Raw genomic sequence first — 72,089 nt, 5'->3', positions numbered from 1 at the left:
AATTCGGCCATGCGAATGCAATTTCCTTTTTTGGGATGCATCATGTTTTTTCATTTTTTTGCAATTTAAGGAATCGCAATTATGTTGCGATTTCTTAAATTGTGATTGCATTTAAGAAATCGCAATTTGTGATTTCTTAAGGAATCGCAATTATGTTGCGATTTCTTAAATTGTGATTGCATTTAAGAAATCGCAATTTGTGATTTCTTAAATGCAATGCATGAACATTTTTTTTTGCGAATTCGCAAATAGGAAGGGGTAAATTACCATGAAGTTGCACTTCATGCTAATTTGCGAAAACTTTAAAAAATGCACAAAAGTGCATTTTTGAAAGTTTCATTTTACACACACACACATGCCCTTGGGGCATGTGTGTGTGAAAAATGTTCTTAAAGTTAAATTTCAGGGGTGCAGGGGGAGGGTCCTTTGGACCCCCCCCCCTGCACCCTTGAAATTGCATTCTCATTTTGCGATTCCTTAATTGCGATTCGCAAAAGGAGAATGGCTTCCCATTCATTCCTATGGTCCTCTAGGCCCATAGGAATCAATGGGAAGGGATTCCTTAATTGCGATTCGCAAATTGTGAATCGCAATGAAGGAAAATTAAGAAATCGCTAAAAAAATTGCGATTTCTTAATGCATAGCATTTTGCGATTTCCTAATTGCGATTCCTTAATTTTCGCAATTAAGAAATCGCAAAATGATACAATGATGCATGTGGCCGTTGATTTTTTGCCAATTCTAGGGACAACGATATGCGCAAATAATCTTAAATTAAGGGCCAGATTTATCAAGGTATTGCCTGGTCCTGCAATGTGATCCAAGTGCGATGCAAAACCTAAGTGAGATTTATCAAGCCTCGCAAGGCCGCCTTGCATGTCCCTGCATGGCTTGCTAAATCTAGAATAATGCAAGGCAGCGCCAACTGCTACCTTGCATTCCTCTGCCGCAGGGAGAAGTTCAATGGGTGAAATGTGGGTGTTCCCATGCAACAGCCCATGGATTTTGGTGCATTACCAGATTTACTATTCGTGGTAGACCTGGGCATTGAAAAAATGCTACGCCTTCCCAGATGAGGCATAAAGAGGAGAAATATCTATATGTGTCCTTGTTGTTTCTTCTTTCTACGAGTGCTGCATTCTGCAGAACACATGGAAAGAGGAAAATGCCTCTCAGGATTGATTTTTCTCAGGAAGGTGCTTCTCTCTGCACAAAAACAATCCAGCTTAAAATGCATGCGCCCTTGCACCATGCCGCAATGGTGCCTACGTTGGCGCTTGGCAGCCAAAAGTGCGCCAGTCCTAGGAAAGCCACGGGAAGAAATGCTTGCATTAAGTCCAACCTTTTGGGAATTGCTTGAGTAGCATTCCAACCCACCGTTCTTTTCTCTACCATACCACCTCAGTGTTGGTGACTTGCCTTTGTTACAATCCTCATGCCTGGAGGATTGGAATGCATGTCCGAATGTTCAAAAGTGAATTGAGTGGTATTCCGAGATGAGCAGATGCTGCCTGATGCTCAGTGCCAGAACAAGGCACATCATGACAGTGTCTTCCTTTCAGTGGCATTGATTTCAGCACTGAGGTACCCAGGATGTATGACATTACAATGCATGCTTTTACATCGCATGCTTTTACATCGCAGTTTTTACAACGCATACCATTACAACGCATAGCGCGTTGGGGTGCTGGATAGTGAATAGTTTAATTTACTATTCCAACTCCAGTCCCCGTGGATAGTAGGGAAGGTGTTGAATAGTAAATTAAATCTATTCCCTATCCTAGAGCGCCCCCAGCGCAATGCATTGTAATGGTTTGCGTTGTAAAAGTTGCGATGTAAAAGCACTGCGTGGTAAAAGTTGCGTTTTAAAGGATGTTTCCCAGGTACCCAGCATGAGGCCATCCTCGAAATGTGCTGATCTCCATTCTTGTAGTTTCTACCCCTGCCTGATGCTTCACCCAAGTATCCTTCTTCTATCCTTCACTGGAGCTTCTCAACACATCTTGGCATAAATCATAGCAGGTACATTTTTTCTTCTCCACATTTCATGCTGGAATTGGAGGAGCCGGCATCCTAAATCTTTTGTGAAAATTCACTGCATAGCTGTGACGCGTTGAATGCGCGCAATAAATGCTGGCCATTTTGGGTGTGGGCAACCCCTGTCATCCCACCTGCAAAGCATCTTGGCACCCGCGGCCATCCTTATTATGGGCAGTCCCTGACACACCGGCAATTATTTAAATTAATTTTGGCAGCAATGGTGGCCAACTTGATTTTAGGCAATGTTTGACAACGAAGCACATGACAGCAACGGCAACCCATTTGGCTGTGCGCATTCTTCTCATCTCAAATAGCATCTGTTATTTTGCTCAATATTTTTAACAGCATCAGTTATTCTGCCGAGTTTTCCCTCGCTGAGCCCCAGCGGTTATTGCCACACCTTGTGTGTGTTATGTTATAATATTTTATAAAGCGCACAGCTGCCCCGGGAAAGGGGCGTCCTAGTGCTGATAGCAGAAATTAGGAGGCTACTAGTAGAGAGCAGGGCCTATAGCAGAGGGAAGAGGTGTGTTTTAATTGCCTTACGAAATGCCAGGTAATTATTCATGCTGCGGATATGTATTGGAAGAGAGTTCCAGAGTTTGGCTGCCAGTGTACGGAAGGAGCGCCCACCAGCAGGCACCATCCTCACCCGAAGAACGACCGTCAGATGTTTACCATTAGAGCGGAGTTGGCACGTGGGTGTATAAGGTGAGAGTAAGTTGGCCAGGTTGCCAGGAGAGGAAAAAGTCAAAAATTTAAAAGCAATGCAGAGTGACTGAAACTCTATCAGTGGCTCCTGCAAATAACATACATCAGCAGTGAGAATTTTCTTGGCTTGTGGACTTTTTCTGGCAGCAACTCTGACATACTTAAATCTTTGTTAGGCATTACAGAAAGAATTGTAGCACCATCGCTATTTTTGGAATTCCCTGGCACACCCCCGGCTAGTTAGGAGCAATGGCATGAAGCGTTCGAAGCCTGCTTGGAGGTCATTGCCGGTGCCACTTTTACGTCAAAGAAGAGGAAAACCTTATTAACATATAACGTAGGTTCTGAGGACAGAAGCATTCTGAAAATGCTCCCCTTGGAAACTGTTATGCAATGGATAGGTACTGGGGAAGATGGAGACGGTGAGTTGGCGGATGAATATTCTTCTCTTTCAAACACTTTCCAAAAAAAGATTCAATCCTAAGAGGAATGTGGTTTTAGAACCCATAGATGACTTTGCAGCTGCATTAAGTATGTTAGCCATTACATGCACTTATCGCTATCTAAAGGATGAAATAATAAAGGATCAGTTGATTGGAGAAATCCATATAGAAAAGTTCAGGACAAGTTATTGGCTATAGAAGACCCAGTTTAGAAACAGCATTAACTATTGCTGAAAGTATAGAACATTTCGAGCACTGTATGAAAGATTTGAGAATGAATGCAACAGCGCATGAGGTCAAGTCCATTACCAAACAGGTAGACAAAAGAAATGTCAAACCTTCTGTTGACAAGTCACACACTGTTAACAGTCATGGCAGTGCTAAAGTGTAGAATGACAATAACGAAATGCTGTATTTCAGGTGTGGGAGAAGGTTGCATGTAAGCTCATACAAAAGTTATCCAGTATCAATCAAACATGTTTCAAGTTTGGAAAAAAGGATAATTTTTCCAGGATATGCCAATCATACAAAGGTCAAAAAAAATCACAATAATCTTAATCATTTTGTGATGTTAGAAAGAGTAAACCTAATTTGTGTGATAATACTATTAACAGTGCTAAGGTGAAGGTTATGGCAATTTCTGGCTCGCCTTTCACTTTGATTGGTGAATGAGAGCTTGCCTGGTTGAACATATCAATATTTTTTGCTTATGGTTGGAAAAAAGTGAAGGTGATAGGACAATTCGATACCATTCTGGGCTTCGACAACAAAACATCCAAAGGCACCATATATGTGGCCAAAGGTAGGTCCAAACTTATTAGGGTGGAATGAGCAAGGTGATCTGGACATAATTCTCAATCCTAATCATCCTCAGCTGGTATTATCCACACAATGCCTCTTAGAGACATGAAATGGGGAGGTATGCAAATTGGATGAATAAAATGGGCCATTAGATATCATAAGGTTTTTAAGGATTGCCTTTTGAGGTTGAAGGGTTTCAAACATCACATCATTTTAAAGGAGAATGCCAAGCAAAGAGTACATAAACTATGGCATGTTCCTGTTAATTTGAGGAAGGAGCTTAAGTCAGAACTAGAAAAACTGTGCAATCTAGGTATCATTGAACACATCAAAGGTTCAGAGTGGTTGGGCCCAGTTGTGTTGGCACGCAAATGTGACAAGTCTTTACATTTATGTGTCGACTTGCGCAACCTTAATTCCAACATTTGGGTCCATTGCCAACCACTCCATAATATTAATGGGTTATTGTCCACCTTAGAGGGAGCCGTCATGTTCACTACACTCAACATGTTGGCTGTGTACCATCAAATAGAGCTGTGTGAGGAGTCGGGACACCTAACTTTATTTGTTACCCCTGAAGGGGCATTCCGCTATAAACATATGCCAATTGGGTTAGCTTCAGCATTCTCGGTATTTCAGAGATTAATGAACAATCTGTTATGGGGGTTGCCTGGGGTGTTCTGTTTCCAAGATGATGTATTGATTTATAGGAGGCATAGCTGTGAACATAATGAGAGGCTTGTGAGAGTGCTGGAAATTTTCAGAAGTTCAGGTTTGGCTTTAAAGAAAGGAAGGTGCAGATTTTACTGTGAGGGGGTGTATTACTTAGGGCACCATGTGTCTAGCAAAGGTACTGAACCTAAAATGAAAATTCTGAAAGAAGTTGAGAAGCCACCTGCGCCCAGCAAAAAGGATCAACTCAGGTCTTTTCTGAGAATAATTGAGTACAATGATAGATTTGTGAAGAATTTCGCATCCAAAATTGTGGGTTTGCATGATCTGTTAAAATAAAATGTGAAGTATGTGTATAGTGATGAATGTAACATAGTGTTTGAGTCAATTAAAATGAACCTAGTCTCTGGCAAACCCCTGAAACCATTCAACACACATGGTCTATGTATCATCACGACCGATGCAAGCAACCATGTTCTTGGAGCGGTCTTCATGCAAAACAGAGAGAACTGTAAAAAAGAAATCATTGCCTTTGCACCCAGGGAAGGAGGCTTTATGGTGGGTGCCGTATTTTAGGAATTTTATTTGGGGATGCCCATTTATTCTTTGCAACGATCATAACCTTTAGTGGAATTATTTAGTACTATCAATGGTGGAAAGACTACCCCTCCTATTGTAAAATGGCAATATTACATGCCAGAATACCAATACAAGTTGTATTTTGTTCCAGGAGTGCAGCTTACCTATAGGGAAGGGTGGAAGACATGAAAAAGAAGAGGAAGAGGAAGAAGAAGAAGAGGAAGATGATGTGGAATTTGTATGTGCTGTGAGCGTGTTTACTTCTGGTATGTTGCTTGAAGAAGAATGGTGTGCAGCTGCCTGCAAGGATAAAGTGTTGATGGAAGTGATGAAGTGCGTCACCCATCAAGGGCCAGGTGTGTGTGACATGAATAAGGAGTTCGTTCTATTTTGGAGCTCTGTCAATGAGTTGTCCATCATTAATGGCATTTTGTTAAGATGAAAACCTTTGGTGGTTCCATGGAGATTGGATCGAAGGTCCTCGAATTGGCACACAATTAGCATGTGGGCCTGCATGCAATGAAGCGCTGTGGCAGAGAGTATTTTTGTTGGCCTTGAATAGACAAAGCAGTTGAACATTGTGTGAGGGACTGTGGTGCATGCATTTTAAGCTACAACTAGCAGGTCAATATACCGTCTCCTGTTACACCGGTAGTCAGTAATGGGGTACCATGGCACAAACTATGATTTGATGTATCTTGCTCTTTTGGAGTTTTTGGCATTTCACCTAAGTATGCCGTAGTATTAATCGACTATGGGCCAGATGTAGGAACCATTTACCAACCGGTAACGGCCGATTTCGGCCGTTACCGACCGGTAAATGGGTTTTTGGGATGTAGGGGCACATTTTTACAGAATCGGTAAATTTACCGGTTCGGTAAATTTACCGATTCTGTAAAATACTGAATCGGTATTTTTACCGATTCGGTAAATCTCAGATGTAGGTGGGACTCTTCTGAGTCCCAAAGGCCCTACAAATTCGGTATTTTACCACCAAATCCAATTGGGTGTTAAAATACCGAATTCAGGTGTGCATGCACATGTGTGCATGCACACCTATGCCATGTGACAGACAGACATGCCCTTAGGGCATGTCTGTGTGCCACATGGCGCACATGTCAATTTTTGGGGTGCCAGAGGGTGTCAAAGTGACACCCCCTGCACCCTTGCAGAATTCGGTATTTACCGATTCGGTAATTACCGAATCGGTATTTCCCATTGATTCCTATGGGCTTCACAGCTCATAGGAATCAATAGGAAATACCGATTCGGTATTTACCGAATCGGTAAATACCGAATATTACCGATTCGGTAATTCCACATCTGGAATTACCTACATCTCCCCCCCCTATTTTACCACTTCTTAAATACCTGAATCGGTAAAATTCGATATTTAAGAAGTGGTAAAATAGATTTACCTACATCTAGCCCTATATGTCCAAGTGGACTGAGATAACATTTGTCAATAGTGTTAATTCAAAGGAAGTCATTAATTGTTTCCAAGACATTTTCATCAGGGAAGGTTTTTCGGAAGAATTAGTGGCAGACAACGGTAGCCAATTGGTGTCCAACGAGATGTGTGATTTCTTTAAATCTAGTGGACTCCTACATATAAGGCCGTCATTGTATCATCCCCATAGCAATATGGCCTTGTCAAGAGAGTGAATCCTGTAGTGTAGGTCCAACTTCAGTTGGCCCTAGTTAGTGGTTTAAATTGGGAGAAAGCTGTGAAGGACATGTTGTGGGCCATGAGAACCACCCCACATATTAGTACAGAGGTATCTCCCTTTTCGTTGTCGTTGTCCCTTTTCGAGTTGCCTTTATGCGTTTGAACAGGGAATGGTGGAATAGAAAGAACCTAGATAAAGAGAAGATGAGTAGTATTTTGGAAGTGTAAAGCAGTGTACAAAAAAGTATGCTTTTAAAGGGGGTGAAAAGAAGAATCATATGGTTCAAGCCGGTGACGTTGAGAGGGTACTTTTTCCTCACCATGTTTGCAAGGGTCATTCTAGGTTTTCGCCACCGCATTTAGTGAAGGAAGTGAGAGATTGGGTTGTGATTCTGGAGAATGGCAAGCATGGACAACATTGGGAGTAGTTAGGGTCGCAGCTGCAACCTCTAACTTGCTCTCTGCTACTCCTGACACTTCCTTTGTGACCCCTGGCCTCAGAGGAGGCAAACGTTTTGCCCCCTCATAGGCCAGGGGTCAGCAGGAGTAGGAGGGAGCAAGCTAGAGGCTGCAGCCTAACTACTCCCAAAGGACGTCCATGCTGGCAAGATCTGACACAAGAGCCAGGTGGGTGTGGTACTGAGGGCAAAATCTGAGTATGATTGTGAAAAGATGTGTACTGAGGGACCTAAGAGACCAATGGGATCCATTATTGTTCGTTAATTTTCTTCTGGTTCAATGCAAAGAAGATATTTGGCTCAGAAATTCAACGATTTTGTAATGTAGATGGTTTAACAAAATTTCCTTCTACGAGTGTCAATATTTAGTAATGTAGAATGAGTGTCAATATTTAGTAATGTAGAATGTTTCTTACTTTATGTCAGACCTTTAGTTGTTTTGTATATAATGTATTAGTCAATGATTTAGTAATGAAGAATGTTTCTTACCTTATGTTAGTGTTTTTTATTTTGTATATATGTTTTGGTGATGTAGTATGTTTCATGCTTTTTAGGTCGAGCCTAGACGAAAGCAAAAGCGAAGCTTTTGCTTGCTGTCTAGAGCGAGACAACTTATGTTATCACTTTTGGGGGAATGTGGACAGCAGACTGCCACGCGCTTCTCCTGCCGGAGATTTGACCTCGTGGGCGCGCTTTGGCGCCCTGGCTGCTTGTAACGTGCATGGCTTGAATTAGTTGCAGTTTCATTTATGCGCGCGCACAGAGCCACACTCACACACACACATACACACACTCAGGCAGGCACGCAGGCACGCACGCACGCACACACGCACGCACGCGCACACACACACACACACACACACACACACACTGCATACACACACGCTCCCCCCTTACCTCACCGGGCTCTTTTCTTGCTGGAATCCCTGTTTTCTTGTGGGCTCTGATGGGCGGGGGCAACGCGGCCAGGGGCTCCAGTGCTGCTACGGCAGTCCCTGCGGTGCACGAGCTGGGCAAGACGGCGGCTGCGCAGGATTCGGCTGGATGACGTCAGCTTCCTTCAGTCCGTCCTCCGTATTCATTGGCAACTTCAAAGAGTCGGAAGTCGAGTCTTTGCCGAGTGTGGAGACTTTCTGTGCGCAGCGAAGCATTTCAGTCGAGCTCAGGTCAGGTAAACAATGGCGGAGTCCTAATTAAGGGACATGCGCAGGTTTGCCGACATTCGTTATTTTATTTTTATATAGGCACCTCTGATGCTGCGAACGAACTGACAGGTGAGGCTGTAATTTGCGGAGCTCCGTTAAGTCACACACCATTCTCCAAGAGTCTCGCTGCAGTCCAGCTCCAGCCACTGCTTTTAAGCAGCGAAGTTAAAGCAGGTCTGCTGCTTGTTTTTTATGTACGCCACACTGCTGGACACCAGTTTGATTTTTTTTATGTACGCCACGCTGCTGGACGCTAGTTTGATTTAATGTATCTGTCCTGCTTATTTTCATTTTTTTTTACGTCCAAGTTTGTCCTTATTTGCCCAGGCAGCTCTTTCGCCACAAAAGGAGATCACTGCATGCTGTAAATTGCAGACACCAGCTGCTTTGGTCACGGGCGGCGCTAATGTGTTCCCGGTTTCTCCTCATTGGGCGAGTGCATTTACTAATGCGCATGTTGCTTCCACCTTCTGCCCTTTAGTTTGTTATCATTTGGACGGGTGCAGTTTTTGTGAATTTACCTGACCCGTCCACTGCTTTTCATAAATTTTTTTATTTTTAAGTGTACTTCGATAACATATTGAGTGTCAGACTCCGCTCTCAGTGGCTTCACACTTTGTGACTCCTCGGTCTGCTGCTCCAAGTTTGTGAAACCATGTATGTGCAGTACAGTTTTGGTAATTAAAGTCTTTCCACGGACACTCAGAAACATACACATTCACGCTGACTTCACAAGCGCACGCTCTCCACTCACTTCTCTCACACACACACACACACACACAAACTTCAAATACACCCTCACACATCACACACGCACAATTTCTTCCACAAACCTGCCTTTCCCAGCTGGACATCCGTGAATGCACTTTTTACCCACAAACATGCATTACTACAAAAAGACATTGAACAACGTTTTCAAAGACACCGACGGATTGCACTCGTGGGACCCGAGGGGGCTTTTGCCTTCTTAAGTTACTGACACGAGCCCTGCGTTCCCGGGCGTGCCTGGAAAATGCTGTCTGCCTATTTAACCAGCACATCCCTTTATTTACTTTGGACAGAAACTTAACACCTTGCCAACTCCTATAAAATGTGATTTATATTTTTTGTTTTATTATTATTATTTGTATACTACACAGTAAATATGGCTTCTAGGCGCTTTCAAGAATAGATTTCGTACAATGAAAGAGCTAAGCTCGATGCACCTCCTACAAGCAAACAAGCATTTGCAATGCAATAGGTCTCGCTTTTGTGAGAGTTTAAGCTATTAGCATTGTAAATGACAATGCCCTTTATTTGTTTTAACAAAACAAACAAAACATAAATAAAAGGCATTGTCATTTACAATGCCAATAGCTCAAACTCGCGTAAATGCGAGACCTATTGCATTGCAAATGCTTGTTGTAAGATATTTTATTAGGAGTATTTTTATTTCATGTAATTATTTTTCCTTGTTGTTGTACATTTTGTACACGTAATTATACATGATAGTATTGCATCTTGTTTCTTCTTTTGTGGGTATACTTGTATAGAGTGGGGATATGTTGGGGAGTTGCATTCATTCCAATCCTCATGCTTCGAGGATTGGAATGCATATCGGAATGTTCGAAGGTGAATTATGTTGTATCCCGAGATCAGCAGGTGCTGCCTGATGCTCAGTGCCGAAACAAGGAATAAACTTACCTCCCGCAGCATGACAGCATTTTCCTTTCACTCAACTTGCATCCAGCCACACGCAAATCACTTCCAATTAGAACAGTCCAGCCGAACTGTTGGGCTATTTCTGTTATCTACATAAACTCCTGACCTATCTTACTACAGACAGTTACTTTAAGAAGAGGTTATGCCTAAGTACAGGTTATCTTGGACTCACCTTTGCCTCAATTATTTAACAACCTATTGGTACTTGTTAGAGCCAGCGGTTTTGGGCTGGCTGGGACACATCGAAGCCAGAGTCCACTATTCCAAATAGGATGCGTACGATACACTTGTCCGACAACCTGTGCTCACCCACTGGTACCTTGGCACCGAGCAGTCAGGCTTATCCTCAGGGCTCGAGTGTAAAGCATTGGTACAACACCACTCTCACAAAACACTGTTTATGCCACAAAAAGACTGCAACCGTATAAAAATGTAAATTGATACTTGTATAGAGCACTACTCACCCGCAAGGGTCTCAAGGCGCTTGTACAAATACTGCTGTGGAACCCATCCAGGCTTTCCCTGTGAGGTGTCCACTCCTGGGCAACCCCAAGGTGGAGGCCAGGCATCCTTAGCATTGTGGGGGCCATTGTGGAGATTAAGCAAGCTACTGCCCAAAGTTGCAGAGTGGGACTCCATGATTGGAATAGGCACCGAGGTGAGAATTATCAGGTCCGTGGAATTTTTTAGCTCAAGACCCGCCGAGGCAGGGAATTGAACCCTGGTCCCGGGCTAGACCTCTGCATCAGGGTCTGCCGCTCTAACCATTGAGCCACACTTCTCCACTACCGTATGTATGAAACACTTGCCTTTGTATTACACACACACACACACACACTGAAATCAAAATGAGATACACATTGTATATACACTCTACAGTTATATGTGCAATTGTCAAACTTCTCTATTGAAATCAAAATGAAACACACATTGTATATACACTTCACAGTTATATGTATTTGCCGGCCTTTCCCATTAACAGAAAGGTTAGACAGTCACAGGTCTTTGACTACGCTTCGTAACCCATCCCCCCAGTCCTTCAGTTCCACCAGCCAATGATACATGTTGCTCCGGCTAACCCCCGTTGACTAGGCAGTCATTGTGACCCAGGAAGCTGGCGGGCTTCCAAGTCTGAATTTTTTTTTCCCCTCAAGCAGAGGTGTGACCTGCCGTAGCCCCGACAGTCAGGTGTAGGTGCCCACAAGGCACACAAAAACCCATGGGGCCTCATCAGTGTTCTTCACAACAAAGTACCTTGTGGCGTGGGTCCAGGAAGCATGAGCTAATGACCTTGGACAGAGGCTGTGATGTCAGGCACTGTCAACCTGGAGGACAAAGAAAGTCTCAGCTCCCGGTTCAGGTTCCCCCAACACCCCTCGGAAACCACACGCTCTGGAGAGCAAGGTAGCACATGTCTCCTTGGTTGCAAGCACGGGTCACTCGGACTCTGCAAGCCTTCCCCATACTTTTCACGTCTTGGCACCTGAGGTGGTTGTTGATCTTTATGAGCAAACTCCTCTGCACAGGGTGATGATGGTGTACGTCAGGATGGTCCTTGTCCCAACCACGATCACGTCCACCTGTCTCTGCCGCACACCCCGTATGGTCCTTACAATCTTGTTGCGACAATGAGATCCTTTGTGTCCCTAGGATATCATCCTCAGGAGTCCAGCTCACCGCCCTTGGGGAGTACTTTGGGACCCAGCCACGACAGTTGGCACTTAACTGCCAGCCAGCAACGTCCAGGCAAAATCCACCAAGTGGCAATCCCCTTCCTGTAGCACAAAAAACTCCAGGCCACCACAAGTCTGCTCTTAGTCAAGTTGCAGTCCCTCCTGCCCTAATGATTCCTCGTATTGATGTCCAAGTGTCAAACCTGAGTATTATGGTTTCAAATCCAAAAGCATCTCTACTTGCTGAGGCCAGAGCCCTAGTAGTTATATCTACAAATGCATTTGAAGATACAATTAGTTCTAAAGGCCACCTATGAAATGCACAGACCCTCTCTAAATGTTGTCCTGTATGCCATCCTACCCCAGGAGGGTTGATCACACTTTTAGTGGGGCCAAGACCCTGCCTCTTGGAATGCAGGCGCCAATTCCACCCCATGTAACCATCCCAGAAAGCCCTCTCTGAGTCAGAGTTCCACAGTTTCCTTTGAGCTCCTAGCTCATGGCCTTCTATTAGGAATGCACAGATGTGGCTGTCCCCCTAGCACCCATGGGTGAGTTAGGAGGTGGCCGATAGTCACACAGAGCCACGAGCACCGAAATGCCCACTTTCCCAAAGTGACAATTCCATCACCATAATGTTGAACCCTCTGGCACTACAGGGGAGGAATTGCCATTAGAAACTCATCAACACCAAACACTACATTGCTACTATTCAGCCTGTAGGAAATTCTGCTCGATAGCCTTTCCCTGCACCCTCTCATGCTAACCCAATGCAAGAAACAGGCCCTGTCGTACCAGACACGCCACCCAGTGCTATTCACAACCCTTGCAGGTAATGCATACAAGCACATGCCCAACCTCTTCCCAACACTGCACTCTGTCACCAGGGAGAAATCCAATATAGCAAGAGACATGCAGAACCTTGGCAAACAGCTTTTTAAATGCCAAGCCAATGTAACCCGTGCACACAGGCCCCACCAGTGCAAACTCGTGGCACAATCAATGAGCTACCTCTGTGGATGCACAACCAGTGCTGCAGTCCCACGGAGGAGCATTCAAGATGCATGCCCTGGGTATATGTCTTACCCTTTGACAAGGGACTTTCAGTTAACTCGAATCAGCCAATCATGTATATGACGAGCACTGAATGGCAGTGTTAAACACGCTCAAAGTCCTAAGACTAGCATCCAGAGCAACAGAAAACTGGGAGGGAGAAAAGCAAAAACAGTTGTAGGAAATTACGCTACAAAGGGCCACTTCCAACAGTACTTTTCCTAAACTTTCATCTTTGTTAATCTAAAATTTTGTTATTGGGAGTGGCATCTTAATTCTTGAGGTGACGATAGTTAGAGATAACAAAGTGGTGATTAGTGGCTAGTAAGCACATACCTTCTCCTTTAACTATTTTCGAAAGACACTTTTAATGGATGACCTTGCAAATGATGCCGTTGTTTGTCTACTTCATCCATCCTTTCATAAAGAGCAACCATTAAGAGAAGAATGCTGCATCCATCCAGCTTCACTACCATGTAATGAAACTGAGATGCCAGTTTGCACTAGATGAAGCCAATCAATCAGGAGGTCTTAGACAGCCTGTTGTATGAACTTATGAGGAGTGACCAAATTAAAGGCCTCAGATTTTCATCCTTCTGAGGTCAATAACTTGAGTACCATTGAGTTGGGTAAGAATAAACATCTGTTCTTCAGCGCCAAAATGCTCACGGGTGAACGTGCGCTTTACAAATATACATCTTATGTTATGTTATGTTGTGAAGCCTTTGAAGTAAAAGAAACGATCAGGAGGGCACAGCAGCTAAAACGTAAGTACAACCAGTGGCACACTACTCTTGTTTATTAAGCGCTACAAACAACTAAAAGGTAAACAACAGGGATTTTCTCCTGTAAAAGGACGCACTCTGTTCTTCTCTTTTTTTTCGGGGACTTAGGACTAGAGTGTGACGAAAGGGGCATGCCTCCACCTGCCCTTACAAAGTGTGCCATTGAAAATAAATTCCTAGGCAACCTAACAGTATAATACATAAACCAATGTTAGTGGACTCAGTGTAAAAGATCAAATTTGCACAAGTATATTTAGATGAAATTATGTGGGGGCATATTATCAAGTACGGCGTTAAAATTATCGCCACTTTAGCGGCAGGAAACGGCCGCTAAAGCAGCGCTAATGGGCTTGATAATATGCCCTTGAGAATTCCCATAGAAGCCCATGTTCACACCAGAACATTTTCCCGCCGCTAAAGCGGCAATAAACGTTCTTGATAATATGCCCCTTAATCTTCAATTATCAAATTCATATTAACACATTCATTATTTTAAAATCCCGATTTAGTGACATAAAAAACAATATTTATTCAAAACATAGTTGATAAAATTACAATAAAAAGACCAAAATGTGGCTTACAAAGTGTGCCTACATACTGACGAAGGGTAAGAACTTGTTATAACTTGACTTGACATACTCCCTCAATTTACTTTGCAATGTTTGCAGTGGTTTGCAGTGTGACACTACGGGTGCCCCCTCTTTGCTTTTAAATGTGTGTCATAACGTAATATTAGATGCATGGTGACTACACATGATGCATCAGTGGTGCGTAAGTGTAAATAGTATGTATTATGTCTCTGCCATACCTATCTATCAGGAATATCCAGACTAGATCATGAACTCTGCCTAACACGATTCTCTCATTACATGCATTAAGCTATGCTCTCCAAAGAAAACAGGCAAGTAGGCATGTTTATGTATTTTATGGTGCATGTTGTCCTACAGATCCAGACTAGTTGGAACAGGAGGAACATATTGCACTACACAGGGCATGCATATAGGTCTCTTAATGAAAGCTCTGGAGCCTTAGTGGCCTATCAACGAGGGCTGAAACATATATTAGCGAGTAAGGGCACTTTATCCTTTAAAACACCTGCCTTACCTTCATTTAATCATACTGGAGGCAGGCATCCAATATTAAAATTATACTGGGGTGCTCTCCAGCTTTTTTTATTAACCCTGGTGCACCCCATCTGATAAACATCAGAAATGCTCCCTGGAATATGGTTGCGCCCATCCTGCTTTTTATGGACCACAATGAGATGAGACCAATGATGAAGCATGACACTAATTGAGTGTGTGAGTGTCAAAATGTTAAAAAACCTCATTTAGTTTATTGATTAAGGCTTAGAGTCTCCAACTATAGTATCCAACTTTGAGGGTTACAGGGTACCTTTAAGTGATACTTATTAATTAGAGAGATAGTATCCTGTATTTCCTAAATGTCTCTCTCCCCTTACCAGACTATCAAGGAATACTCTGGGAAAGTATTGAAAAAGCAGGCACCAAATATGCCATGGTTGGATAAGTCCCCATGCATAGGCAGCTACCCAGAATACCTAGGATCATGTGCTGTGTGCCAATATTTTGTTTGCATTCCCTTATGTTTGGATATTCCCCGGCCTGCAGGTTCCGGGGTTCACAGTCTCAGGATAGTTCTTTGTGAGATATAACTGAAGGAAAGCCATCTCATTTGGCTCTTGTAATCCTTAACCTCTTCTGTCTGATAGGCTAGTAGGGCCAGGGTGGTTGGAAGTGAGAGGGTTCCCTGATTTAATGTTCTTGGGATTCATCTATGGTTCGCAGGCCTGGTCTTGGTGGGACTCATGCCCCTGATCAAAGGGATCTCTTTAGTCACTGTTTTTGTGAGTGCATTTCACACCCATGTTACACTCTCCTGAATAAATTCAATTCAAATCATCTTTATTTGAATGTCAGAGACATACATACAAGTGCCAAAGATCATCATTAAAAAATAAATGCCATAAAATCAAAATCACAAATTGCCAACTACAGTGTGCAAAAAGCAAGGTAATGTGCAAGGTATTCTTTTAGAAAATCATCGATTTCCGGCTGCCCACAGCATATTTGAGGAATCATTCCACTTACTCTAAAATAGTCAACCTCTTCACTTAACAATTGCACAAAATTGAGAGCAACTGTGCACTGTCAGTTTTTGCTTTTTAAAAATGTACATTAAAAATGCCCCCCACCCTTTTTTTCTTTTCTTCCATCTTTCTCTCTCTCTTTGCTACCACTGGGCCAAGTATACATGTAAAAGCAGCCCAAGAAAGACAACTGTATACAATGTACATGTGAAACTTATTCAATTCAATAAAAAATTTTGAAAAAAAAAAAATAGCTTTGTAAAATTAATATAACATTTACTAAAAAAAGGTAACGTGTAAGAGATTCAGAGTCGACACATCACATGGGCAAATACAGGTGCTAAGAGCATTGCCATGTAGCTCTGAGGTGAAGCTGAGCTACTGATGAACAATACTTGCTCTCAATAGGGAAGACATTTCCCATTGTCCTGAAATGTTCTGGAGGTGAGGTTCCATCCCTAAGTAGGTTTTAAGAGGGATGTAGGTCCTAACAGTAATGTTGTGTAGCTCTGCATTTTCCCATGTCCCACCACCCATGGCGTAGCTAGACCTTTGGCCACCCGTGGCGGCCGTTTGTAAGAGCAGGGGAAGGCCGCCGCCTCCAAAACTTGCACCGCCCATGACTAACCACCCCCCTTGCTACGCCACTGACCTACGCGGCAATCCGAAAGTCTGCAGTTGTGCGAGGTCTCTCCCTCGGAACAGTTGTGTTCTTGGGACACCTTCCTGCAGGGCGCCATGTCGAGTTTACATCTATAATAAACTCGTTTTTGTTTCCCGTGTTGTTGGGATCCCCTCCACACGTGGTGATTCAATTGGAATCTCGTGTGATCAGTCATTTGGTACTTTGACCGAACTACGGTTTGACCAATAGCAGGACTGGTAGCGACATACGTCCTGAATAAGACCGGGGTGACCTCTTTGGCGCAGTAAGTCGGTCGAAACATGTTGACACTAGCGGTATCAGGAGGGTTGTTTTGAGAACTTTAATTTTCTCTTGGAAACATTACCCATCCTTCTTTCTCTTTTTAATCCTGGTTGTGGAACCTATTAATAAAGTTTTGCTCGGTATCCTCAAACCAGTTTTAAGCACTTCCCCATTAACTGCACTTGTTGTACACCAGTTCTAGTCACAGGGTGACATTCACTGATCACATTTGGTGTTGTTCATATATATATATATATATGTTGTTTGGTTTTGTATTGTGTCCTTTGGTCCTTTATGTTCATCCGCTCCCTTATGCTCCGTCCAGAGTGTGGCTACACCTGGGCGTATTATAAGCAGACCCGATGATGAAGCATGTCACACACTTCGGTGTGTGAGTGAGGGGAGTATTTTCAAAACAGTTATATTTCTTCTGTCTTGTGGTGTTAAATGTTGTCTTTTTGAGTCTCTACACCCCTCTATGTGTGTATGATTGTGAATTAGGGGGTTTGGGGTGTTAGAGTTGTGGATACGATTAACCCTCTCCCCTTATTTGTGTTGAATGACGCCACTGACCACGACATCTTTGAAAGAGCATTTGCTAGACCATATTTTTGTCTGCTGCACAAACAGCTGATGGTGTGTCAAAGTGTGAAGGCTGCCCTGTCCAGTTAAAACATTGTTGTACATAGGTGAGCCATGGTATTTTAAACTCATGTTCACAATAAAGGCAGACTTTAATTATGGATTGATTTAGTGTTGCTTCAGGATTGAACCAGACAAATATCCACAGAGAGATAGGAAATCATTCCCTCTTCTATATATGGAAGATCCTGCTCCTCATGGCATATAAAGTAAGAGGTGGATGGCAGCACAGCAAAGAGCCGCCTAACAAAATCTGGTCTCTTCCACCTGGAGTGCAGAATCAATTAGTATGCTCCAACAGCCCTGCACCATAAGCTGCAGGGGAAATACATTGAGGCTTGTCAATTTCCAGTAAAGGTGATATAGGTTTACTCCCACTTGTTCGCGGCATTTTGACCATAGTACCTATAGACTGACTCATTTTAGTCCAATACAAAATAGTCCAATACATCTCTAAGAGATTGTTGTTATTTCAGAAATTATAGAACACAGATTTTGGGTACCACGCCAAAGAGGTACATTATCGCTTTGGGGCACATCATCCATTGGTGCAGCAGGTGCAGTGGCACTTGAGTCTACAGGGCTGAGGGGCTCACTGAACCCTGATTATTGCTCTATTTTATAATTCAAGCGGCAGCCAGGGGTCCCATTTCCTTCCCTGAACCAGGACCCATCACTTACTGGCTACGCTATTGCTATCGCTCACTATCAGACGCTGTAGTCACTACAGGCGGAGCATGGAACCGACTGCCTTCCAAGTCCACACCAGGAGGCTCAACATATAGGAGGATCTGTGGCTCAATTAATAGAATTACCAACCGTGGAACTGGGGAGCCAGGTTTGAGTCCCAACACTGACTCAACATCCTTTGGTTCTGAGCAAATCACTTAATCTCCTCAAACCTTAACCCCTTCAGTGCTGGCCACGTTCAGCGGACGTCGCGTGCACTACCTCGGTAGTGCTGCGCACGTCCGCTGAACGTTCAGGCCCCGCTCGCGCAATAGAACGTTCCGCACCAGAGCGGAACGTTCAGCGTAGCGGAGGGGTTAAAAAACAGACACCTGACCTTGTGTGATGCAAGCTGGTGCTTAGGTAAAGAGCTCCAATGCCCTTGAGCCACATTCATGCTATATAAAAATACAAACAAATGGATACATAAATAAATATACTGAGCTACCAGATTCTAGTTAATAGCTAGGAGTATATGAAGTCAGTATGTTCAAAGCAGCTGAAAATGAGTGGCTTTAAACAAAATGAACCACTGATCAGATACACTATGTATTCTGAATGTATATGAAGAATATTAGCCCCTCTAGCAAGGAAGATACCAATCCTCCTGTAATCAACACATAGGAAGAGTGCAAAGTGGGGGGGTCGGGGTAGACCATCAGGAGGGCTGGCAACATGGGTGGCTACTCACCTGGGCTGTAATGCCAAAACCCTAAACGTAGACTCAGATGATATCTTAGCGGTACAAATAGAATGGCATAATTCCCATAAACTTGTAATAATTAACGTTTACTCAAGGCCGGTGCCTGCATCAAGAGAGTCGAATACGATTGAAGAACTCTCTGTGTTTTTGAGTCAAATACCCAGGGAGCTCCCTTACCTGGTGGGAGGTGACCTAAACGTACATTTTGAGCCATTACCAGGCCTTCTTGATGGACCCTCCCTAGAGGAGGATTCAAGGTGGCTGGTGCCGGCTACCACGCCCCCCCCCCCCGCAAGGGCGTGGACCCCTCTTGCCCTGCAGGTAACAGCTCTCACACTTAATTATGGCCTCGGGGCATGTAATGGCCGCACGAAATCAGACGTCCCAAGCAAATTCACTTACAATAAAATTGGAATTGAATCGAGATTGGACTATGTCTTAGTCCAAATCTCATCTTGGTCGCATATCATTGATTTTAAGATAATTGATAGATGGGACAGCGACCACAATGCCCTAGAACTTGAATACGCCATACCAGGTATTGCGGTCGAGGGATAGATAAATCTAGGGCCAAAGCCAGGACTGGCCCTTGAGAGCAATAGAAGGAGAGTGAGATGGGAGAAACTGGCCTCATGTGATGATAAGTTGCCCAGACTCTACGATAAAATTATCCCAACTCTGGAAAAGGCAGCTGCTATTGGAGACAAGCCCTCTAATGAAGCTACTAGGGCTCTTCTGTGGCAAACGCATTAAGATCTCATTAATGTAATGGAGGCAGACCTTTTTACCAAGGGGAGCGATAGATGCGGCAGGACATGTAGAAAGACCTGGTATAACTCCACATGCCGTAAGTCCAAACGCGACCTTCTGTTAGCTGTCAAAGCAGGTTATAGCAGGGAGGAAATAGGACTGAGAAGAAGGACACACAAAAATCTCCTCTCAAATGCTAGGGTGGAGTGGGATGAAGCCCACTGGGAGAAACTCACGAGAGCTCTAGGGAACAGGGACTCCCGTAAATTCTGGAGAATTGTGAATCACGGTTCGGAAGATCTTCCCACAGCTATCGAGCCTAATATTGCCGCGAGCGTTTGGGAGACTCATTTTCAGTCCCTCTATGCCCTAGAGGAAGATGACTCGACGCATACCCCATATACCCTTGAGACTCCACCAGATGCCGAACCATTTATGATAAAAGAGGTCCAGGCTGCCATTGCAGGGCTCTCGGTGTCAAAAGCCCCGGGCTTAGACGGGGTACCCGGAGACCTCTACAAACAAGAGCCGGGGATATGGGCTCCATACTTGAGGCTAATGTTCAATGCGGTTCTTAGAGGAATGGGGGTTCCGGATACTTGGCTGGGAGCAGAGTTGGTCCCTATTTTTAAAAAGGGATCCCCTCTGCTTCCGGCCAATTACCGCCCAATCAGTCTGATTGATGTTTCCCAGAAGCTCTTTGGGAGGTTGATGCTAGACAGGCTACAGAATTGGCTAGAGGAAACCAACACACTGAGCCCATACCAGGCGGGATTCAGGAGGGGGGTCTCAACGGTTGACCAAATACTCAGGCTGAATCTCATTTATTGGAGGACGGCGCTGATCGAGGGCGGCACCCTGTACACGGTATTCGTGGATTTGCGTGCCGCCTTCGATCTGGTGCCTAGATCCAAGTTATGGAAGGTCATGGACGACATGGGTGTCCCAAAAGATATATTAGCAATCCTTATTAAATTGCATCAAAACAACTTTGCACAAGTCAGGTGCGGAAAAAGTGGTACACTAACTAAAAGATTCCCCGTTCGCAGAGGTGTAAGGCAGGGCTGTGTGCTTGCACCGACCCTGTTTTGCCTCTTTGTGAACGGGGTAATAGAGCACCTGGCTAGGATTCCTAACATTGATGCCCCGAAAGTGTGCGGCAGCAGGGTCCCCGCAATAATGTTTGCTGATGATACCCTGCTGCTGTCCAAATCCCCTATGGGCATTCAGCGGGTGTTAGATGGGTTCCTGGAATTCTGCGGGGAAAGGGGACTTGAAGTTAACCCACAGAAAACAAAATTTATGATCTTGAACCCAATGCCGACCAATAGACCTAACCCAAGGTTAGGAGATGTAAGCCTGGAAAGGGTGAAGACTTTTGAGTACCTGGGGATAACCCTGAATCAAAACCTGACGTGGGGGGCACACCAAATTAAATCCACTATGAAACTAACCCAGAGGGCGGGAGGTATCCTAAGAATTGCTAGTAAATCATCTTACCGCCCGCTTGGTCCTGCAATACAAATCTACAAAGCGCAGGCCCGTGGGGCAGTTGTCTATGGAGGAGAGCTCTGGGGCCATATATTTTCTCAAAGCCTCTTAACTGCCGAAAACAAGTTCCTCAGGCAGTTAGCAATCCTTCCTGGAAGCACACCACTGCTCCCTCTAAGACTGGACTTGGGCGTGAGGCCAATTACTGAGGAACTTGGCCTCAAACCATTGACGTTTTGGCGCCGCCTGTGGAGTAGTCAAGATCTGATCATCTACAGAGCGGAGCTCCAGGACTTTCTACTAACCCCAAAAGCCAGTAACATACCTTGGCTAAGTTACATAAAGACTATGTGTGAGTCCCTTGGAATACCAGGACTATGGACAGACCCGGAAAGAGCCAGCATTAGCATTTCAAAGAAATCACTTTCAAAAACCTATTATGATTTTATGCTGGCTCGAGCTCTTGTGAACGTCCATGCGGGATCACTAACTTCTCATTTCATCCAAAGCAAAGACACTTTTAACATGGAATGTGTCCTGAACGACATCATGCCCCCTTTAACAAGAAAACTGTTCTTACAGTGGAGGTATGGGACTTTACCTTGGAGGTCCTTTACAAAAGGATGGATGAGTCAACCTAGCACTTCGGCATGCCCTGCATGCGACAATTTACAGGAGGATGATGTGCATGTTGTGTTTTTTTGTAGAGCATATCGGAACAGTAGAAAGCATTGGATCATTCCTCTGCTTAAAAATCTGGGTTTTAGACAGCTCCAACCGCCATACAGAGTCTTAAAAACTGACTTATCTCCGATAATTGTCTTCGCAATGTCAAAATATCTAACTGCAATGTGGTTCATACGCGCAAGGCTTTTAAAGGTGGCCAGGGAATAATGGTAATAGAGTCCCCTTCCTTTAATTATTACTGCTTTTAAACTCTTTTGAAATCTAAATTGATTTTAAACATGATTGTAATATGGTTTTATTGATGTAATATTATGTGTCTATCTTTTATGGTCTTGTGACTGAAATAAAGATTTGAAACTGAAACTGAAACTTTGCTTCAGCCTTCAGAGTGTCAAACAATTGGTTCTCCAGGAAAAGCTACCCGGGTAAGGGCACGCTGTCCCTGTTTGTGCCGCAGCTCACCTTTAGGTGCATGGGGCACAAACATGGTCAGTGGATCCTATTACTACTATGCACGGCCCTTAAGGCAGTGGCGAACTCTGATTGAAGCAGACACTCCACTTTTCACAGTGCTCTGAGATCCACCAGGGTCTGATCGGGTCATTTTTAATACACATGTGAAAACCTTACACTCCTCTCATACAATGCAGGGTATCACATATAGGAAGACAATTCTCAAGTTATCATCCTCCTACATAACAACCCAGAACAAGATGCTGTTGAATTAAACTGGACCATTAACCTTGCACCAAATGGATGGATATCAACTAGCTGGCTTTTAATACAGAATATCTCTACAAGCTCAAGGCACATGGTCTCCAAAGTAAAACATCAACATCTGCTGATGGGAGACACCTTCATCCAGGTAACTAGGAAGGGAAACCATCTTCGAGTTTTGGTCAATTCCTCCTTAGTGTGGAGACTAAGTAAATCGCATAACCAAAATATATTTTTCAACCACTCCTCACCTAAGGCAACTGCACTAGCTTCCGGTCCAGAAATGTTGCCAGTTCAAGCTCCTCACACATGCATTCAAGGCTCTGCATAACACCAGATCCTCCGGCCTCAACCACTGCCTCTGCTTCCATCAACCCACCAGATATCTTCGCTCTGCCTCTCTCTCTCTCTTGTTCAAGTACCCCGCATACGCAGCAGAGCCGGAGGCAAAGTCTTGGAACGTCCTCCCCATCCACATCAAGGCCTCCATGTTGCTGCTGGAATAACAAGCAAAACTAAAGGCCTGGTTCTTCAACTGGCACTCTAGTCCCTCCTCCAACCACTGCTAGACTCAATTTTTACCTGCCTAGTGCCTGTATACCCCCACAGGTGATAGACTACGCTCTACAAATCCACTAACATAACATAACATTTAAAAACTTGTGTTAAAATCAGACCCTTTCTGAAAGAAAAAGAGATGGCAACCATCCCAAGAGTCATTGTTGAGATTCATATACATTTTATTTATTTATTTATAATTACATTCATACAGCGCAACAGCTACCCAAAGGTTTCCCGGTGCTAAGAACGCAAAAAATGAGAAGACAGATGGATCAGTCTGGAAGATGAGTCTACTGATTAAAAAGCCAAGTTTTAAATTTTTTGCGAAACTTGTGATAATGTAGTTCCGTGCGTAAATGATAAGGCAGAGAGTTCCAGAGTGCTGGAGCCAAGTGGGAAAAGGAACGTCCACCATTTTGACTCTTTTAATCCTTGGAATTTGAAATGTATGCTGATTAGAGGATATACATGATTGTAACTCCATTTCATAGGGAGTCTGAAACAAAGACTTGACTTGCTGAGACCCCTAAAGTTACAGACCCATGTTGCCGGAGTATGTACTCAATTCTACTTCCCACAACACCCCCACCCCAAGGAGTTTACACTGGCTACCTTTAGCATCTAGGAAAGAATTTAAAAGCCATGCAGCAATTTTCAATGCACTTAACTAGATGGTCCTTCACATTAAATACAAATATTGCATGGACATTTCCCATAGATTCAACTCTGGGAAAAATCAAGACCATTTCTGGGCATCCCTCACTCTCTGGGTGTACTTTGGGATTTGAAAGGCTGCAGGAGTCGATGCCCATAAGCAGAATTTCCTTCCACTTTCTCCTTCCATCTGCCATCAAAAAATCTCAAACTGAAGGTGTTTTTGGGAAAAAGCAAAAGGCACACTTGTTTATCAGCATCTATGTCTAGTTATAGTGTTTGAAATGACTTGACACCAGATGTATTAGGTTCTTTATAAAATGATCTGAACTGGACTGAATGAACTAGCTCTTGATATTGTTTATGCAAATTTTTAGATGTGAAGAATATGAAAACATGGAATTAAATTAAAATAGAATTTGATTAAATCCAATCTTCAAATAAAATATGCTGCAAATCAAGGTCCCTGCCACTTTGAACATTCTACTATTTTTGACAAACTGGGTCACAGAACAATCCCTAAAGTATGAACACTTAATAGAGACAGAAGAGATGACCCAAAAGTTGTTCAGCGCTTTCTTGTAAAAACATACACCAAAATGTAAAATTTGAATAATGAAAAAATCCGCTTAGATACCCCCACACTATGAAGTTTCTCAAGGCATTATATTCACTCACACTGCTGTAAAACATTTTCTGGAATAATTGTGGCAAAATATTGCTATTGCCGATGCTATCACTACTTTTTTCAATGATGAGAGTAAGATAAAAGGGCCTTTTTGTAAGGATGGGAGGAACTTGCTGAGTTTCACTCTGCGGAATTCTGCAGTTACACAAATTCTGAAGAAAATATGCAGCTCCCACACCAGTTTAGCGCCGGTAGCACAAGCGGCGCTGTAAAATCAGTGTGAACGGCACCATGTGTTGCGCAAGAGAGCGCAGCCCTTCAAGTTGATTTTGCTGCCGCTCAAGTAGAAAATCAACTTGAACTGCAGGAAATCTACTCGAACAGCAGCCCTCTGATCACGACTGCTCACGACCCAGACCGTAATACCAAACCAAGAATGCAGTTGAAGGATGACACACCCCAAACACCTCGCTGAAGGTATGCCTCTGCCCATCCCACCTGGGCCTCGTAGTTTTTTCTGGGAGCTCATGACTATGGTCGCATACAACACAACAGCCTGAAGTCCCTGCCCTGGGATCACATATTTTAAATGTATTTTCACTGCATGCACTCTTCTTTGTCTTTGCTAAAAGAAATCCTAGTCCTTGGCTTTCACAAATAATTTTATCAAATCACTGACAACTCCATGTACTAAGCTGGAGTCTCAAATAGAGGAAGGTGCACTGGCAAATTATTAGGATGAGTGAACCAGAGCTGAGCCATGGATCTGGGTTATCTCTAAGAATCCGTGCACGAGCCGAGCCATGAAAACATGCGGCATGTATGTTGTGCAACAAACATAATGTCAAAATACTATACAATATCTTCAAAACTCAAAAAAGTGTATGTTTTAATATATGGGAGAGTTTCTCATTAGTGGATTTAGGATATAGGATTTGTATAGCGCACAATTGCACGGGGCTTCTAGGCGCTCAGCGGAAAGTGAACCTACATCTGGATTATAACGTGGAATTGGGAAACATCCTTTACATCGCAACTTTTACCACGCAGTGCCTTTACTACGCAACTTTTACAATGCAAACCATTACAACGCATTGCACTGGGGGGCGCTCTAGGATAGGGAATAAGTTTAATTTACTGTCCAACACCTTCCCTAATGTCCACGGGGACTGGAGTTGGAATAGTAAATTAAACTATTCACTACCCAGCACCCCAAAGCGCTATGCGTTGTAAAGGTTTTCGTTGTAAAAATCGCGTTGTAAAGGCATGCCTGGTAAAAGTATGCATTGTAATGTCATACATCCTGTGGAATTAGCTAGCAAATAGCCAGGTTTTCAGTGATTTCCTGAAAGTGAGCAATGTCGGGCTGTTTTTGATTTCGGTTGGGCGTAAATTCCACAGTGCATCAGATTATATCACTGCATAGAAATACACTTATGAAAAGTGATAGTTTTTAGAACCATTCAAGACTCCCCTCTAACTACAATACTATTAGTATTCAAAGACACAAGTCAGTAGTCATGTAAACCCTAAACGTAACCTAAATTCTTTTTATAGATGGAGCAACATTATAGTTTATTAAATCAAAGACAAGAGGTGCTTCTGATAGAGATCGTAGGTCATCCGACCAATAATTTCGCCACTCTGGCTTCGGGCCCATATATTCCAATTTACCATATATACATTGATCAGATGACCTTACAATCTCCTACCAATAATCATTGAGTCCCTTTCGATTATTTCCAGTGTACCCGACTTACCATCCACCGTTACGGGTACCTATGACCTCGATGGGTCAGGGAGCTAGCTGTAAAAGGAAAGGCAGAGAAAAATACAAAACCCAACTTCGTGTATACTTTAAATATCTCTGAAATGACCACGGACAACTGAGAAGTTTTAAGAGTTTTATCTAATGTTCAAGTTCTGTGAGCAGACAATTTATTGCGAGCAGACAATCGATAACTAAGATGACAAAAATAACATATCCATATAGGAAAAATGCTAAAGCAACCATTTATAAATGCAAATGTGAGGAGTGGGAAACAAGGATATACTAAGTGGATTCAGAGGTGAGATCTAGGAATGGACATTCATAAACTTATGCACTTACTAGGATTATACTATTGGAAAGATGCTTATACTAAGGGTAAATTCAGAGATCCTATACATCTATAGGAAGAGCGAGAAAGAGAAACACGTTATGCATCTGGGAACTACTTCAGTCAGATTTATATGAGAAAATTATAGACCACATCAGCAAATTGTAAACAGCAATGGAGAAAATGATTTCTAAAAGGTAGGGTAACATAGGAACACGCTATGAAATTTAATGCAAATAACTTCACGATATGCAATGGTTGCGGAAAGCATGGAAAATTATCATATGCAAAGGTATGTCTTTATTGAAGCAAAGACAGAAAATAGAAAGGTGCAGTTTAGAGTTTTCGGCAAGATATTTACCTAGACTGGTGTGTAAACCAACCCTGGCCACGGGTCAGTTAAGGACAGGAAATACCCCCAGGAAGGACAGACATCAACGGGACAGCAGGTGCAGAATGGACACCCCAGGACAGGACAGGACCACCAGATTAGGATCAGGACAGGACCACCAGGACACGACCAGCACCCGCAGTTCGGAAGCAACGCCTGCGCTCCACCCTCTCTTCAGCTATCGATCAGAACCCCGATTGGGTTAGCGAACTTCCCAGCAAAGTGCTCCGCCAGCACTTAAGGTTTAGTAAAACCTTAGTCTATGGTCAAAATTCGGACAGAGTGCTCCGCAGCGCTATGTAAAGTCAGTCACCTATTGAGTGCGTTGGGTCAGTGACAGGTCAGCTAATTCAGACAAGTCGGACAAATTCCCTAGGTGAACCTAGGCTAGATATACTCTTTTGGGTCAGTGTACCACCCCCCAATTGTTGCAAAGTGTCAGAATCCCCAATTTCGATTAGTCCTAAGGTAGGATGGGTTAACACACCAATCAGAACAGACTTTTCTAAGGCCTAATTTGCATTCTAGGGTACCGCCTAGCAAGATTGGGGTTCCCATGAGAGAATATGCAGAATACAATAGGAACAATATCATTGTAACAGTTTTAGAACATTTAACTCCATCTTGCTGGGTTGCAGGTCAGTTTCTCTTGAGCATCTCGACTGTGGCTGCCAGCTGGCTGAGTTCCACTGTTCAAGGTTGTTTCACCCGGGCGTTTGCGCTCATGCGCAGAAAGGACCTTCAAGATGGCTCTCGACCCATTCGGACCCCCCGTGTCCCATGATACATGAAAAGTAAGCGAAAACAAATTAAAACATAGAAATAAATGAATGTATTACATATCATGATTTCGTACTTCAGGATTATTATTATAAAAATATACTATGCTATTAAGGGTAAGTGCTACACATAACAACACGATGAGCAACAGCACGAGCTTCACCTCGTTATCACATTAAGCGGCCATTTTATAGCCATTACGCATGCGCACCCTTTCCCTCCAGAACTACATCTACGTAGAGTCACGTGAGTGTGACTAACGCATGCGCAGAAGCGAAAATTCAAGTAGCGGCCATTTTAGGTACAAGGGTTATTTGTATTAGTAGAACACATAGGCAAGCTTCACTAATACACACGTATATCAAAAATAAAGGAGATTAGTAAAACGTACAATTTGGATTACGGGATTATAACAGATTTCGAGGTTCTTGACTCGAGCAAGTCGCGATGCGAAATCTTGCTCTATCACTTCTACAAGGCACATCCTGTCTTTAAAAGTGTGCTCATACGTGATAATAAAGAAAAAAGAGGCTCTGTGAAATGAAATATTTGCCTAGGATCACACTATTTGGACGAGCAGGGAAGTTGGAATCATTACAGGTTATCTGGTTTCACATATTGAAATTCAGCCACCAGATGGGTATCTCTGTCTCTTTTCTCCCTCTCCCCTTTACATTAAAGGTCATTGTCTTGTATTTTATTCTTGGCTCAATACTAGAAAAACTGACAAAAAGATAGCCGACCCGACAAAAGGCTCCCAAAGCCAACTAACAAGCCAAGAATGCATTTATTTGGGGACTGTGACACCCCCCTTTACCCGCCCATCCCCTGACACTACACCCCTGTAATCAAGTAGGTCTTAGCGGCTTCTTAGGCCGGCAATATTTAAACATGAACAAAGTGTCCCTTCCACCGTCGCCGTTGTTGTCACCTTCTCAGCCACCGGCAACACAGAATCCCAGGCCACCAGGCATAACTGTGAATTTGTAAGGACTCACTGGCATTGAGAATGCAGTTTTCCATATGACGTCAGTTGTGGTGTCAAGGCTGTCCCTCCGACTAGTTCCAGCTCGCCACTCAGTCATCACCAAGGGCCACCTTAAAGCAGACAGAGTGTGCTTGAGTCTATGGACCTAATTTATCTGTCTTGAGCTTCTTTCCATGCACACCTCTGTACAAGACTTTCCCCAAAAGGTTCACAAGAATTTAAGTGTGGCAGGATGAGAATAAAGTAGGGAAAGATCAGCTACTCTCAAAAGGATACAATCTTTTAGACAAGAGGCCGTATTTATGAATTTTGTGGCGCAGAGCACCTTCCTGCACAAAAACAATTCTGAGAGGCTTTTTCTTCTTTCTATGCGTGCTGCCAAGGGGTATCGTTTTGGTGCATGCCCAGGTTTCTAAGGTCTTGAAAATCTGGGAATGATTAAAAAACCATAGCAACACCCTAACAATGCCCATGGAACGCCTACCCGGGGCAGAGTAACGCAACACAGTGATTTGCGCTGCATTGCGTTACTCCAGACTTTTTGAGCCACGCAAAGTGGCTTTAGCATGGCTTCAAAAATCTGACTTACGGTTTGTGTCACTCTTGCACCACGTTGCATGGGGCAAGAGCAATGCAAATGAGAGCAATGCAAATGGGTAAAAAATATGACCCAATGTGTATATGTAATGACATATGTATTTTAATTCTTCCCTTTACAGTCAAATGGTGGCCATGCATGGCTTCTGAGCATTTCTACCACTGCCAGGGTTGAGACCCATTCTCAGACAAGGCAGATGTAAGGGATCCACCTGGGTCACGGGTATTCCACTGCGAATCCCTTGCCCATATTCACAAACTGCACACGTGAGACTGCTGTAATTGTCAGATCAAATCCAAACTCAAACAGATACGTATGCATTCCCCAAAAAGTGTGTACGGAATATTTTTAATTTAAAGTCCACTGAATATGAACTTGCAATGAAATATGATACAGTAGTTGAATTTGCATGTGTAACTTTTGATGGCATAGCTAGTCAGTCCTTGGCATCTCTGGTCACTAGGAATCACAGATGACTTGTATGAACCTCTGGAAATGACCATAGCCTATTAGTAGAGGTGAAGCTATTACGTCAATCTTTTCTGTCAATTACAGAAAAGGTTCTGCCTCAAATGTGAGGTTCTTAAAAAAAAAGGGCCCAAAAAATACACTGATAGAGGACATACATTTGCAAATAGACTGGTACCAGCTAAACTGATTGGCTAGTGGCAAAGGGTTATGAGAGTACTGAGCTGGGTGGAGCAAGCAACATGCTTAATCTGGTGGGCCAACAACTAAAATAAATTCTGCTGCTCCTGGGTTGTACTTAGCCTCTTGGTGGCACCGGAATACCTGGTTCAAGTGCACGCGAGCATCACATCTTGACCCTGACAGACTTCCTTAACGTGGCATCCAGCTGTTGGTTCCTTGACTCGACTACATAGCCACCGCAGGGTGCTCACACCCCCATCTGCCTGAATGAGAATGCAGTTTTCCATATAACCTCAGTTGTGGTGTCAAGGCCGTCCCTCCGGCTAGTTCCAGCTCGCCACTCAGTCATCACCAAGAGATACCTTAAAGCAGACCGAGTGTGCTTTATTCTATGGAGCACCCCGGCAAGTACGATTCGTGTTAGGTACGCACCGTACGACCCTTTTTCTACGGGAGCTGAAAACAGCCGTAAAAGCAGAGTTCGCCCCGAAACAGGTACGGAACGCCCCCCCGGTACGGTGCGTACCCCCCCATGATCGCAGGGGTACGGTACGTACCCCTGCGATCACGGGGTGTACGCACCGTACCCCGCGATCTTGGGGTGTACGCACAGTACCCCATGTACGCTGGGTGTACGGTGCTTACCCCATGTCCCCTGGGTGTACGGTGCATACCCCCCATGATCGCAGGGGTACGGTGCGTACCCCTGCGATCACGGGGTGTACGCACCGTACCCTGCGATCTTGGGGTGTACGCACAGTACCCCATGTACGCTGGGTGTACGGTGCTTACCCCATGTCCCCTGGGTGTACGGTGCATACCCCCCATGATCGCAGGGGTACGGTGCGTACCCCTGCGATCACGGGGTGTACGCACCGTACGGTGTGTATGTGAATGTGTGCTTTTCCGTACGAAATGCCCTTACCTGACGTGGACCGTCCGAATCGCGTCCTGATACCCCGGTCCGGATCGTACTCATCGCGTCGTACGGTGTGTGTACGAGTTGTACGGAAACGGCTCCAGATGCGAATCGTACGGACGAGAATTTTACCGGATCGGAATCGGCCCCCAGATGTCCAGATTCCACTGTGATTCAATAGATGGCTAATTTGCCTATTGAGGCTAATTATGTTCAACCTGTGGGTTACCTATTGCAATATTTGCGGATAAATTCCCCTTCAGAGTGATCTGTTGGTACACTCCTGTTATACTCCAGGTGGGTTAACACAGCCCAGCATTCACAATTTGAGCTCTCTTTATCAGCCGTGTCATTACAAAATAAAACATGAAAGGATTGAAAAAATACATTCTAAAATGCTTCATTATCATGCCCAAACTCATCCCAAACTCCTCCACCATAAGCACTTACTTTACTCCATTCCACCCCCTTGGCTCTATCCATCTTACTACAGGGCTCTTGGCCTGATGAGAGAAAGGGATTTTTCCAATCTGTGCCTATGGGAAAATGTGTTAGTGCAAATGGGCCTGGTTGCCCTAAATCTGCAATTACATCCGAGATGAATCAGGTGTCTCGGGAAATACTTTCATTAACTCATTAGCACCCGGCATGTTTGGTGAAATTAGGGTGTTTGACCTGCAGGGTGCCTACGTGATGTGTTTGTGCATCACGCCTGTTGGATTTTTTTTTCTACCGCCTGTTATTACAGCAGATGTTTCCCCTAGTTTGTACTTAACATAACATGGAAATAGAAAGGTTTTAAAAGAAGAAAATGTACCATGCGTGAAACACTTCCCTTTAACAGAGGTCTCCTGGGAGGTCCAGTCATGTCACGTGGCTGGCTGTAAACAGACGCATCAATTAACCCCTTAATCTCCTGGGGGCCATTAGAAGGTGTGGTGCCCACAGAAGATGCATATGGCTGCAATTAGGCCTACAAAGCGCAGATGTCAATAACTGTAGTTATTTGTGCTCTGTGTTATTGATCTGCTCCGTTTTTCAGCATTAAACAGTCTTTGTGACTTCATCAATTAATTAGGTGTTCCTAGATATGGTCACTTTTCCTATTACTCTACTGTAGAGTGTCTGGCTGTATCAAGGGCGTGTAGTGTGCCTAAAAGCAGGGATGATATAAGGGCAGAGGGTAGAATGAATTCAGGCAAAGAGGCAGGTGGGCCTGAAATATGGGTGGTAATAAAAGGCATACTGGGGATCACAAATGGATCCCCCCTTTGCCCAGAACATACAGGAATCTGAGTGTGTGCACTGAATCCTGTCTTTGACATTTTAATGCCAATCTTTTGCAGAGGTCAAAGTCCTACTAGTATATCCTGGAGGATTTGTCTCTGTTAAAAAACACATGCAGGATTGTGGTAGCTGGGAATAGCTGGTGCAGTAATAGTGCATGCACTACTTGTGATTCCTGATCTGGCTGTTGATTGCTGCTAGTGAATCGACTTGTTTGGACTTCCTATGAGACAAAGGAAGCCAGTAAATCAGAACTTGCTGATTGTGGTTGGCTTTTCAATGGTACTTCCATGCTAGTGGAAATGTTATGGGATCTTATCTTAAAACGCGTGGCTTTGGTAAAACGTAAAACAATAAAACAGTATCTGATGGTCCCAGGAACCAACTTATTTAGGGTAAGGGCTACCAGAGAAGCTACACATTATTATAATGTTCCAGAATACTTGTAGCAAAGGAACTAAAGGAGCGAAAAACAGGCGTGAGCCTAGCTGTACCGACAACCTCAGTAGTATAATCAAGAAAAAAATAATGTGGGTATAATCAAAGGCCTACAGTTCACCTTCTAGATGGAGAGTGCCACGAAGAGCGCACAAAAGACGCATGGCGCTTTATAAGGTCAAACAGCAAAGACTATGTACTTAGTCAAAAGCGCCAGTCTCTTAATTTGGTCTGTTGTTAGTACTCAAACTCATATGAAATCCAATGTTTATCTACTAGACAAAAAGTTATCCAGATGTTTGACTATGGGCTAACTTCCCAAGTATTTAATGCGTTCTTGGTTCATCGGGTTTATTATAACTGTGTCTAGTAGCAGATTGGCATTCAGTGAAAAGATGAATAGGAGCTTGGGGGCCTTCTACCACAACATTGTTGTTGAAATTCAGGGAACCTCAGCAGTTTGGCTCCAGATACTAATTGTTCACCAACATTTTAGTAAGGTTCACCAAGAGGGAAAGTCAAAGTCTGTGGGAGCAGTGGAGTTGTAGTGCCTGTTGCTGCCCACAACCCCCAGGACTCAAGGGTGCTTGGGGCTAGGTTTTGGGCACCTGTGTCTCCTGGCTATGATTTAGGTCTTCTCATTTGGTGTTACTCTTCCTGCCAACCCCTTTACCCCTTCCTCATCCCTATCCCTCCACTCAGAGTAGTGAGGTTTGGTGGTATTTGCGTCTATGAGCCACCATTTTTGCTTGTACTGAAGAATGCCTACTGTGCTGGATGATCTTTTTGCTGATGTTTTTTGGTCTCTTTCAGTTCTTTCCCAGCATCTTTAGCTCTGGGTTATTCTTGATGCTTTTGGCTCCTAAGCTCTCTTGTTGAGTCTTGTGCTTGCTATTGCAGTTGTTCTCTAAGTTTGAGTCCCTGTTAATCTGAGTGCATTGGTTGTGCCCTCTGACCTTTGAGCTTCTAGTACATGTTGAATTGATTTGGCACTGGATCTTGGGCTTTGTCACCCTCCTAAGTTTGGTTCTTCCTCATTTGTGTCTAGACTTTTTCCCTTTCTGTCTGACTATCACAGTGGAAAATTGATGCAGGTCCTGCCTGCTTTGGTAAGGACTGGGACAAGGAAGTGATGAAGAGGTAATGCTTCAGCTACTTACCAGTAATCCAATTATTCCAATTCTTTTTCTTCTTCCCAGCCTTCATGAACCGCCCACCCTCAATGCTGTGTCCCCACCTTAGATTTCAGTCAGTTGGCTTGCTTTGGTAGTCAACACAGGAGGCTTCTGTGTAGAGGGGGTACTGTATAGGACTACCTGAATTGGGAGGAGCTTACATTTTTTCGTTTACGTAGGCAACAAACTGCTCCTCTACTGGGTGTGAACACACTTCAGGACGGAGGACGTAAGATGAGGAAAAAAGAAGTTAATGCAGCTCCAGCTTATCCAGGGTCAGATGCAGGGAGCGCTTTAGGTTCACCACATGTGTGATATTAACAACAATAGTTCATGCTAGTTCGAACATCACATTTCCTGGGATCCGATGATCAAGTCCCCAGTTTCTATTCCTGGAACAACATACCTGGAAGAATATGTTTTCATAGGCATGACGTGAGACTCCCAAGCAGATTACCAACGGGCTTAAGGCTCTGGGGATCTCCAAGTGTCCTGGTGTATCTGGGCCTTGGTAATCCTGGGTCTGGAAACACCGTACCTGGTTTTACTGTGTGCCAATCTGTACCCAGGGAAACCTCGGATGATTCCATTCAAAGTCTGTTAGAACAAATATGTCTCTTTACAACGCGAGTCATTACATCGCGTGCTTTTACACAATGACCTTCTTGTTATAAAACAGTACCATTACAACGCAAGTTGTTACAATAACTTGATCTAGATGGCGCGTTGGACTTAGGAATAGTATTATTTACTATTCCAACTCCAGTGTGTGCAACAGTAGGGAAGGTGTTGGAATAGTAAAATTATACTATTCCTTAGTTTAGAGCGCCATCTAGAGCAAGTCGTTGTAATGACTTGCGTTGTAATGGTACTGCGTTGTAACAACCGGTTGTTGTAACAATCGCGTTGTAAAGGTATCGCAGTGTAATGACTACATTGTAAAGGTTGTTACCCTTTAGAACAGGCACAGCCTTGACCTGACCACCTCTCTCTTGCCTGCATGATAGGGGAGCACATAACACTTCCGGGGCGTTGCCCTATCCTGCTGTGCCCTCTCCCTGACCTCTGACGCTGAACACTCCCTGCTGACCTTTAACAAGAAGGGCAAAGGCATCCAATCATTCAGAAGGAAGCTGCACCAACTCCCAACAACACAGGATTTCAATTGGTTGGGTCTCTCTCTGAAGGAGAGAGGTACCAAACATGGGACACATCTCTGCTGTGTACACCGCTAATGGCTTGATGATATTCATGTCCTGATACAATTAGGACCCGACTCTGGAGGTTGAGCAGTGGAAGAAAGCATCTCCCAGTAATATGTGGCCAATACCGGCACACAGTTCATCATGAGCCTGAAGGGTGAGCTTTTAACGTACAGATTCATTTGCAAATATTTATGTAACCTTCCAGTGAGGTATTTACTTTTTTTTATTTTATTTATTTTTTATTGAGTCAATGGACAAAGCCAGGGATAAAAGTAAAAAAACTGCTTTCATCGGTTTACGCTTACATTTGGACAGATTCCTGACTTGTTAGGTTTCCAAAAGTCTACATTTAATGTAGTGCTGCTGCAAGGCGTAACATTTATTCATACAGATGTTCTACCTGGTGCAAAATATGGATGGGTAAAGGTGAAGCAAACTGGCTTTGGCATTTATACCTTTCAGTACACTTTAACTATGCTCTCTCCCTATTCCCATACATTTATCGAGAAGAAAATACCATACCATTCTGAAAGAGTCAGGCAGAAATAGGATCACACATTTATAAAGTGCTTTTTTGTACACCTAAATTCCACTTACCTGTGCAAATGACTTTGTCAAACGGGAGCATATTCAAAGATTCCGGTATATGATGAAATTCAAAAGTCAAATGTCTAAACGTAGAATCTGCTCTCATATTAGCTACATTAGAAACTCAATAAGAGCGATCAATGAATCAGTTAATCAATCTCATTCATGTTATAGCACGTCCGACCTCGAGAGACAGTTTCCAATCAATAACCAATTACATTTGATTTATATGAGGCAATTAGGTGGCGCGGGATCCTGACGATCAGACATACTGTCAATTCGGGAAAGAGAATAGAATCTTGAAACTGCTAATTAATTCTAACTCACATGATGTAAGCACTGAGCTCAACCACGTTTATTGCTATGTTACCAGTGTACTCAATCGAACACCTGTGTTTTGTTTTCTCACAATACTCTCCAAAACATTGCCAGCCTTTGGGATATTCACAGGGGGAGTAAATAGGCTATTGAGAACTTACTCAGAACACTGTCAGGCCCTTCCAAATTCCCTCGGATTTTGGAGAGGCTATCAAATGCAAGCACAGAACACAGATAGGCCACTTAATAGTCAAACAGAACATTGCCAGACCACTGACTATTCGCACTGATCATTGCTAGGTTATTCGTCTGTCGTACACTCACCCTACTCGTGCACATAAATACTAAGCCATACAGCACATGGTCCGTCCAGGGAGTACTTTTATATTTGTGTATTTGAGCCCTGTGCCCTTGTGTTCGTGGTTCTCATGGCGTGAGGATGTGTCCCAAGGGGAAGAGCGGCAGACTCTGGATCTGAGGAACCAGGTTTGAGTCTCTGCATCGGCTCACATCTTGTGATTCTGGGCAAATCACCTAGGGCCCGATGTAGGTAAATCTTTTTTACCACTTCTTAAATACCGAATCATACCGAATCGATATTTAAGAAGTGGTAAAAAAGAGGAGGGCAGATGTAGGTAATTAATTACCGAATCGGAAGGAATCGGTATTTACCGATTCGGTAAATACCGAATCGGTAATGCCCATTGATTCCTATGCCCATAGGAATCAATGGGCATTACCGAATCGGTATTTACCACATCGGTAAATACCGAATTTTGCAAGGGTGCAGGGGGTGTCACTTTGACACCCTCTGGCACCCCAATTACAGGCATGTGTGCCATGTGGCACACAGACATGCCCTAAGGGCATGTCTGTGTGTCACATGGCACAGGTGTGCATGCACACCTGGATTCGGTATTTCACCACCCAATTGGATTGGGTGGTAAAATACCGACTCCTAAAGCCCTGTGGCACTTTTTGCAGTGCCACCTACATGTGAGATTTACCGAATCGGTAAAATTACCGATTCGGTATTTTACAGAATCTGTAAATTTACCGATTCTGTAAAAAAGGTCCCCTACATCTCAATGACCCATTTACCGGTCGGTAACGGCCAAATTCGGCCGTTACCGACCGGTAATGGTCACCTACATCGGGCCCCTAATCTCCCTGTACCTACCCAAAATTAATGTGTCCTTGTGTAATGTAACTGATGTTCATGTAAAGCTCTCCAGTACCTTCGGGTCAAGTTTGCGCTATGTTAAACTGCAACAAAAAAAATGTAGATTTAGTAGGCATTCCATAATGAACAAGGATCAGAGAACACTGGAAGCCTTTAGGGGTTGCTTATTTACCAGAGCTACATGGTAAACTCTTTTTTACTCTCACCGCGTGCCCTCATAACACTGGTGTCAAGCTCGCATAATACCTGTTGCCGAGTGGTGAGTGTTAATAGCGCATCAATTGCTGTGCAATGCCGCCTGCATACCGTTGCCTATGCTGATTGCCTCCTTACCTTGTAGTCTTGAAGGAAGACAAGGGAAACCCTACTCACATAGGAACCAGGGCAGACAGTTATATCAAAGAACAACGGTTCCTGTGGTATAATATTTTTTAATATAAGCTTAATGTGTAGCTTAATAGCAATTGGCATTAACACAGAGGGTTGACAGGGATGGCGGAAAGGAATACACAACCAAATACATATATTTCAAGAATGTTTACTTCATCATACCAATCGTATTCAATTGTATTTAAATTGTCACACAGTCATGTAACACAAGTAAGGTGCACAGTGTCCCAAGTGTACATATAAAAACCAAAATAACACTACATACAACATAAACTATATAAGGGCACAGTGGTTTCTTATTGGATAAATGAACAAAGAAAGGAAAATGACCAAGCAAGACATAAATAATTATTATAGTGGGTCTACACAATCGTAGGCACTATTGTAATGGTTCAATTCCTTGTGGAGTCAACAGCGTTTCGACCCTCAGGGATACGGGTCTCGTCAGGACAGGGCAATGTGGGACATCTGGATAATATCTTGTATTCACCCATGCATGGTGAAGAATAAAAACTCACTTACAGGTAACCCAGCCGGGTACACATGTAGTGGTCAAGGAACAGGGATGAAGTGTGTATATACAATGGCGCTTTCAATATTCTCACAGGACAATGCCTGAACACATGGGAATTGAGCCAGATAACAGAGATTACATCCGTGTCTTGGATAAAGATGAATTCACGTATATTCAACAGGACGATGCCTGTTTAATGTGGCGCCCAATAGCGTATCACAGTTGTCTCAATCGATGTGTTCAAGGAATTGAACCATTACAATAGTGCCTACGATTGTGTAGACCAACTATAATAATTATTTATGTCTTGCTTGGTCATTTTCCTTTCTTTGTTCATTTATCCAATAAGAAACCACTGTGCCCTTATATAGTTTATGTTGTATGTAGTGTTATTTTGGTTTTTATATGTACACTTGGGACACTGTGCACCTTACTTGTGTTTGTATATATTCACATGACTGTGTGACAATTTAAATACAATTGAATACGATTGGTATGATGAAGTAAACATTCTTGAAATGTATGTATTTGGTTGTGTATTTCTTTCCGCCATTCCTGTCAACCCTCTGTGTTAATGCCAATTGCTATTAAGCTACACATTAAGCTTATATTAAAAAATATTACACCACAGGAACCGTTATCCTTACCTCGTAGAGCAGCATTGGAGGCCATATAAGCAACGGCATTGTTTCTGGTCTACTGTACTGGTTTCCAACCAGATTTATTTCCAATTTCATGTCAGGAACGGAGGTCAGTGTTATGCATTACTTTCTTCATGTTATTAAATCAGCAGCCTTCAAAGAACATATGTAAAGAAAAAATAGCCAAGACTACATATCCCATGAACTGCTGGGAAATGAGTCTCCATAACAACCATAGTTCAATCATAATACAATCCAATGTATATAAATGTGTGACTTCTCTTCCTTTTCCACTTCTTCACTGGAGGAAATTAACCTTGAACGTCTGTCCTATTCAAATTTCTGATACAAAAACAGAGAGGTAACCCATGTTATCCAATTCTTTACAACTGTTATGTACATAAACTCTTTATCATGTCTGTACGTCCATTGTATTTACCATTTTATAATGTGGATCATAATTTGTTTTTTAAAACCTCCCAAATTAATTGTCAGAAAGGGATGTATGACATTACAACGCATGCATTTACATCGCATACCTTTACAACGTAAGTATTACAACGCAGTCCATTACAACGCATAGTGCTTTTGGGCGCTGGATAGTGAATAGTTTAATTTACTATTCCAACTCCAGTCCCCGTGGACACTAGGGAAGGTTATTGGATAGTAAATTAACCTATTCCCTATCCTAGAGCGCCCCCCCAGAGCAATGCGTTGTAATAGTTTGTGTTGTAATGGTTGCGTTGTAAAGGCTCTGCGATGTAAAAGTTGCGTTGTAAGTGTTGTTCACCGTCAGAAAGCATAAATTCTTCTCACGAGAACAGTCTACGGTAGAGTCAATTGATGCATACATGGCCTCTTTATGAGTTTTGGAGGCTAAATGTGAATTATGAACTTTCACAGACCAGTTTATCAAAGATCAGCTTGTTGCAAGGTGTTACAATAAAAAGATTCAGGAAAGGCTACTATCATGCAAGTATCCATCACGATGAAGTAGTGGATATCGTCAACAGCATGCTTGAAGCAAAAAAGCTGGTCAAAGAACTAAACAAGGATATAAGGAAAGCTGTTCTTTTTGTCAAACCAAACCAATCTGTTTCTAACAAATGGGTGGATAAGAAAAAGAATCAAAGTGGTAATGGCATTCGTTATCATTGCAGATCCAAGTTTTACATTGCTACATTCAAACAGTGTCCGGCATTAGGCAAAGAATGTCTCAAATCTAGTACATCTTGAAATGTTGCTAGAGTTTCTCATTCTCAACTATGAAAAAATGCTGTGAGTGTTGTGAGTGAGGACACTGAAACAGAATTATCTCATAGTATGGACAATATGCTTTTATGTGCAAGAGTTAAATGAGTTTCTAAAATGTAGAGTTCCTATAGATATTTTTCTCACTGGAGACAAAAATGTACTTTTTTTGGCAGATTCAGGTTCAATAGTAACTATTATTTAGAAAGATGCGCTTCAGACTAAGGGTCTCACATATTAATTAGACTTACCGGACATAAATCCCTTAGGTTATAATGTGAGAACATTGATTTGGAAGAATGTTTTGATTCAGTAATACAATTCAAAGGGTGAGAAGGTCAAGGTAAGATTTATGTTTCTCACCATAGACCACAAGTCTTGGGTTGGCTTCACCAGGGATGTTTAGGGATCTTGTTGAGGCCAGGTAGAACAGACCAAATATTATCTGCGGAAGGGGATAGTGTACCTATTAAGAGTTGTAAACTAGAACCAGTATTATCGGTGCACAGTGAGATTGTTTAGGAAAGGCATGGCAACTCAATGAATTTGAGCATGTCATCAAAATCAAGGATAGTATTGTACCTGTTAAACTTAAGCTCAGATTTGTTCCATTGAGCATTAAAAGCAATTTGGATAAACATCTTTCCCAGTTTGTTTCAAGATGGTATCATTGACCCAATTGTGTCATTTTTATGGTTATCCCCCCATTGTTGTTGCCCGTAAGAGGAAGAATGAACTAAGGATGTGCATTGACCGTAGGAGTTTAAATAAAGCCATTTAGGTGGATGGACATCAGTATTCAGACAAAATATCAAAGTAAAATATCACCATACCAAAACAATGTGTCCATAATATAGTGATATGGAAATATCGTCAACAAGAATATCATTGTCAAGAATATCGATTTAAAGGTAAGTTATATCAATTTTTAAAATATCAAAGTCATTTATATCGTTTGCAAAAATATTGTTGTTTAAAATATCGTTATTTAATTATTTCTATGTATTTTAATATGTATTTTCAATGTATATGATGTAATTTATTTGTAAAATGATTGATTATGCTTTTTAATATATTTGTTACAGTTTTAGTTGTTATTAAATTTAATTTATTATTTAGTGGGAATTTTAGTGCTGTAGTGGGCTGTGCGTTTTTAGGGGTATAGGGTGGGAAATAATTTAATGATGATACTTTAGTGATTATTTTTTATTTAATATTATTTAATTGATATTTAATTATGTTAATTGTGCCGTTAATTTCTTTCATGTACATTTTATGAATAGGTTGTGTAGTTTATAGGGGTAAAGGGTGGAAGTAATTTATTTTTATTTAATTACTAACTAGATATAAATAAACAATAATTAATTAATTGATAATTAACTATGTTAATAGTGTAAAATCTTTGTAGGTGCAAGTTGTGCGGTTTTTATGGGTACAGTGTGGGAAGTAATTTCTTTCTAATTAATTAATAATTAGCTGTTAATATTAATTAATTCATAATTAATTATGTTAATTGATAAATTTTTCTTTTTAGGGTGCAACTTCAATTTCAGGTGGGGTTGTGGGATTTAAAGGAGTTAAAGGGTGGGGGGTGAATTAGTTTTAATAAACAAATAGTGAGTTTTTAAGTAATAATATTTGTTTAATTGATAATTATGTTAATTGTGCAATTGTTTTTTTTTAGGATTTAGGTTGTGGGTTGTGGGCTTTTTAGAGATATGGGGTAGGAAGTAAATACATTTTAAGCAATGTTTTTAATTAATATTAATTATCTAATTGATAATTAATTATGTTAATTGTGTAACTAATTGTCTTAAATTTTATGAGCGTGTTTTGGGGTACATTTTGGGAAGTGAATTCATTATAATGAATCAATAATTAATACTCGATTAATGATAATTAGTTTGTTGATAAATATTTATATTAATAGTGTAAATATTTAGCTTTTTAAAGTTAAGTTTTAGGTGAGTTTTGTGGGGTAATGGGTGGGAAGTAACTAAATTAAATATATTTATTAAGTGAATCATAGGGGAAGTGCTGAAAGGAGTCTTGTTTTTCCAGGATGACATTTTGGTGTATGATGAAGTTTATGATAAGCATGTCACGAGACTCAATGCTGTCCTTTCTGTGCTTGATGCTAGAGGGTTTAGCCTAAGAAGGGATAAATGCAATGTAGGTGTGAGCAAAGTTGAGTATCTTGGTCATGTTGTGTTGGGAGATAGAATTTCCCCACTCTCTGGTTTGCTTAAAGCAAGTGAGAAAGTTCCAACACCGGCTGACAGGGAACAGCTCCAAGCTTTTCTTGGGATGTGTGAATTGTATGCCATATTTATTTATAATTTTGAAAATTTAGCAGAACCCCTTATCAAGTTATTAAAAAAAAATGTATGGGGTGAGTCTCAGGAAACTGCTTTTCATACTAGCAAAAGGGAGCATATCAATGCTCTTTTATTGTCTCCTTACATTCCAGGAAAGTACTTGTTATTACAATTGATGCAAGCAGTGTTGGCCTAGGAGCGATTCTTTTTTCTAGGGAAAGATAATTCTGAATTTATCATTACTTTTACATCACACACACTTAAACCCAGGAACACCTCTATTATGTCATTGAGCATGAAATACCGGCTTGTGTGTGGGTGGTGGATAAGTTTAGAACCTATGAAAGGGGGGACCTCATTTCTGCAATGTACTGATCACAAGCCCTTGGTACCAGTCATAAATAACTCTAATGTTTATTCTACAAAGACTACTGCCAGATTGGTTAGGTTAAGTGTAAGACCCCAGGAATCTCACTTTTATGTGGAATACATTCCTGGTGGCAAAAACCAAAAAGCAGACTCTCTGTCTTGTCTTCCATGGTCAGGTAGGAATCTGGAGGAGGTGTTTAATGATCAACAGGATGAAGATTGTTTGATAGCGAATGTTGTGTGGGGAAGATCGAGTGTAATAATGAAGATGAGTGCAGAAGAAAATTAGATCAGGGTTTTATTTTGAAGAAAGTTGTGGAATACATGATAAAATGGTGGCTGAAAGAAAGGAATCTATCAGTCACATTGCAACCAAATGGTAAACTACAGTCAGAGGTGTCTGTTGAAGCAGGTTTGTTGTTCAGAGGGGACAAATTTCTTCCACAAAACAATATTAGATATAAAGTATTACAGTTGAGTCATGAAGGTCATTTGGGAATGACTCTAAATAAGAAGAGGCTGAGAGAAACATATCGATGGCCAAGGATGGAGAAGGATGTGTAGAGGTATGTTGGAAAATGTTCTTTGTACTTGCAAAATGACAATAGTCTGAAGTGTGTGACACCACCCATGGTGGAAGTTGGTAGTTCAGAAAGATTGTGGGGTAAATTCAGTCTGGATTTTCTTGGTCCCTTCCGTTTACTTCTCAATGGTCAATATTTCGCTATAGTGCTTATTGATCATATGTCCAAGTTAATGGACGTTAGATTTGTGAGTGATGCTAACACTAAGGGGCACACGCATCAAGGTAGGCTTTTGCGAGTCCTTAATTGCGATTATTAAGGAATCGCAATTAAGGACTCGCAAAAGCCTATGCATGTAGGAATCGCTATAAAAATAGTGATTCCTAAACATTCCTTAATTGCGACTCGCAAATTGCGAGTTGCAATTAACCACTTGGCTGCTATGACATGAACTCCATTTTCAATGTAATTTCCATTGAAATGAATGGGCACTCCATGACGAGTTACCCTTGTCATTAGCACTGAAGGGGTTAAGGAATGGTTTCCCATTCATTCCTGTGGGCCTACCGACCCATAGGAATGAATGAGAAATTGCATGTGCAATTTGCAAGTACCAATAGGTACTCGCAAATTGCGCATGCAATTTCAAAGGTTCAAGGGTGTCAAAAGGACACCCTGTTGCACCCCTGAAATTGTGATGTGCAGTGCACCCATGTTGCGCACACACATGCCCCAAGGGCATGTGTGTGTAACATGAAACTTTGAAGAATGCACTTTAGTGCATTTTTCAAAGTTTTTGCAAATTACCGACTAGTTGAATTTTTCGGTAATTTGCGGCCCTAAATAGCGAAATTGCTATTTCAAAGTGCTTCTTGCATTGCATTTAAGGAATCGCAAATTGCAATCCCTTAAATGCAATCGCAATTAGGGAAATCGCAAAAATTTGCGATTACCGAAATTGCGCATCACAAATACTTTCATGCATCGCAAAAGGCCATTTTGCGATCGCAAATGGACGATTTTTGCGAATCGCGAATCGCACTGTTTGGGATCACAAAATCCCTTGATGCAGGTGCCCCTAAGGCTGTTATTGACTTTTTAACAGATATGTTTTCAAAAGAAGGTTTTACATCTGAAGTTAGCTCAGTTAATGGTGTGCAATTTATTTCGGTAGCGATGGTGAGGGTTTTGAGAAATGCTTGTATCAAACACAAAAAATGTAGTCTCTATCACCCTCAAAGTAATGGTCATGTGGAAAGAGCCAATAGATTGGTAAGTGAATGTGTGAAAGGAGCAATTATTGAAGGAGTGGATGCAGTATATGCAGTCTGTGCTATGTTATGGTCTCACAAGTACGCTCCTTATAGTACTACAGGTGCGTCGTCATTTGAGGCTTTGACGAGGAGTTCCTCTCAGGATTTTCTTAAACTGCATGGCTGAATATCTTGCCTAAGGTTGAGTCTAATTTTGATGTCAAGCAACACATTGATGAGATGCATTTAAGAATTGAGAAGACTCATATCAAAATTAAGGTCAGGTATGATGTGTATAATTTGTTCCTTTTGCAAAGGGAGATTGGGTTTGCATCAGATTACCATAGGCCAAGATTGTGAAAGGCTATGTGAAGTGTGGCAAACCATGTCAAGTTATGGAAGTAAGTCAGGATGGAAGTGCAGTAAGATTCAATAATTGGCAATGGTGTAATGTGGCTCATGTTGCCAAGGTCTCTGCAGCTTTCAAAAGAGAGGTGTTCCCTGCAAAGAATTAATGGGAAGGGAGTGATGTTTTGATTTGTGTGAAACGTATATCGAAAGACCTTCAAAGTTGAAGGATTTTGTCATGGGATGATATTGCAATTTTGCTCATCCAGTTTATATTGCTCATTAATACGTTTACTCTCTATATTTATTTTATTTTGCTATGTATTATGTTTCATCTATGTTTTTCTCTTTTGTATGATTCACTCTATTGTTGCTACTTTATTATTGTTCATTGTAATGACTTTTGTGTATTGTTATTAAGAGGGGAGGTGTGTTATGTGTGTGTATTCTCTGCCCTTGTGCCCTTGTGCTTCTTGTGCTGTCTTGGAATGTAGATTCGTTAAGCATTCCAAAGCGGACGAGGAGCGTGGGACGCAAGAGAGAGGACGATGGAAGCTGTTGGTGGTTGCTTATTTCCTAGAGCTACATATTAAACTAATTCCCCTCTCAACTCTCGCTGTGTGTCCTCATCATAACAGTATTCACACAGTAAATGGCCAGGCCACTGTGAACTAAATCAGACCACTACCAGGCCATTGCTTTTACACACTGAACACTGCCAAGCCATTGAATTGTCATAAAGCCACAGACAGGCTATTGACTATGTATGCAGGGCATTGCCAGGGGTCAGGGACTTTACACTCACACTACACACATGGTGCAACCCTAAGCCCTTGAATACCTACAGAGAACACTGTCCGACTACCACGTTTTCAAAGCGTACACTGCATTGAATAGTCATAAAAGCACTGAGAGGCCACTTACTAGTCTTGCAGAAAGTTCCCGGCCAACAGGTAAAGTCTACTCGCACAGAGCCTTGGGCTAACTCTTACACTATTGCCTACTTGTTGGTGCCCCATAGTGCTCTGTGATACCCATTAATACCTCTGCAAAAATATTGCTGGATTTAAGTAAGTGATAAGAAATGAAGGAAATCAAAACTAACATATAATTGTATGCACCTTGAGCGTAACTATGTGTGCTAGAATCAATGTCAAAGACTGTGCTGTCTCTGGAGTTTAGCAGGATATAAGGTAATGCCAGAGGATCAGGAACAAAGTCTGGGATTGGCTAGTGTTTAGTAACAGGTATAGTGTGTGATTTCAGCTTATAAAATAATTATTTGAACTTGGTGATAGCCCAGATAGTCATGTTCTCAAGCTCCTGAGATATAAAAGCTGGGTGGACACCATCATTCAACCTTCACGTCAGTGACATTACCCCTAGGCCAGTCACCTGATATGAATACAAATCACTCCCATTGACCATTGCTCTCCAAAATAAACACCATAACACGAAAAGGGCCACCTATACTTTTCTGCTCAACAAAAAGAATGACCACTCATAAATTTAAACCCATTCTAATAACAAACTTCCCCGACATAAACCTATTAATCCGAACCTCTCTTGCGGTCCTTAGGAAAGTCACATGCATAATTCTGGACACATGTGCACCACACCAAAAGGTAAAGCATTTTACATGGAACAATCTTTGGCCCACAGACACATTCAGAGCTCTCACAAAAGAATGCCAAGAAAAAGAGTACACATGGTGTAAATGCCCAAACACCATCCAACAAGAAAGGCTACATAACAAAAATTCAACCCTGAAGCCCAAAATAGATTGTCCAATGAAAAAACAACACAAGACACTGACGTACGTAGCATGGTGTTCCTGATAATTCATACATGTTAAACATAAACCAGACTAATTGTATAACAAACATGAGGCACCAACCCTTCAGAGTGTGTGTGTGAGACTTAGGGCATAGAGAACTAATATATTGAATAGTAATGATAACTAATAAAAGCATGCAAGAAGGCATATTAATATTATTTTTTTTAAAGTTTTTATTGAAATTAAACAAACATACAGAAAAACAAACAAAATCTCACAAGGCAAGGACATAGTAGTACAGTATCATGAGTCCGTGCGGGCAGAGCTCAAAGGGTAGATGAATACATCGCAATCGGCTAGTACGGGGTAAGGAGCGGACAAGGAAACCAATGAAATCATTGACAATAAATAAAAAGTGAATGTCAATTAGGGGGATGAGGACACATCAATGGGTACATCGTGTGGGGGAGTACATATATTACCACGGTAGGCGTTCCATTGGGACCAGATTCTACCCCATTTCTTGGGCCGTCCCCGGGAAAGGTTCACAGTCTTCTCCCGAAACATGCACCAGTCCATGTTTTCTTTCCACTTGGATAAGGTGGGCAGTCTATGTGAACCCCAGAGCTGAGCAATGTCCCTTTTTGCGATCATATTTCCAAGGGTCGCCCATACAATCTGTGCTGAGCCGTAGTCATTGGGCTCCCAAACATTCAGCAAGCAACGCCTGGCCTCGGGCAGCATGGAACACACCCGTGACACCCTCCATGACATCATGCACTCGGGACCAGAACTTAACCATCTCCGGGCATTCCCACAATATGTGGAGAAAGGTACCAGACATCCCACAGCCACGCTTACATAACCCATCCAAGGAAAAACCCATTCGAACCAGACAAGGTCCTGTGACATACACTCGGTGAAGAATCTTAAGCTGGACGAACCTCAAACGAGCAGGAATAGCGACCTCCTTGGGAGAGGACAAAGCAGTCTGCCAGTCCTCATCGTCCAATTCCAGTCCGTCCGCACACCACGCGGCCCTGAGGCGAACCAGCAAGTCTGCTCTGTTATTGATGAGCTTTTTATAAATCAATGAGATCGTGCTGTCGGGCACATGACCATCCAAAATGCGGTCCTCCAGAGGGGAAGACTCAGGGATATCATCACCCGCAGCAAACACGGACAACAGGGCATGATGGACCTGGGCATACCTAAAGAATTCATTGTCACCAAGTTCATACTCCACTCGCAGCACGTCAAAGGACTTGACAGTACCCTTCTACCACAAGTCGCCCACTCTGCCGATACCAATCATTTCCCATTTATCAAAGCCTTTCGTTTTCCACAGATGACCCAAACATTCCGAATCATACAAAGGGGTGGCCCGAGTGAACCTACCACACCAACCCAAGGCCGCATTCGCATCACGCCACACTATCACTGCAATCCTAGTGGGACCAGTCAGTGTTCCACGGAGCCTCCCAGAGTACAACACTCTGCTGAAGGTCCCCCCTGGCAGAATAAATTTGTCCATGGAGAACGCCGGGGCAGGGCCTGGAGCGTAGGTCGCAAGATTAATCGCACTTAACTGGGAAGCCCAGCAATAACGCTTGATGTCCGGGAGGGCAATACCGCCATCGTACCAAGGAAGCGTGAGCTTAGAGAGAGCAATACGGGCACGCCCGCCCCAGACCAATTGTCTCTGTAGGCTCTCCACTTCACGAAAATAGCCCGAAGCAATCGGGTCAAAGGAATTCTGGAGCGCGTATAAAAATCGAGGTAGAGACATCATTTTGAAAAGCGCCGCTCTACCGAGGGGCGACAGCGGCAACCTATGCCAGCGAGCCACGTCGAGCGTGAGCCACTGAAGGGGGGTAGTAAATTAAGCTCATAGCGCCTAGAGGGGTCCAAGGAAACATAAATCCCCAAGTACTTGAAACCGGTCTCCGTCATGTGAATCGGAAATCTACGCGGCAGTGGAGGAAGATCTCCCGCCAAAACGCAGACGCAGGATTTAGCCCAATTAATAACAAGACCGGAGTTCTTTCCGAAAGAGGTCAGAACATCAAAAAGTACGTTCAGGGACTTTTTAGGGGAAGTGAGATATAGGAGGATGTCGTCCGCGTATAGCGAGACTCGATCCTCGAAATCAGGAGACCATCGGATGCCCCGCATAGACGGTTCCCAACGGAGCCACTCCGCCAAAGGTTCCAGGGCGAGAGCAAAAAGCAGAGGAGACAGCGGACAGCCCTGCCGGGTGCCCCGTCCAAGCGTAAAGACACAAGACACTCTTCGATTAACAACCACCTGGGCCAGGGGAGTCTCATAGAGAAGCTTCACCCAGGCTATGAAGCCCGGCCCAAACCCGAATTTCGAGAGGGCCGCCCAAAGGTAGGGCAATTCGATAGTGTCGAAGGCCATGGTAGCGTCAAGAGAAGCCAAAATGGCCGGTTCAGTGAGCGTCCCGGCTCTCGCGAGAACTCCATGGAGTCTGCGCAGATTCAAAGCAGTGTAGCGGTGAGGGATAAAACCGGATTGGTCTGGATGGATCAAGTCCCCGATCACAGTTACTAAGCGATTAGCCAATAATTTAGCCAGAATCTTGGGTTCGGCATTGAGTAAAGAGATAGGGGTGAACAGACATAATATCGACCTCAAAAATATCGACTGGACATAATATCGAGGTAAAAATATAGACTAGACAAAATATCGACCAGACATAATATAGACTACAAAAATATCGATTACTATCGATATTAATAGCCAAAATATCGAATCAAAAATATAGACTAGACATAATATCGACTAGATAGAATATAGACAACAAAAATATCGAAAATAAGGTAAGTGTTTTATAATTTGTAATAATTGTGTAATATAAATCTGTAGCGGGTTGTGGGTTTATAGGGGAATAGGGTGGGAAGTAATTTAAATATAATTAATTAAATCTGTAATATAATAGTAATTGTTAATTAATTATTAATTGTTAATTAATTAAAATATAATTGGTAATTAATAATAATTGATTAATTGATCAATAATTACATTTTCGTAAAATATTTTCTGTAGCGGGTTGTGGGTTTATAGGGGAATAGGGTGGGAAGTAATTTAAATATAATTAATTAAATCTGTAATATAATAGTAATTGTTAATTAATTATTAATTGTTAATTAATTAAAATATAATTGGTAATTAATAATAATTGATTAATTGATCAATAATTAAATTTTCGTAAAATATTTTCTGTAGCGGGTTGTGGGTTTATAGGGGAATAGGGTGGGAAGTAATTTAAATATAATTAATTAAATCTGTAATATATTAGTAATTGTTAATTAATTATTAATTGTTAATTAATTAAAATATAATTGGTAATTAATAATAATTGATTAATTGATCAATAATTACATTTTCGTAAAATATTTTCTGTAGCGGGTTGTGGGTTTATAGGGGAATAGGGTGGGAAGTAATTTAAATATAATTAATTAAATCTGTAATATAATAGTAATTGTTATTTAATTATTAATTGTTAATTACTTAAAATATAATTGGTAATTAATAATAATTGATTACTTGATCAATAATTACATTTTCGTAAAATATTTTCTGTAGCGGGTTGTGGGTTTATAGGGGAATAGGGTGGGAAGTAATTTCAATTTAATTAATTAAATATGTAAATTAATAATAATTGTTAATTAATTATTATTTGGTAAATAATTAAAATATAATTGGTAATTATAAATATTTAAAGAATAAATAAATAATAATTAGTAAATTAATTTCTGTAGTGGGTTGTGAGTTTATAGGGGGATAGGGTGGGGAGTAATTTAATAATAACTAATTAAATATGTTAATTAATTAAATTTGTTAATTGATTAATAATTGACCATTAAATAAAATTTACTTTGTAAATAAAAGTAATTGGTTTTGGAAATTAAATTTATATTTTGGGTTTTTGGGTAAAGGGGTATTTTTAGGGTTCAGGGTCAGTTTTTTGGTTTTTGGGTAAAGGGGTATTTTTAGGGTTCAGGGTCAGTTTTCAGTTTTTGGGGTAAAGGGGTATTTTTAGGGTTCAGGGTCAGTTTTCAGTTTTTGGGGTAAAGGGGTATTTTTAGGGTTCAGGGTCAGTTTTCAGTTTTTGAGTAAAAGGGTATTTTTAGGGTTCAGGGTCAGTTTTCAGTTTTTGGGTAAAGGGGTATTTTTAGGGTTCAGGGTCAGTTTTCAGTTTTTGGGGTAAAGGGGTATTTTTAGGGTTCAGGGTCAGTTTTCAGTTTTTGGGTAAAGGGGTATTTTTAGGGTTCAGGGTCAGTTTTCAGTTTTTGGGTAAAGGGGTATTTTTAGGGTTCAGGGTCAGTTTTCAGTTTTTGGGGTAAAGGGGTATTTTTAGGGTTCAGGGTCAGTTTTCAGTTTTTGAGTAAAGGGGTATTTTTAGGGTTCAGGGTCAGTTTTCAGTTTTTGGGGTAAAGGGGTATTTTTAGGGTTCAGGGTCAGTTTTCAGTTTTTGGGTAAAGGGGTATTTTTAGGGTTCAGGGTCAGTTTTCAGTTTTTGGGTAAAGGGGTATTTTTAGGGTTCAGGGTCAGTTTTGGGTTTTTGGGGTACAGGGGTACTTTGTAAAAATAAAGTAAAATAAAGTAAAATTCCACTTAAATTAAATTAATTAAATAAAATTAAATTATATTATAATAATTTTCATTAATTTATATTAAAAAAATTATTATATACTTACCAATACTTACGTTGTAATGGTATGCGTTGTAAAGGTATACGCTAAAAATTTTATATATGTTTATTTAATAATATGTTTGTATATATATATATATATATATATATGTTTTCTTTTTGGTGATATAATTTTTTTAATTATATTAATTATTTATTAATACTACATTTATTTAATAATTATTTCTAAGTTTATATTAAATATATTTATTACTATATTAGTTTTAACTTAATTTTAAAACATTTAAAAAAATCGATATTTTGACTGTCTATATTTTTGTAAGTCGATATTTTGGAGTCGATATTTTGGTACTTACCTGTTTGAAGATAGGGAGTCGATATTTTGTCTCTCGATATTTTTGACTCGATATTTTTGTATCTCGATTTTTGTGAGGTCGATATTATGTCAGTGATCCGAGATAGGTCTGTACGAAGTACAACGATCCCGTGGCTTACCCTCCTTAGGAATGACTACAATAGTAGCGAGTCGTTGGTCCAAGGGGAGGGAGCCAGACTCCAGAGCCTCGAGGAACATGTCCCTTAAGTAGGGCGCCATTTTGTTGGGTCGCAACTTGTACAATTCAATGGGCAAACCATTACGGCCCATTGCCTTACCCGAACGGAGGGAACGAATAGCCACCGCAACTTCATCCACTGTAAGCGGAGCATCCATGAGGTCTCTGTCAGCGTCACAAAGGCGAGGCAAAGCAATGTCCCGCAACAGCAATCGGGAGTCCACCTCATCCCTATCACAAACAGAGGTGTACACCGTCTCAAAGTGGTCCGCGAAACACTGGACGATCCCAGCCGGATCAGTGACACACTCACCATCAGGCCGCTCAATCACAGGAACCACACGGTTAACCCTCTCTTTCTTGTCCAACCACGCAAGCAATTTACCCACTTTGTCACCCACATCATACAGTCGTCCCTGCTGCTCCCTATACATCACTTTCGCAGCATCAGTTACAAGAGCCTTGTAATCAGCTTGTTTCAAAGCAAGGGAGTGCAACTTCATATTAGAGACGCCCAATCGAAGATCGTCCTCCAAAGCGGCTATCTCAGATTCCAATCGCACCACCTCCCTATTTGCAGCCTTCTTAGCAGCGACAATCAAGGACAGGGACTGACCACGTACAACAGTTTTAAATGCTTCCCATAACGAAACAGCAGAAGAAACAGACCCCACATTTTCGTCAAAATAATGCTCAATAGCTTTTACTAGTTCCGAACGGGTCTTGGGGTTGCGAAAGTACCATGGATTAATGGGAGCAACTCTACCCTCATCGCCCGCCCCGACCTCATATCGGAGCCACAAGGGGGAGTGATCGGAAATACCCCTAGGGAGCTGACGGATTTCTCTGATGGAGGAGGATTGGACCGCTGGCATTAAGAAATAGTCCAATCTAGAAAGGCTGCCGTGTGCCCCAGAGTGGAAGGTGTAATGCAACTGTGTAGGGTGGAGTAGTCTCCAAGCGTCCACCAGCCCGAAGGTCTCTAGCAGGTCACTCAACCACATTTGTGCCCTGGGTAAATCTCTGGGAGGATGACGATCAGAGGTGCCAGAAACAACCGAATTGAAATCCCCACCCAAAATCAAAAGGCCCTCAGGGAGGTCCAAAAGGAGTCTACACAGATCAGCATAGGTTAAAGCCTGCAAACCCGGGGGGACATAAACTGAAAGTATGGACAGTGTCTTCCCCTCCCACCTACCAGTGAGCACCGCATAGCGCCCCCTGTCGTCAAGTTTCACCTCGTCAACTGCAAAAGGGAGAGAGGACCGAATGAGAATCCCAGCCCCCCTGGACCCAGAAATAAACCCCGCATGGGCCACCAACCGATAACCGCGCCTTTTCATCGCCTGACATGCATTGCCTATTAAATGCATCTCCTGTAGGAGGACAATGTCGGGAGAGTGACGCCTAAGGAATCGCAAAACAATACTTCGCTTAATTCTGTCCCCTAACCCATTGACATTCCAGGATAACAGTCTCAACTCGCCACCCCCATCCCCGAAAAGTAAACAGAGCAGGACCCACATAGAACCCCATGATCAGTACAGATGAAGAAAACAATACGATGCCTTGCGAGGAAACAGAAACACACACACCCCACCCACCACCCCCCAACTTGAACTCGTTACTCCCCCCACCCTGCACCCCTGCGTACGACTAAAAAGCCACCCCAACTTGCAGTGTGCCTGTCGCTCCATTACTAAACTAAGCTACGCAAATAACCCAGGAGGAGGAAGAGTCCCCATTCACCCCCCGCCACCCCCAGGCTGATATAGGCCTAACAGAAGATCCAAGTCCAGACTCAGCTGAAACAGCAGAAAAGTTCAGACGCCAGGATCCACAGGTACAATCCTCACTCCGCCACACCCCCGTCGGCGCCTTCGGGGTACCCAGTATGTTCATCTCTTATAGGTAGAGAGTCGAGCCAGTCACTGACATTTTCGGGTCGATCAAAAAAGAATACACGTTCCCGAAATTCAATCCGGAGCCTGGTAGGGAACAACAAGGCGTACTTGAAACCCAAGTCCCGCATCGTTTCTTCACTCCCTGAAATCCAAGTCTTTGTTTTTGGACAAGCGGTGAAAAGTCAGGATAAAAAGAAATGGAGGCATTCTCAAAGTTCACCGGGCCCTTGTCCCGTGAGGCCTGCAGAACAGCCTGGCAATAATGGGCCTCGGGGGAGCACCCGGCTTAGCCTTTCCGCCAGGGACACGATGAGCGCGCTCAACCGCAAAGAACTTGCTGAGTCCAGCGGGAGATAGATAGTTGGTAATCAAGTCCTCCACCAAGAGGTCAACCCCCAGGATCTCGGGATTCTCCGGGACACCAATAAGGCGCACGTTGTTGCGACGGGCCCTGTTTTCATAGTCTTCGAGACAACGAGCCATCAGGGCATGCGAGGAACGCAGATTACCGATCTCAGTCTGTGCCTCCGTGACATCCGCAGTAAGACTAGAAGTCTTCAAGCTCAATGACTCGACCCGCTCATTAGTCTTCGCAAGATCCGCTCTAATCAGCGTAATGTCAATAGCCACCGTGTCGATCTTAGAGGCCAGGGCCTTGTACTGCTGTCCCATAGAGGCCTGCATGTTGGCAATGGCACTCATGACGTCCTGCAAGGATGGGTCCGAAGACGCTGGAAAGACGGTCTTAGGATTATCCGAAGCGCGGCCCGCAGCACCAGGCGACCCCTTGACCTGCGAGTAGTGATCCATAATGTTCGTCTGAGTTTGACCACCACGGAGAGGTGCCTTGGTCTTGTGCTTCTCAAGAGGCGTTCCGGAGGCCATATTGGAAAAGGGACCCCAAAGGGGTCCTCGCGATCTGGTGAAAATGGCCGGTCGTGGAGTGTCCAGGCAGTCAACAAGACCAGATCAGATTGTTGTAGGCACAGAAGGCCGGGAGGCTGGCAGTCAGTCGGGCCAGCACCGAACTGCAAAGAGACAACAGGCCAGCCGAAGGTGGATCAGCGATGCAAAAGGGGATGATGGACGGAAAGTTTAAGCAAATCAAACACTCACCCCCAGTCAACTGATCTGGGTTTAATCCATCACCATTCGTTAGCCCACTCAGCCACCCCATTTCAGACATGGCTAACAGTCTGACCCTGTGCCTCATGGGAACAGTCCAGCCCGAACTGCCAAGCCATGTCTTCCATGGACCGGAAAAAAGCATCCTTGGACCGGTTTCGGATTCATAATCCTCATCAGCCAGGCTATCTTGAATCCAGTGGCCAAGTGAGCAAGAGACTCACGTCTGAGCATACCCTGCCACACTTAGGGCGAACAAAGCGATACAAAAGGGGATGATGGACGGAACGTTTAAGCAAATCAAACACTCACCCCCAGTCAACTGATCTGGGTTTAATCCATCACCATTCTTTAGCCCACTCAGCCACCCCATTTCAGACATGGCTATATGCAAATCAGTCTGACCCTGTGCCTCATGGGAACAGTCCAGCCCGAACTGCCAAGCCATGTCTTCCATGGACCCGAAACAAGCATCCTGGGACAGGTTTCGGATTCATAATCCTCATCAGCCAGGCTATCTTGAATCCAGTGGCCAAGTGAGCAAGGGACTCACGTCTGAGCATACCCTGCCACACTTAGGGCGAACAAAGCGATACAAAAGGGGATGATGGACGGAACGTTTAAGCAAATCAAACACTCACCCCTAGTCAACTGATCTGGGTTTAATCCATCACCATTCCTTAGCCCACTCAGCCACCCCATTTCAGACATGGCTATATACAAATCAGTCTGACCCTGTGCCTCATGGGAACAGTCCAGCTCGAACTGCCAAGCCATGTCTTCCATGGACCGGAAACAAGCATCCTCGGACTGGTTTCGGATTCATAATCCTCATCAGCCAGGCTATCTTGAATCCAGTGGCCAAGTGAGCAAGGGACTCACGTCTGAGCATACCCTGCCACACTTAGGGCGAACAAAGCGATACAAAAGGGGATGATGGACGGAACGTTTAAGCAAATCAAACACTCACCCCCAGTCAACTGATCTGGGTTTAATCCATCACCATTCTTTAGCCCACTCAGCCACCCCATTTCAGAAATGGCTATATGCAAATCAGTCTGACCCCGTGCCTCATGGGTACAGTCCAGCCCGAACTGCCAAGCCATGTCTTCCATGGACCGGAAACAAGCATCCTGGGACCGGTTTTGGATTCATAATCCTCATCAGCCAGGCTATCTTGAATCCAGTGGCCAAGTGAGCAAGGGACTCACGTCTGAGCATACCCTGCCACACTTAGGGCAAACAAAGCGATACAGAAGGGGATGATGGACGGAACGTTTAAGCAAATCAAACACTCACCCCCAGTCAACTGATCTGGGTTTAATCCATCACCATTCTTTAGCCCACTCAGCCACCCCATTTCAGACATGGCTATATGCAAATCAGTCTGACCCTGTGCCTCATGGGAACAGTCCAGCCCTAACTGCCAAGCCATGTCTTCCATGGACAAGAAACAAGCATCCTGGGACCAGTTTCGGATTCATAATCCTCATCAGCCAGGCTATCTTGAATCCAGTGGCCAAGTGAGCAAGGGACTCACGTCTGAGCATACCCTGCCACACTTAGGGCGAACAAAGCAATACTAAAGGGGATGATGGACAGAACGTTTAAGCAAATCAAACACTCACCCCCAGTCAACTGATCTGGGTTTAATCCATCACCATTCTTTAGCCCACTCAGCCACCCCATTTCAGACATGGCTATATGCAAATCAGTCTGACCCTGATTTGCATATAGCCATGTCTGAACTGGGGTGGCAGAGTGGGCTAAAGAACGGTGATGGATTAAACCCAGATCTTTTGCCTGGGTGTGAGTGTTTGATTGATTCAGATGCTCCGTCTATCACCACCCCCTTTTGTACCGCTTTTGGCCGCCATACGTGTGGGAGGGTATGCTCAGACGTGAGTCCCTTGCTCACTTTGCCATTGGATTCAAGCAAGCCGGGCTGAAGACTTATGGAATGCCAGAAACCGGTCCTCGGAAGCTTGTTTCCGGTCCAGGGAAGACATGGCTTGGCAGTTCGGGCTGGACTGTTCCCATGAGGCACAGGGTCAGACTGATTTGCATATAGCCATGTCTGAACTGGGGTGGCAGAGTGGGCTAAAGAACGGGGATGGATTAAACCCAGATCTTTTGACTGGGTGTGAGTGTTTGATTGATTCAGATGCTCCGTCCATCACCACCCCCTTTTGTACCGCTTTTGGCCGCCATAAGTGTGGCAGGGTATGCTCAGACGTGAGTCCCTTGCTCACTTTGCCATTGGATTCAAGCAAGCCGTGCTGAAGACGGCTGGAATGCCAGAAACCAGTTCTCGGAAGCTTGTTTCCGGTCCAGGGAAGACATGGCTTGGCAGTTCGGGCTGGACTGTTCCCATGAGGCACAGGGTCAGACTGATTTGCATATAGCCATGTCTGAACTGGGGTGGCAGAGTGGGCTAAAGAACGGTGATGGATTAAACCCAGATCTTTTGACTGGGTGTGAGTGTTTGTTTGATTCAGATGCTCCGTCCATCACCACCCCCTTTTGTACCGCTTTTGGCCGCCATAAGTGTGGCAGGGTATGCTCAGACGTGAGTCCCTTGCTCACTTTGCCATTGGATTCAAGCAAGCCGGGCTGAAGACGGCTGGAATGCCAGAAACCGGTCCTCGGAAGCTTGTTTCCGGTCCAGGGAAGACATGGCTTGGCAGTTCGGGCTGGACTGTTCCCATGAGGCACAGGGTCAGACTGATTTGCATATAGCCATGTCTGAACTGGGGTGGCAGAGTGGGCTAAAGAACGGTGATGTATTAAACCCAGATGTTTTGACTGGGTGTGAGTGTTTGATTGATTCAGATGCTCCGTCCATCACCACCCCCTTTTGTACCAAAGGTGGATCAGGGCTACACCTCTGCCAATTAGAGCCGGGAGCAGAAAACAAACCCGAAAGTCAGGAGGGGTCGACCAGAGGGGACCTCCTCAGCCGTTGTTGATCAGCTACTCCTCGGCCTGCCAAGCAACCGAGCCCCCGGGCTGCCTAGGGGTGGGCCGCAAAAAGTAGAGACGACACAAAAGTGGACCCCAGCGTCCAAATTCGATTTTTCAAAGGGTACGAAGATCAGCAAGGATGTACGAACAAAAGTCCGTACTCGGAATCAGGATGTAGTCAGGATATCTGTAAGGGGGCGGTGCGGGTCCCGGGAGCTCTGTGCTCACGCGACCATCTTGGATGCCCTCGAAGCTCCTCTCAAGGCATATTATTCTAGTAGTGGATTAACATTAGTTGTGCTAACAATATGCAGAAATGCTGCAGTGAGGAAGCTTCCGTTGTGTGGCCTAGCGAGCTATGTGTAAGCGATTAACATTGCAAGCCCATCTTGCCATGCATAGAAAAGATTTGGAAGGAAGGAAGGTTAAATATACTTGCACTCTTGCTTGCCTTTCGGACATGCCTCTGACTGAGATATTGTTTTTTCTGTACAGTGCATATATACAACTGCATAGTAACTGCCCCTCCCCTTTACAAAGAGCATTATTGGAGAAAAAGTTATAGAGAGACCTGAGGGTTTGGGAGGAGCTGACATGAAGACTGGCTGCTTGAGGAGAGATGCCCGAGTGTCATTATCTGATTGCAGGCCCAATAGCTTTCTGAGGTAAGTAGACATAAGTACATGCCTTGGCATAAAATAATTTGTGAAATTACTAAATATTTCTCCAACATAAGAATAATCATGAGGTTGATAAGAAAACCGTATAGGTGTACAGTAATAATTCGACTAATTTGTTAAAACTAGTATGAATGTGTGACGTAAAATGCTTCAGTTTTTTCTAATGATTATTTTATTTGATGTGACTGCTGAGATTACCATAGTAATTACTATTATTGTTCTACATAAGATTTAAATACTAATTGTACATAATACATATTATTTTATTGTAAAATACAAACAGCTGTGTGAGTCTACTATTTCCCGGGTCCAAGGCAAGGGTTCCTGCATCTTCAAATAACCCTAACAAATACGAGTTTCTCTGGTAGGGCTGTCTGACTCATAACCCTCTGACTCTAGAAGAACCTACTCATCACAGGGAAGAGTGAGAGACACTTGCCTGCTCTATTCTCTTTTGCAGGAGGTGAAACAAGCATTACCCCCTTTGACTAAGGAGATCTAACCAGATGTTCCCCCTCCAAAATGGAGAGGTACACAACATCACAAATAGATTCACAAACCTACTATCAGTTCTCTCTTACAGCAAAAGGACTGCAAGCCATAGAAACCTGTGGGGTCCACAGAAGACTCCACTATAATGGATTAAATACTAGTGCTCCTGATCAAAAACCAACTCGAGGTTAACCTGAAGAAAACGCATGTAGTTACATTTGGTAAGAAACGATACACAGGGGGCGGTTGGTCATTCAATAATGTCAGTTTAGAAATTGGCCAGTCCTATAAATACCTAGGCGTCCACCTGAACTAAAAATGTGGCTACAAAAAACAGCGCCGAGAGATCGGAGCCAAAGCAGTGACCCTAATGGTGTCACTAGGCAAACTTGCAAAAGATCTTTCCGGCCCAACCTTAGCTCCCCTCTTGGAGGTAATGAGAGCAAAAGTTGGCCCCACTTTATCCTACGGCATTGAGATTTTCAGTGGTAAAATGAACACAACCTTGAACCAACAGACAACCAAAATTTATAAAAGGGTGCTTCGGCTGTCAAAGACATCCTCCGCAGCACAGATTAGGTTGGAGATGGGGCTGATAAACTACGAGGCCTCAGCCACTGGGGCATACCTTAACCTGTGTCACAAGTTAAGACAAGCAGAGCCAGGAACTTTAGAATCCCTAGTCTGGCAAGAAATCAGCCAGATTAACCTGGGGGGTTTGTACGGACTACTTTTTACAGACGCCATTAAGCAAATGTCAGCTAGCGATCTGTGGGCCCTAAACCCTGGCCAGACAGCTTTTAAAAAAGCCATAAAAAAATGTGTGAGAAAGACTTCTTGTCTCACTGATAAAGCACTTTTTCTGAAATGTAGCCACGCCTGGGCCATGATAAATTCCTACAGACACCCAGCCCCAGTCTGTTATTTGGCCAGCACATACCCATTATACTTGAAATGCGGCTTCATTGCCATCAGACTGGGCGACTGGCGTTTCTTGCAGGACTTACCATCATGGCGACGTACATCGGAAGATCTCTCCTGTAGAGGGTATGGGAAAACAGCGGAAACCATGTTGCATGTAAGTTGCCTCTGCCCAGCCCTTAATACAGAACGCAGGTCCGGACTAAAATTAGAATGGAACAGGCTGGGGGTTCAGACCTGCAGGCAAGCCATCATGGCAACTTTAAACCCGGAAAACATAGTGCTAAACATAAAATTTACAAAATTTGTTCAGCGAGCATATCACACCTTTAACTTAAGGAGACCATGTTAAAGTGCTTAATTTTCCTTTCTCTCTCACCGAAATGAGTAACAACTGGCATATTCTCAGTAATGTTAGACATAATCTGGTGATACCCAATGCAAGCTGGTGCCCTGTTTCAATTTATGTGATTTTAAAATATATTATGAGACAAAATCCCTGTTTTTTTAAAGATTGCCAATGGATTATGTTTTTATATCTATATTGTGTTGTTATTTCCTAGAAGTTTTTATCTTAATATTCGGTCAGGTTGTGAATTTGTAAATTCTTTTAATGATATGTTTTATATCTAAATAAAGATTATTATTATTATTATTGGTGCTCCTGTCAATGTTCCTTAGTACATCATTAAATGGACTCCCTATGCCCTTCAACACTCTTTGGTCATACTCTCACCATCACATCCAAAACATTTCTTGAAGTCATTTTGGACACTGACCTCAGCCATAACTTTCACAAAGTGGTAGTAGAGTCATAATTTTTCCAAATCAAGCCACTCGATAAACATCCTATGCATACCACTTGAATGCAATGCCATGTTTATAGGCTGAATGCCTCATATTGGAGCTACAAATTGCCAAACTTGGTGGCACAACTAGAAAGCTCTTACAACAGACAAAAATATAATTTACAATTCTGTGAATGACCTGCAGACACATGGAAGGCTCTTTTTCAAAATACCCCCCGGCAAAATAAAAAATATAGAAACATCCTGATCACTCAGTTTCTCAAGAGATAACCTCCTCTTCACACCAAGGACAAGACACAGATGACAAAAGATTTGCTGTGTTAGAACCCCAATCTATAGAAACACAAAACACTTATTTTCCAAGTTTGCACACGCTTCCACCTTGCCACTCCACTGGGGCATAGTTCAACACCCCACCACAGAGCAAACAACCCTCACGCCCGCTGACCCTAACACAACAACCGTAGTTCTACTCCATCCACACCAGCAATGATTGCATTCATTTATTTATTTTCTATTCCAGCTTTCTGGATTATGCTTCAATGCCACTTTAACTGCTGTACTGAAAATTCGACTTCTTAGTGTTCTGGATGTTACTGTCATTGCGGTTCCCACCCACATCCTATAGTACTTGGCCAGTCTTTGTACCCAGAACACTAAGGTCTAGATGTAAAAAGCCTGTTTGTGGTCGCAATCGAGCCGATTCGCATCAATGGGTCGTTTGCGAACCGAAATGGGGCCTTTTCAAATGTACAAAGCCCTAATTGCGATTCGGTAACCCGTTACTGATTCGCAGTTAGGGTTTGCAGGTCTATATTTGGAAGGGGCATGTTTACGGCTCCCCTTCCAAATACTGATTCACATTGGTATGTATGAATGTTTTGCGACTAAAATGCGGTCTCAAAACATTTGCACTTTACCGGCAACTCAAGGTTATTGGTAACTCATTCGCAAATGGGGAAAAGCCACTGGACCACTGCCTGCTCTTAAAAAAGGAAACTTAAACATTTTTTTTTTCTTTTTAAACGCATCACATTTTCCGATTAGGAAAACAGGCAACATTAAAAAAAAAAAGGATTGCTTTATTGAAAAGCAATCACAGTCATGGTGGTCTGTTGACCCCATCAGGCCACCATTCCTGTAGGCATCAAATTGTAGGGATCACAAAGTGCGACCTACCTCATTAATATTCATGAGGTAGGTCTATTTGCGAGTCACTATGAATCGCTATTTTAGGAATAGGGGCTAAATAATTCCTTTGTACATTAGTGATAGCGATTACCAAATAGCAATACACAAAAAATCGATATTTGGTAATCGCTATTTGTATTGTTTGTAAATCTACCCCTAATACAATAGAAGCTAACTCTCTCAAGATCCTGGAAGCAATTAGGTTGAGCAGTTTGTGCTGTACTAACATCTAACTCCCTCCAATGCTTAATTTCAGCCAGTAGTTTCCGATCTCAGCACCAGCACTTAATTGTCGGCATTGGCACTTATGACAAATGCCACATGGTGGAGCTGTTTCTATAATTTAGAGATGAGCAGACCAGAAATTACTTATTCAGTATGCATTAAAACAACTAATACCTGCGGCCCAATCTTTTTTTATTGCCTTAGGGGCCTGGAATAGTCTGAATAGTCACACTTGTAGTAGTGTGCTGATTAGTAGTTGTGTAGGTACTGTCATTGGCAACACTGGCAGTGGCAATGGGTGGTGCAAGCTGCAGAGGCCTCCTGACTGGAGCCCTTGCACTTATTTGTTTTTACAAATTAAGCACTGACTCCCTCCCTAACCTTGATTGACAGTTTCGTTCTCAAATTATAATCCTTTGCTCTTCCGCTACCACGACCACCATGGAAAAACAATTCCTATTTGCTATACCCAATACAACATTAAATTATTTCCTCCTTATTGGCGCAGTGGTCATGATCTCAAGTGTTTCTTGAGGCTAAGCACACATTAAACCTTGCAAACAAATAAATAAACAATGAATCCTGATATTGGCCGGCACTGTTCTGACCGGTGTGAGGATATTAGCATTTTCAGTTCATGGCAGCGACGCAGTGTTTGCTGCCAGTACTTGCAGACTTTATTTAATTTGAAAAAGAAAAGCAATAACTGATGAAATTAGTCTGACGCGTGCCCTGCAGACAGGGTGCCAATGAAAAAATGGCGCGTGAATGCAGTTCTAATGAGCACTTTAAGTAAACTTTGCTTGGAAAATGATTTGTATATGTAGACTAAAGTCAGCGCAAGTTAAAACCACAGACGTGGTACAGCTATCGGCTGAGATGCTAATGCAAGCAATTCACCCACTTTATATCAAAGTGTTTGCACAGCGTGTAAAAATCTGCAGAAACGAATAAAAACATTTTCACTCATTGATGTCACATGCAGTGCTGCAGAATAGAAATCAAAAAAGCAAGGCCCGAGAAAACAACATACATACAGGCCCAGATTTACTAAGATTCTGCATTGGGATTGCGTTACGTATTTCCATTTTGGGATTTACATAGCCTTACAACTCCCGGTGTGCGTGGCTTTGGTGCTGCCTTGCGTTACCTTGCGTCAGGTAAGCATTTCATGGGTGTTACCGTGCACCCACCTCTGTATTATGAAGCAAACCCATATTTACAAAGACTTGTAAATATGGGTTTGCTTCAAAATGGTACTCCTACGAAAAAAAGGAAAATATCTTTATTTCTCCTCGTTATTTCCCCTTTTGCTTGTGTGCTGCTTGCAAAATAGCCCCAAGGTAGTATTTGTGTAGGGTGGTGTCCTTTCCTGCACAGAAATTATCCTGATCACAATGCAGACACCCATGTGCCATGATGCATGGGTGCCTGCATTGGCGCTTGCCAGCCACAAGTGCACCAGCGCTAGAAAGAGCAGAACTCTGCCATATGTTTTAAAATATAGCGCTGTTCTGCTCTCTCCTGTCACACAAAGAAGCGCAGCAATTTCCCTTGCATGAAATGTAAGTATATACACCACACAGGGAGGCACAATCTCACTGCACAAACGTGCCTGCAGGCAAGTTCAAATAGGTCTGTTGGGGCCGATTCACAGAACTAACTTACGACAAAATCCTAAACTTATTACTTTTGGTATTCACAGAAGGCATTTAGTAGTCTTAAATTAGGATTTTGTCTTAAATTAGGATTTTGCCCTAAATTAGGATTTTGTTTTAAATTAGGATTTTGTCTTAAATTGAATTTAAGACAAACTTAAATTAAACTTAAGTTTAACTTAAGACAAAATCCTAACTTAAGACAAAATCCTAATTTAAGATAAAATCCTAATTTAGGACAAAATCCTAATTTAGGACAAAATCCTAATTTAAGACAAAATCCTAATTTAAGACAAAATCCTAATTTAAGACTATTAAATGCCTTCGGTGTATACCAAAAGTAGTACGTTTAGGATTTTGTCGTAAGTTAGTTCTGTGAATTGGGCCAGTTGTGCATAAGATCATTTTATTGGCTGAAAGAACATTCAATTGTGGACAGAGGTGGTCCTTCAGGGTATGTATGCCCATGCTCTCATACCTTTATAAAAATACGTAACGAATCTAAGGGTGTGTGTAATGTAACAATAAAGATGGCATATTATTATTTTATAAGTTGTTAGTGAGTACTTATTAGGAACAAGGGGATAACCTTGCGTTCCCTAAATGAAAGGTGACACTAAAGATCAGAAAACAAGAAAATAAATCCACCAACAAAGAGTTACATAAAGAAATACAATATTTAAATTAAGTGGCAGATTTGGATGCAGTTTAAAAATATGTTTACACTTGTGAATATGGAAAGAGAAAACTCAAAATATAATTTACAAATCAGCAAAAGTGAGATGCGTACGTATATCGATTTCCAATCACAGATCTTGCCATATTGCAAATCAGAGACGTTTTAAGGCAAGGCAAAGTAGGCTCTGGCCCAGGGCCCCAGTCTTTCAGCCCCCACACCTGATAGAGCCAGCTCTGTTCAGGAGAGACTCTTGCCCTGATGACCTTGTGCAATTCTTAAACAGATTGTTTTAAATAGCGTTTTCCTTTAATTTACTTTTAATGTGGAAGATACGTGAAAGTCTATTGCAGATATTTTGTAGTGTTTATATTTGATACAACATCCATAAAACAGTTTCTTTTAGATAAAAACAGGACCTTACATATGAGAAATGGGAGGGTGTCACAGCAATTGTTTCCAGTAATAATAATGAGATGCTTCTGTGTTACAAATACATTTAGAATTTGAACTAGTGTGCCTGTGCACTGTCTGTGACCTGGCCAGAGAGGGCATGAAAGAGCTGAAACTGGATCATACATTTAAAGCTGTTCCGAACAGGGGACCCCAAAATGTGTTTGGGCCAGCCCCCCAAAAATCCTTAGGATGTCCCTGCCCACAATGTGTGCTTCTGGGGTGAGCCAAGGTTGAGTCAGGCCCAGATCTATCTCCACCCCTCGATCACAGAGCAGTTCTCATGCAGGGTAAGGTGCAAAGCACTGGCAGTATCAAACGCTTAAGTAGAGGTAGAAATCAAGCATGGGTGCTTAAGGCCTGTGGAAGGATGTGTCCTCAATGACTCACAATGAGGGACAGATAGATAGGTAGGAAATCCCAGGCCGGACAGGCCTTTTATTCCACTGGCAGACTTGAGCCCTTGGAGGCCCGTTGGAAGGTCCAGGGTTCCTCCTGGTACCTCTTCACTTCCATGAGATTAATTTCAGCAAGCACATGGAGGCTTCAAGAGAGTGAGAAATGGAGGGAGGAGGAAGGTAGATAGAAAGTGACCAGAGAAGAGAAAGAGAGAGTACACAGTGAGACCTACTCAAACAAGCCTCAGTGAGAGGCCCTTGAAGGCTCTGTGTGTTCCAGAAGCCTGCCCCCTGCAGGCCAGGACTAGAGACTGCACCCAGAACCATATTCCATACTGAGGGCTGGGTACCGCTAGAACAGAGAGTAGTCTTTTAATCCTCTAGGGTGTTGAGCTTGTGAAGCCAGCTTGGATGTGGCCTGGATTCTGGGCCAGGAATCCAGGCACCAACTGCACCAGGGGATCACCTTGAAAAAGCCCCAGTGTAAGGTTTGTAAAGCACATGCAGATACCCGGGGACTTGTCCCCTAGGACAGGGCTCCGGGCACTGGCCAGAGCCACCTTCCCTATCTATGGTAGGAGGCTACCAGACCAGGAAGGATGCTTGGGCTCCTCCAGGCAAACCAGCTAAAATAAGGGTCAGTGAGAGACAGGTGAAGTCTGTGCAGATGTCTAGGCGCTAATCCCCTGGACCAGTGCTCTAGGCACTGGAAGAGTCCCCTTCCCTATCCAGGGCAACGTCTTGCCAGTCCTTCAGGTTTTCAAACTAAAAAAACAATTACTTTTGAAAGCTTGTCAACTTCAAAATCACATTTTGCCCAAAACGTCACCAGTGATGTTTCATTTTCAAGCCAGATCCAGCCAATGGACAGGTATGAGTTGCCAACTCTGAGGTTCGCCCATGAACCATATGTTTACTTGGATACAAAACGTCACCAGCCAAAAAGACGTAATAAGTTGTGCACACCCCTACTCATTAGTGCATATTTATTTCTTAAGGTAAGAGTTTTCCTTGACTTGGGATACTCTTATACAGAATATAGCTTTTTGATTCTTTTCATCAACAAATATCTCAAATACTTGATGTAGTGGCATATTTTGACTCTAAAAAAACACAATGAGGGTAGAGAAGACAGCCGACAAGTAGCTCATCTCAAAAGTGCACGGCAGAAGATTGGAAAAATACTAAAATAAAACCCAAGTTAAATGTGATAGAGCACGCCTAAAGCCAGTGCCATGCCATAGCTCATGTAATAGAGGCATCTAGAATGCAAGCAAAAATTAAATGCAACCCAACTCAATCAAGAATCATCCCAAACTAGAGATTTATGTGTTTGAGGCGTGACAGACGTGGAAGCAGTAAACAAAGCATCTTTGGTCTCTGGTCAACACCACAAAAACTCCTGTTTTTCTTTGCAAGAAAGTTCCAGTGCAACTAGGTGGAGATATGAGAGAAATCAGGTTCATATCTAGTACGGGATCAATAAAATAGTTTTCCTTTTGCAGTTCTAAGCCCCACCCATGTTAGTAAAATAGCTAGTAAAATGAGAGACTTGAACATTCATAGCTCTGAATGGCCAACACAACAAAGTACATTTTTTAAACGATTGGGCAAGAGATAATATGCATTATAAATGCTTTGCTACAAGATGAAATGATTCTAATACCTTTTAAACAATCTGTAATCAAACCGCTTCTTGAAAGATCGAGTTGTTGTTCTGAACTATACACTAAAACAAAACATTACATCCACTAATGCAAAGCTCCTTTTTCAGATCAGATTCAATTGAAAGACCCATAGTAAGAAATCAGTTAGCTCCATAGGAGCTCATCTTTGGAGCCCAAACCTCAAGAACCAATTAAATCTGACAATTTTCAATTTTAAAAACTGAAACATGTCTCTATAGAAGTTTTAAGAGATTGGGTTATTGGTAGAGGTGGGTGAGAACCCTTCTCAAGCAACAACCACAATTTTTGTTAGGGTGAACCACAACAGTCACTACATTAACCTGTGCATAATCCTCTTGTAGCCTGGCACAAAAGCAGGCTTAACATAGGGGCAATGTGTAAAGTATTTATGCAACACACAAACAGTAATAAAGTAAAAACACAACACAAGAAAAATCCCACCCCAAGCCAGAAAAATAGTCTTTTTTTAATATGCATGAATTGATACTAGAATGACAAAAATCCAATCAGGAGAAGTGAAGACATGCAATTTCAAAGTCTTAAGTAAAAGTAGCACCAACAAGCACAAAATAGCATCTGTGGGTATCTGGTTGTGCCAGATCGATTCAAAGTCACAAGTTCAGGCCAACTACGATGGAGCACAGGACAAGCACAGGACTGAGTTCAGCCCGCTGGACAGTGTAACTTAGCTGGGTGTACTTGGGTTGAGATGCGAGGTCCTGTGTCACATGTCATCTCACGCTGTCAGTTCCGCATGAATTCATCCTCATTCTTGGTAATCCAGAGACCAAAGTACTTAAATTTTTCCCTAGGGATCAACTCTGAACATGCCGATGATAGGGGCGGTAGCTCTCCCGTCAATGAGAACACCAGGGCTTTATCCCAGTTAACGCAATATCCTGAATAAGTACCGAAGGATTGCATAATATGTATGAGGCGATGAAACGTTTGTCGTGGGTTGTGGGCATACATCAAGAAGTTATCTGCGTAGAGAGATATACTCTCCTCCCAGCCACCCCCCAGGTCTATACCTCTCATTATTGGGTCCCCCCGTTCCCACGCAGCCAGTGGCTCCAGTACCAGTGCAAAGAGCATCGGCGATAGCGGCCATCCCTGCCCGGTGCCCCGATAAAGCGCAAATGCTCTAGAAATGTTGCCTATGACACTTAGGCGTGCCTTCGGACCAGTATACAAGAGACGTATCCATTGTTGTATATTAGGGCCAAACCCAATTTTGTCTAGGACAGTAAACAGGTATTCCCATGCAATACTATCAAACACCATCTTCGCCTCAAGGGACAGTAGCACGGCTGGTCTATCCGCGCACCTCTGAGTCATCTGCATCACTCCATACAGGTGGCGTAAGTTGAACCTGGTGCTTCTAAGCGGCATGAAACCGGATTGGTGTGGGTGGATGAGGTATTGGATGACCGAGCCTATACGGTTGGCTATGACTTTGGCCAACACTTTGGCTGCCAAATTCACCAGGGAAATAGGCCTGTACGAGCTGCAGAGATCGTGGGGCTTCCCTTTTTTAAGAATTACCACAATAGTCGCTATTTGTAGGTCTTCCCGGAGCACACCATCATCCCTTGCTACATGGAACATGTTGAGCATGTGTGGGGCGAGTTTGCCTGCCATGCATTTAAACATTACCGTCGGAAGCCCGTTAGGGCCCGGCGCCTTACCGAATTGAAGATCCTGAATAGCATTTTCGACTTCCTTCACCCTCATGACGGAATCCAACGCTGCTCTATCCTCTTCCCCAAATGCCCTCATGTTCAGATCTTTTAGAAATTCCGTAGACTCGCCCTCCTCCCGCAGAGTCTGCGATCGATAGACAGATTTGTAGTAATCCACAAACACCTCTGCCCGCTCGGCACCATTTCTGCCCCGTACATCCTCTTCAGTTCTAATTTCGATACCCAGTTGCGACTCCTGTCCCGCCGCTCAAGCAACGTGATAAGCTTATTGGCCTTGTCCCCTAAATCATCGACCTTCCTTTCCATTGCTAGCACATGCCGGCGAGCAGCGTTTTCTTCCAGGTCCCTGAGCTCCTTCTGTTTGAGTTTATGTATATAATTGGCATCGGACACAGGGTCCGGGTCTAGCGTCTTTTCGAGGGTAAGGATCTCTATCTCCAGGGAGTCACATTGTGCACGTTTTTCTTTGTGCCTAGCACCACTGGTCGCCTGCACAAAGTCCCTGGCCACTGCTTTGTATGCTTCCCAGAGTATACAGTTGGACTGGACCGATACAACTTTATCAGCAAAGTATTGGACTGTGCGCTCCTCAAACTGATCCCTAAAGTTGTGATCTCTAAAGAAGGTGGGAGAGATCGCTATCCTCGCGGCCCACACATCTGAACCTCCACTGGCGAGTGGTCTGAGATGTATCGTGCCCTGTGGCATCCCTCCCCTGAAGAGCCCCTGAGGTAGCGTGTGTGAAAATATAGTCTATTCGCGAACTACTCTCGTGGGCTGCCGATATGTGTGTGTATTGTTTCAGGTCACAGTTGTGGCTCCTCCAGAGGTCTATCAGTCCCAGTGCATGTGTAAACATAGACAAAAACCGCGAGTCCGTAGGCCTGAGTGAACATGACTCCCTGTCCACATCTGGATACATGGTATCATTCATGTCCCCCCCGAGGATCAAAGTCCCCTGTGGTAGGTCCAATAGCAGTCCATTAAGGACGGGGAGCGTAGTGTCATGTAGCCATGGTGGGATATAGACGAGCAAGCATTAAGTATCTTCCCCTCCCACATCCCAGAGAGGGTCGCATAACGATCCATATGATCAGTCCAAGTGCGCGTTATGGCAAGGGGGAGTGAGTTCTTAATGAGTATAGCGGTGCCTCTGGATCCAGTTGTAAAGCCGGCGTGTGGCTTTAGTGTGTAGCCATAGTGATTCATTGCCAAATAGTGAGTGCCTTTGAGGTGGGTCTCCTGAAGTAACACCAGGTCCGGGGAGTGTCGACGGATATACTGAAGGACCATGGTGCGTTTCATCTTATCCCCTAGGCCATTCACGTTCCACAAAAGAATTGTTACGGTCCTCGTATGTCGTGTCGCCATATAGGGTGTCTCATGCGATCCCTCCCTCTCTTCCCACCCATCCCGGTCTCTGTCCCTTTCCCGTTCGGATAGTCCTACCGATTGCACAATCACTAGTCTCATCCTTTCTGAAGCGTAAACAATGTTCTGAAACATGCACAACCAAAAGAAAACATAGTACCACAAACAAAACCCCATAACATCCCCCTCCCTGCAACCTTGCATTGTAGGTCTGGAACCACCCATATCCCCAATAGCAGCGCGCCTGTCGATCCAATAACAGTGTGGCTAATGTAGGGCTGCCTGGCACCACCACCCAACAACATTCCCCCCCCCCCGAGCCCGCAACTCAGCCCAACCACTTGTGAGAGTTCAGATATCAAGTAAGTCCGTACATCGCCCGGCCCTGTTTCTGTCCATATCAGCAATAATGGGAGATCACCAAGATTGACAAAAACCATACCTTGGGCCTGGAAAAGAAACAAAGAACAAATCTACCAGATAAATCAAGTCTTTTCACTTCACAGTATAAGCTGCACCACCAGCGGGGCTCGTAGAGCAAGAACTTCTGGACCTGGACTCAGGGCTCATTCTCTCCCCGCGCCGATTCAAGTATCGGTAGCCGTTGCCCTGTCAATCTGTATCCTCTTGCTGTCTAGTAGTCCGGGGAGGGCCTTCATCCAGCCATCGCTGAGCCTTCTCCAGGATTAATCGCCCTCCACGACCTTGAGTTTGGCAGGAAAGAACATCATATACTTAAGTCCCTTGTCTCTGAGGGAGCGTTTCACACCTTCAAAGGAGCGTCTCTCTCACTGAACTTTCAATGTGAAGTCTGGGAAGAACCGAATTGTTGTGTTCTCATACAAGAGGTCACCTTTGACCCTTGCCATTTGCAGAATGGTGTCGCGATCCCGGAAGTTCAGGATGCGCGCAATGATGGTCCAAGGAGGGACCCCAGGTTTTGGTTTGGGGATCTGGGCCCTGCGAGCCCTTTTCCCTGAAAACAATGGTGACAGTCTCTTGGGCTTAAGATGGTTTAGGACGAGGACTTTGAGGACCTCCGCCCCTTCCGGCACACCTACCACGCAAATATTGTTTCGGCGTGCCCTCCCATCTTGATCATTCAGTTGCAGTGCCATTGCCTTGTGCTGATGAGCCAATTTTTGGACCCATTCCTCCAGTTTGCGAGTCTTCAACTGGAGCTGCCCTATATGCTCCTCCATTTCCGTAACTCTTTCGGCTGTTTTGCGCATGTCCGCCCTCGTTCATCTTGATCGTGACCTTGTCGGTTTTGGTTTCCAAGTTAGTCCCCATTGTCTGGATCACCACGGTGATAAAGCTAAGGGACGGCTCTTTGCCAGGTGAGTTGTTGTCCTGCGCCCCCTCCTCAGAGTTTTGCTGTCGCTGGACCGCGTACTTGTCCATTTTGTTGGCCTGCACTGTGGCTGTGTACCCCTTTTGCTTCATCAGAGCGAGCAGTGTCACTGGGGGGCCACAGCAAACCAATCACCCCCTTGCCTGATCTCTCCTGGGCACCCCATTTCTATTCCAGCCTCCGGATGTCGGCAACACACTGCGTCGGTACAGTGACCCGCTCCTCTTCCTGTGCCCCCCAAGTAGCGCTATTGGTGTTCACCCCTCTCGGGTCCATCCCTCTGGGGCTGGGCATGCTGCGGTGTGGGGTCCCGGCTTGCTCTATGCCACTCCACTCAAATCACACCTGCCCCCAATGGCTGTTGACCAAAGGCTCAGGGCTCCCTAGCCCACGAGTGTCCACTGGTGGATGTCCCCTCAGGCATGTGCCCCGCACTCAGCAGTCTTGGTATTGCCTCAGAGGGTGAAGGGAGCCCAAGGCAAGTTCCAAGGTCGCAGTCCCCCCAGCAATGTGGGACAGCACCACCCCACCTCCAGATCGCAGGAGGCAAATCGTATCCCCCAACTATGTATTCTGGGATAGGGGCACCTCGACTGGTGTCCAGTCCCTTCCCAGGGACACTCGTGTTGCGCCCTCCCCACTCGAAATGTGTGGCCAAAGCCCGCAGGCACCGCGGGCCGAGCACCGCATGGCCGCCGGCTACTGTCCGCAATTCCAATGTCCCTAGCACACCAACCTGGAGAGCGGCACAGTAGCTGGAGGGGGCCCACAGCAGATCTCAGGGCCTTGGCCCCTCTCGGTAAGGCTATAGGGCACCGCCTCACCTCCGGGTCGCAAGAGGCCGGCCGGG

Source organism: Lissotriton helveticus, chromosome 10 (assembly GCF_964261635.1).
Source record: "Lissotriton helveticus chromosome 10, aLisHel1.1, whole genome shotgun sequence".
NCBI lineage: Eukaryota > Metazoa > Chordata > Amphibia > Caudata > Salamandridae > Lissotriton > Lissotriton helveticus.
This window is presented reverse-complemented; position numbering follows the sequence as displayed.